This window comes from Lytechinus pictus, chromosome 18 (assembly GCF_037042905.1).
Source record: "Lytechinus pictus isolate F3 Inbred chromosome 18, Lp3.0, whole genome shotgun sequence".
Classification (NCBI taxonomy): Eukaryota; Metazoa; Echinodermata; class Echinoidea; order Temnopleuroida; family Toxopneustidae; genus Lytechinus; species Lytechinus pictus.
Genome location: NC_087262.1, coordinates 3,306,776 through 3,378,864, shown reverse-complemented (window position 1 = coordinate 3,378,864; position 72,089 = coordinate 3,306,776). Strand labels below are relative to the sequence as shown.

The 72,089-nt window shown below is 35.5% G+C and overlaps 5 protein-coding genes across 5 annotated transcripts; 1 reads left to right on the top strand and 4 right to left on the bottom strand.

The window, feature by feature from the left end:
• Positions 1 to 12,456: 12,456 nt before the first annotated feature.
• Positions 12,457 to 19,233, bottom strand: LOC129281905 (leucine-rich repeat protein SHOC-2-like). Its single transcript, XM_054917833.2, has 4 exons — positions 18,779 to 19,233; positions 16,380 to 16,523; positions 14,941 to 15,108; positions 12,457 to 13,538 (listed from the first exon to the last, which is right to left on the bottom strand). Exons 1-4 carry the CDS (start codon positions 18,843 to 18,845, stop codon positions 13,375 to 13,377), a joined length of 543 nt encoding a protein of 180 aa, XP_054773808.2. The 5' UTR covers positions 18,846 to 19,233; the 3' UTR covers positions 12,457 to 13,374.
• A 176-nt stretch (positions 19,234 to 19,409) lies between these two features.
• On the top strand, positions 19,410 to 28,684 carry LOC129281906 (eukaryotic translation initiation factor 4E-binding protein 1-like). Its single transcript, XM_054917834.2, has 3 exons — positions 19,410 to 19,690; positions 20,830 to 20,991; positions 22,054 to 28,684. The coding sequence occupies exons 1-3, from the start codon at positions 19,549 to 19,551 to the stop codon at positions 22,086 to 22,088; spliced, it is 339 nt and encodes a 112-aa protein (XP_054773809.1). The 5' UTR covers positions 19,410 to 19,548; the 3' UTR covers positions 22,089 to 28,684.
• A 2,325-nt stretch (positions 28,685 to 31,009) lies between these two features.
• On the bottom strand, positions 31,010 to 39,322 carry LOC129281685 (uncharacterized). The gene is made up of 4 exons (XM_054917601.2): positions 38,172 to 39,322; positions 37,195 to 37,265; positions 34,768 to 34,936; positions 31,010 to 33,331 (listed from the first exon to the last, which is right to left on the bottom strand). Exons 1-4 carry the CDS (start codon positions 38,467 to 38,469, stop codon positions 32,997 to 32,999), a joined length of 873 nt encoding a protein of 290 aa, XP_054773576.2. The 5' UTR covers positions 38,470 to 39,322; the 3' UTR covers positions 31,010 to 32,996.
• A 7,534-nt stretch (positions 39,323 to 46,856) lies between these two features.
• On the bottom strand, positions 46,857 to 51,194 carry LOC129281675 (uncharacterized). Its single transcript, XM_064112871.1, has 8 exons — positions 51,052 to 51,194; positions 50,425 to 50,673; positions 49,942 to 50,006; positions 49,245 to 49,364; positions 48,883 to 49,111; positions 48,421 to 48,617; positions 47,814 to 48,027; positions 46,857 to 47,622 (listed from the first exon to the last, which is right to left on the bottom strand). The coding sequence occupies exons 5-8, from the start codon at positions 49,039 to 49,041 to the stop codon at positions 47,407 to 47,409; spliced, it is 786 nt and encodes a 261-aa protein (XP_063968941.1). The 5' UTR covers positions 49,042 to 49,111; positions 49,245 to 49,364; positions 49,942 to 50,006; positions 50,425 to 50,673; positions 51,052 to 51,194; the 3' UTR covers positions 46,857 to 47,406.
• A 5,963-nt stretch (positions 51,195 to 57,157) lies between these two features.
• On the bottom strand, positions 57,158 to 65,871 carry LOC129281162 (uncharacterized). The gene is made up of 3 exons (XM_064113153.1): positions 65,577 to 65,871; positions 62,997 to 63,272; positions 57,158 to 61,615 (listed from the first exon to the last, which is right to left on the bottom strand). The coding sequence occupies exons 1-3, from the start codon at positions 65,742 to 65,744 to the stop codon at positions 61,532 to 61,534; spliced, it is 528 nt and encodes a 175-aa protein (XP_063969223.1). The 5' UTR covers positions 65,745 to 65,871; the 3' UTR covers positions 57,158 to 61,531.
• Positions 65,872 to 72,089: the final 6,218 nt, after the last annotated feature.

The following is a 72,089-nucleotide window of genomic DNA, read 5'->3' as shown; positions in this document are numbered from 1 at the left end:
TCATGAAAGTTTTGCAACACCCCCTTCTCTTCCTCGTCTCATTTTCTTATTCTTTTCCTTCTCTCGACTTCCCCTTCTTCTTGTTCTACTTCTTATTCTTCTTTTTTTCACCCTCCTTTCTTCGCCAGCAATAGCCGGGCGGCCCTTCGCCCCCTGGATCGATCCACAATAACCCTACTATACTATGCCTCCGGTACACCTACGTCATCATGTTATCTCCTGAATTTGCCGCTACTTATTAGCTAACTCAAAGCCTTATAAACAACGTTCAAAGCTAAAAAACATAATCCTTGTAAAACCATGCCCAATTCATTATGGAAATCGCAAAAATGCCCTTACATACCGGGCGCCAACTCCGACCCACTACGTGGGATCTACGCCAGAAATCCGGGCGCCCCATCTCGGCTCCGACTCGTAGGCGCTTGGGATTTTCACCGCTGGAAATTCTAATCGAAGAATTTAGAAGTGGATCAACGTTACACCAAGCAGTAAACAGTGATTATAAATAAATGAAACATGTCTTGTTAACTAGAGGAAGAGGCAGTGAACTGAGATAAGAGCTGTATTTGAAGCTCATCAATATCATAAAAATAACAAACACTCGAGCAATTTCATTTTAAAAAGCGTTCTCAACTACATAAAAAGAAATAAGGTAAAATTTAAGACTTACTTTGTACATTCCAAATAATATACATAAAAATCAGGGGCCGGTCCAGGATTTTCCAAAGGGGGGGGGGCACATTTTCCCGATGATAATTTGACAAGCTCCCCCCCCCAAAAAAAAAAAAAAGGTTTTCGCTTTCAAAGGGAAAGGGGGCACACTTGGGTAAAAATGACATATTTACATTTTGATTATGACTCTCAGAAGGGGGGAGCACGAGCCAGATGTGCCCCCACCCCCTTGATCCGCCAGTGATAAAGATGATTAATTTGTTGGGAAAAACAAGTTGCATGCTTATAGGAAGGTGCGGCTTTTTATTTTCACGACAGGGGGGGGGTAGCAACTCCAGGATGGAGGCCTCTTAACTAATTCCAACATAATTATCTTTAGTTTCGTAATTGTCATTATATTCATACTTTGAGAGAGGCAGACCTACTCCAAATTGGTGATAATATTGATTAGATTAAACAAGCAGAACATAGAAATTTCACATACATAGTCCGATGACAAATTTAAAGAATCACTTATCATGCTCATTGCATTTTCAGTCAGTATTACCACTTAAAACTTTAATGTCCTAATGTTTATATGCAGATTTTTCATTGACACGCTTATACGCATAATGGTAAAAGAGAAAAAAAAAATAACAAGCAAAAGACATGAACACAGTTTATTGATTGATTTCATAGCATCAGATTGAAACATTTAAAGCTATCAAACTAATTCATCATTATTTTTGTTGATACCACGGGTGTCAATCCGGGGGGGGGTATGGGGGATATATCCCCCCCCCCTTTCGGAGAGGGGTGTGGCATGTACAATCATTCCGACAGGAACGATATTTCTTTTATCATTAAATGATTAATACTACTATTAATGCGTGAATTCATCTTTAAATGCGATCAAAGTGCTTAAATTTGCCCAATTTTGCATTCTAAAATATGCAAAATTTATCCCGCTCAATCTAATCTTACACGATTCTGGCCATGACAAATCCCGACGTTTTGCATATTCCAAATGTTATTTCCCCTGCATCCTGAGAGTATGGTTATAATACGTCCAGTTATGAATAATATGCTATCTATGACTTATGGTTATGACTTTCATCATACACCAATTAAAACATCCTTTGAATACACTGGCGTGATTGTGGGCATGGTGGGGGGGGGGGTCATACTATCCTGGCATGTTTGTGGAAACGGGGGATAATTTGTACAAAAAATACAGGTATGCTCTGTACTTCAAGTTACGAGTACGATGAGTATACTAAGGGCATTGACCAAATCAATGCCGTTGATGAAACACAGAGGCAAGTTAGGAAAGCAGTATTTCCAAAAATATTTAACGATTTCATCCGTTTCACATTAATTCCACAACAAACTTATAAATATTTCAAATATGATTTTTTTTCCTCCAAAGTTTGAATGTTGCATCACCTCCCAATATAATCTTAAAGATTATTCAAAATCTTTCCTTTCTGCAATATTTTTCTTTTAATTTGCATCATTGTGCTATTTACACCTATTTTAAAGTTTATATTGTGGCCTGTGAAAACCTATAATTATTTTATTCCCGATAATGATTCCCTTTTCATTCTCATCTCACCTTTAACCAGTAAGCAAATGGGTTTTCATTGAACGAAATATGGACTGTTCAATACTTATTTGCTATTTATATTTATTTTCATTTTTCTCCTGTATTGTTAAATGTATTGATAATTTACCTTTATCATCCTCTGCAATTACATGCACATTTTAAACGACTGGAGCAACTTTCAAGGCTCGCCCACTGCGCTCACTCGCTGGATTTTCCCATAATTACACACGCCTTGAAAGACGATTTTGGTCATCATTCTGTCTTTCAACTATTGAAAATTAGCTCGCTCGCATATTGATATTAACTGTAAATCATTACTTTATAGCCATCGAAAAAAAATCGTTATATAGGCCTTTAACTGAAAGATGGTATGTACATATGAATATACCACCGTATACATAGCCCTTGGTGTGGGGGTGTCCCCAAAATTTTGGATTTTCAGATCAATATATTACTCACCCCCCCCCCCCCCACTGCTCGGACCGGATTTACGCCAGTGGTTGAAAATGTCTCATCATCAAATAATATTGCAAAATCACAGGTCTTTCGTTTTTTATTTTATAAAATCACATTACTCTAGCTATCTACTCTGAAACTATAATACATGATTGACCGTTCATTCTTATTTTACAAAAAAACATTAATGATAAAATGAAATAATTTATATAGATTGTTTGTATCATCACACGAGCTCTCTCATTGCACATTTATGATAATATGCATGAAACTGTTTAACAAAAATAATTCAAAATTCGAGTATAATTTATCTTCCCTATTTTCAATCCGATTTCAATTACATTTGTGGAGATCTTCCCCTTTAGTTTTACTTTATGTACTCAATTTTTAGAATATTTTTTATATATAAATAAATCCATAGAAACAATACAAAATAACAAAATGACATTTGAAGCGTTTTCTTGATGTTCATAAATATTCGATTTGATTTGATTTATTGTTTTCTTCTGCATTCATAATGTTCGTATATAATACATTTTTCATTACGTAGCAAACATAATATAGGTGGGGGTGGCATGAATCACAAAGAAAAAATAAAAATAAAGTGTCATTCTAAACAAATATGATCTACTACCAAATAATTCTAACATTTACAGTTTGCAGAACGATTGTCATTATGAGAAGATTGCATAAAAAAATAAAACCCCGGAATGAAACTCATCAAATTAATCAATGCACTTATACAGCAGAATGGTCAAATTTGTTCATAATTTTAATGATGAAGACGAAGATGATGAGAGTGAGGATGATGGTGACAATGGTGAAAATGAAGGCCATGGAGATGATGTTGATGATGATGATGATGGTGATGATGACGATGATGATGGTGGTGATGACGATGATGATGATGGTGATGATGATGATGACGACGACGACGATGATGATGGTGATGATGATGATGATGACGACGACGATGAAAATGATGATGATGGTGATGATGGTGATGATGATGGTGATGATGGTGATGATGATGGTGATGATGGTGATGATGATGGTGATGATGATGATGGTGGTGATGACGATGATGACGACGATGACGATGATGATGGTGATGATGATGATGATCACGACGACGATGAAAATGATGATGATGGTGATGATGGTGATGATGATGATGGTGATGATGGTGATGGTGTGACGACGACGACAATGATGATGGTGATGATGATCACGACGACGATGATGATGATGGTGATGATGACGACGACGACGATGATGATGGTGATGATGATGATGATGACGACGGCGATGATGATGGTGATGATGACGACGACGACGATGATGGTGATGATGATGATGACGACGGCGATGATGATGATGATGGTGATGATGATGATGGTGATGATGGTGATGATGATGAAGATGATGATGATGATGATTGTGGTGGCGGTGGTCATGGGAGAGTGTTTGGTGATGATTTAATTTATCTATGCTTAATAATATCCTTTTTATGGATATACCTATATGTTTTATCGTTGAACTTATTAATCATGATTATTATCAATATTAGTAATCATAGTATTTATGCTACACTACACTCTAAATGACAAGGATTTAAAATAAGTGACATACCGAATATAAGATTTGGATTTAATACTTGTGGAATTGAAATATAAAGCTAAAGTTTTAATTTAGTCTTTTGATCTACAAAAGTTAATCCTTAAGATCAAAATAAATCTAATATTCGACTGGTTCCTAATTACAGCCGATCTGGATTTTTTTTAAATAATTTAACTTATAACTGTACTGTAGAGACTTCTGATAATAATAGTAAGTGTTAAGTGCTATGTAAGCAAGTATTATTACCATTAATATTTTAATTATTATCATTATTATTAGTAGTAGTATCATTATTATTACTATGATTATTATTACTATTATTATTATCATTATCATTATCAAAATCATCATTATTATTGTTATTATTATTATCATCATCATTATTATCATCATCATTATTATTGTTATCATTATTATTATCATCATTATTATTCATGTTATATTACTACTATTATATTAAAATATCCTTTTAAAAGTCTGTTTTGGCATGATTGGAGGGGTGGTATTTAACTTCGTCAAAAATATGGTAAACCACTTATGATAGAATTGATTGACATTAGACTCCACTAGAAATTGACACGTAACAAGAAATAAGCTTTTCAAGTCCAAAAATGCTTGACATTTTCCTTTTTTGTATTATATCCTTTTCCACGGAGGGGGGGGGGGGCATCCAGGGAACTCCAATATACGTGATAGTTTTGACAGCCCTATTTTTTTCTATTCATTATTGGAACCAGTTTTAAAGGTACATGATATTCCAAGGTGTACATGCGTGTTTGCGCATTTTTCAAACAAAAAGTGAGGTTTTTTTTTTTTTTTGGGGGGGGGGGGAAGAACTAAATGTTGATGATGAGACGGGAGTGAATGAGATCATGACACGATGTGTCATTAGCAGAGTGGATAAAGACATGTTTCAACACCTAAGATGATATCATAACACTCGTACACTCTAAATCCCTACTTCACTCATGCATTTCCCCTCATCCAAATCGGCCTTGAAAACATCCCGTATCTTTATCGAGAGTATTTTATGAAAACTTATATACAAGAAAATAAGGGTCGAATATCATTATTTCGATGTGACCTGACAGGAAAAGTCTAAGGTGGTGAGTAGTAGTCATATTTCGCGTGATCATCCCGAAGGAAGACTTTAGTTTTCGTCTGAATGTTCTTGATTGCTTGATACAATATGTCGTAATTAACGCCTCGTTCCCAGTGTCGCACGAGCCATTACGAACGCCACGATTTGCCTTTTCGAAATTGTTCACGAACGTTTTTAGACCATTAAAGTTGTTTATACGGTCAAAACGAGTGCTACGATTGATGAGATAATGATCTGATACGATCTTATACGATCACTACGGTTACTCCACGATTTAGAACACGATTTCACTGGTGGTGTGAACCGTGACATTGGGACTAGATATTAAGGCTATACCGGATACCTTACGATTGGTCTGTTACCCGATTTTGGAATAAAAAGTAGTTGAATTCGATGATAATATTGAGACATTGAATATATTACTGTGTAATGTTCTAAACCATCGTAAGAATACCTATGTTCAAATCTGTGACTATGCTTGTCATCCTTATTAGAATAAAAATGACTTTAATGTCTAGCCTAAAGACGTCATCGCAATCGTACGATTTGCTGCGATTTGAAACTAATTTGGCCTTTACTCCAAAATAAAGGCTTGTAATCATCCAAAATTGTTATATTAGTATGGTTTCAGCTAATTCGAACATCAAATAAAAATATACATTTCACTCACTAAAATGAGCAAAATGCGATTTGTTCCAAAATCGGATCGTGGACCAGTCGTAAGGTGTGCGGTGGTCTGAGGAAAGGGGCTTTCACAATGGCAGTTTATAATCACTCGCGTCGCGTGCGGGTTCGTAATCACTCGCGTTTTGAATTTTTGGCGATTTTTTTTTTTATTTCGGTGCGATTTTTTTTTTACGGTGTCTTCAATGGGACAGACATGCAGGGAAAATAAAATAAAATTGAAATTCGAGTTTCGTTTTAAGCCGGCAATTAAGTGCCTTAAAATAAAATGTACTCGACTACTGTTTTAACATAACAAACAAGCAAATCAGCCATGTGGCTCAACTAACTTAGAATAGATCCGGACTTCTACTGTGTCTTATACGAGGACTCCGAGTCGGAACTTGCCATATCTGCCACATCGACATTACATCGTATCATTCCCATATGCGGACATGCCTGCATGCAATGGCCCCAAGGCGGCCGGACCCGGCCGCGGTCGGACACGACGTGCATCGGTAGCATGGAGCAAGCTAACGTGAGTCGAGCTGAGTTAGATCCCACGTTATATATGAGGCGCCGATTGTACCAATATTATATAGAACAATTATTTGTTATATAATCATTATTCATTAAATAATAACTATCATTTATATATAATTTACATTCTTTTTGTAAATCATTACTATTATATAAAATAACATTTCTAATTATTTATATATAATTCCAAGTAATACTTCATTACTTGTAAATAATAATAGTTCGACATTCCATTATTCATAAATAATGATTATTTGTTTTTCATTATCTATAAATAATAATTTTTGTGTTTCATTATTTATAAATAATGACACTGCATACTTCATTATTTATGAATAATTGCAATTCGTTTTTTTATTATTCATAAATAAGTTTGTCTAGTTTTCTAGTATTTGTAAATAATTATCTATTAACAATGCCAGTGCACATTTCTTTATTTATAAATAATTTGTTGAGTTTCCCATTATTTATAAATAACGAAAATTCATCGTGTTACATTATTTATAAATAACATTTTTGTTTGAATATCCCATTATTTATAAATAATCATTATTCATAAACGATTTTTACAGTTTCCCATTATATACAAATAATCGTTATTTATATACAAATAACCATTATTTATAAATAATGAAAAACAAATAATCATTATTTATAAATAATGAAAAACAAATAATCATTATTTATAAATAATGAAAAACAAATAATCAGTATTTATAAATAATGAAAAACAAATAATCATTATTTATAAATAATAGAATGTCGAACTATTATTATTTACAAATAATGAAGTATTACTTGGAATTATATATAAATAATTAGAAATGTTATTTTACATAATAGTAATTATTTACAAATAGAATGTAAATTATATATAAATAATAGTTATTATTTAATGAATAATGATTATGTAACAAATAATTGTTCTATATAATATTGGTACAATCGGCGCCTCATATGTAACGTGGGATCTAACTCAGCTCGACTCACGTTAGCTTGCTCCATGCTACCGATGCACGTCGTGTCATATGTAACGTGGGATCTAACTCAGCTCGACTCACGTTAGCTTGCTCCATGCTACCGATGCACGTCGTGTCCGACCGCGCCCGGGTCCGGCCGCCTTGGGGCCATTGCATGCAGGCATGTCCGCATATGGGAATGATACGATTTAATATCGATGTGGCAGATATGGCAAGTTCCGACTCGGAGTCCTCGTATAAGACACAGTAGAAGTCCGGATATATTCTAAGTTAGTTGAGCCACATGGCTGATTTGCTTGTTTGTTATGTTAAAACAGTAGTCGAGTACATCTTATTTAAGGCACTTGCCGGCTTAAAACGAAACTCGAATTTAAATTTCATTTTATTTTCCCAGCGTGTTTGTCCCATTGAAGACACCGTTAGAAAAAAAATCGCCAAAAATAAAAAACGCGTGTGATTACGAACGCGACGCGAGTGATTACGAACGCGAGTGGATAAAATAAGCCTTTCACAATTGCTCGGGCGACCGTTCGCGATCACTAATTGGTCACAATATAATTATGTTGCACACAATCGCAACGGTTGTAAGCAGTCGCACCACCATTTGTGAACGGGGCTGAAGCGATGTCACTGTACGATCCGTTGCGATCCGATTTTCATAGATTAAAAAAAGAACATTCCAACCAAATTTCACAACTAGTTACAACTGTTACGATTTCGCCACGATTCAAACCGCGTACTTTAACGTGGAGTAATCGTAGTGATCTCACCAGATCGTAGCAGATCAGTCGTGGCAATCGTATTGATCGTAGAAAATTTTTGAATGGTTAAAATACATTCGAGATCAGTTACGAAATGCCAATCGTGGCTTTCGTAAAGGATCGCACGACAATGGGAAAGAGGTATTAACAATGAAACTTTAGAATAGTTGTATGAAATAAAATGAAATCTCCAGTCAATTCCGAACTTTTTTGTAGGAATAAATGCAAAGTTAGTTCCAAATCGTAAAGACAGTATATCATTGAAACCGACTTGGACTTACTTCGACCAGAATACTTGTAGCAAAACAGACTTCCTAATTTAGTATTCTAGCATTTTATCCAACTTCAAATAAAATAATTGTACTTCTTGGAGCTCTCATACCTGCACAATGCGATTTGACTGTTCAAAATAATATCTTTTCGGACCGTGAAGTGTGCGCCGTTCTTTAGTGGTCTCCGTCACAAAAATCCCAATTCAGTGATATTAGAGAGCTATGGTGACAAACAAAAATATGTGACAAGGATGTTGATTTTGTTTTATTTTTTGAATGTTGGTACCATATAATTTATGAAAACTGAAGCTTTTTATCAATAAAATTGCCTCCCTGTTTGGTGTTCACGGGGACTTTCTTTTTAATACATTTTGCTATCGTTAGAATTTATCTATAGGGAGTGTTTATGAGAATTTGTGAAGAGAATACGTATCTCACTTAGTGAATAATATAATAGCGCGAGCCTAATTTTTTTTTTATAACCAGCACTTTTTTGCAATCATGAACAGGATGCATGCGTACCTCTCTAAAACAAAGTAATGAGCAGAATAATTTGTTCATATTGACTTGAAAATGCAATAGTTTAAGCCCCATGTCATCATCTTGAGCACATTATTAGCTTCCTCAACAGAGAATGTTTATATTCATATATTCATTACCTGAAAATTTGACTGTTTTCCAATGATTCCCATCCCCTTATCCCCTCTTCTCTTTCTTATTTTCCCTAGCCTCCCTTCCCTTTTCCTGTTTTTTTTTTATTCGCCGCCATTAGGGGGAGGGGCGCAGCCGCTTTTTCCCCTTTCCCTCCTTTCTTTCCTTTTTTTAAAGAATGTATGATAAATAGACAATTCAAATGCATAGAAGGCTTGTTTCATTATTATCAGCAAAGTTTATTTCATTAGTAATATATATTGTAATTATATCGATTTTCTAAAGGATATCACCTCAGTAAATTGCCAATTCGTCAACTGCCTACGCGTCCACTCACCACATGGTCTACTATCATTTACCGGTAGTCCAATGCCATTCCATCCATCGACATTTCGTCTAACAACCATTTAGTCCAATAACCATTTGGTCAATTCTTCACTTCGTCTAATCACCCGTTCGTCTATGACCATTTCGTCTCATAACCAGTTGGTCTAATATCCATTTCATTTCCATTCATTTGCACAATTAACACTTAGTCCAATTAGACCAAATTAATGGTGTATGGACTAAGTGGCTATTGGACTAACTGGTTATTAGACGAAATGGTGAGTGGACTAAATGGCAATAAGACCATATGGATAGTGGACTAACTGATGGTAGACCAAATGATAGTAGACGAGTTGGTAATTGGACAATTTGGCCTTAGACGAATTGGAAATAAACCGTCACCTCTATAAATGGTGCAATAATAATCATCTTTGTTTTCCATTTTAATACAGATACGCAAGAAAACATTCATTTTCCAATGATACTAAACATGATTTACACACAATAATATTCATATTTTGTTACGGAGTGCATGATTTAAGAGTAATGATTTGAAATATTCCCTGATACAGAAAGCCAACGTGAATTTTCATTTTAAAAAATAATGAAAGACAACTTATTTTTTAAGTTATTATGAGGAACCATCACACATCATAATAAGGAACAATTAATTTTCTATTTAAAAGAGCTACTAACGGAAGCACAAAGATTTTGCTTGATATTCACTTTTTACTTTCGAGTTTTATTTACAAAGGGTAGCCCTTTCTGTTGGTTTAATTATTGAATTTAGTTTATTCAGTCATGAAATAAAATATTAACGTGTCTTGGGTTGCAAAACAAGGTTAAGGAAATTCCATAGTATACAAGTATCCAGATATAAAACGAAATATATATATATATATATAATATATAAAACATATCGTTGGCATTAAACAAGAAATACAAATAAAGTATAAAAAAAAATGATAGTTCAATATAAATACAACATCAGAAAGACAAAATTAATTCTTCAGAAAAATAAGATTGCTTGATGATAATACTTTAAATGTATAATTGGAGATGTTTCAGATTTTAAGGTAATTAAGCGATTGTCTCTTAACTAGTGTTTGCAGGAGTTGATTACATTCATTAATTGTTTGAGGATAGAGGGACTTCATGAAGTACTCTGTATTAGCAAATGGAACATTCGTCTTAAAATTATTATCATTTCCTCATCATAATCTATTCACTTGTGGTTACTATTTACTTCTCCATCCTACGTATATAATCGAATAGTTAATGAAATATTATTAGGTATGTTTTTCATAAAGCATGAAAACAATTCCGACAAAAAATTGTTCCTTGAGGAACACCTCATTAAATTTTGGAACATAAAGAGCATTCACTATTTGTAACCACTCTTTGATATCTAAATTGAGAGAAGTAGCACTACATTTCGAGATTTGTTCTTAAAGGACAAGTCCACCCCAACAAAACGTTGATTTGAAAAAAAAGGAAAAGAATCCAACAAGCAAAAGTGCAAAACACTAAAAATTTCATCAAAATCTGATGTAAAATAAGAAAGTTATGACATTTTGAAGTTTTGCTTAATTTCACAAAACAGTAATATGCACATCCTGGTCGGTATGCAAATTGGCAGACTGATGACGTCACCCACTCACTATTTATTTTGTATTTTATTATATGAAATATGAAATATTTTAATTTTCTCCTCCTTGTCAAGTGAAAAGAAGTTTTATTTCTCCCTAAACATTACCATCATTTTAACAGTTTATGGTTGAATTAAGTTGTTCCTTATTGTCAAATCTGTAAAAATTGAAATATTGTATTATTCAAACAATAAAAACAAAAGAAATAGTGAGTGATGGACATCATCCACTCTCTCATTTGCATATCGCTGAGTTGTGCATTTAACTGTTTTGTGAAAAATAAGCGAAACTTTAAAATGTCATAACGTTCTTATTTTACATCCGATTTTGATGAAATTTTCAGCATTATGTTTGTTTGATTTTTCTCTATCAATTCAAATCAGCGATTTTCTGGGGTGGACTTGACCTTTAAATGATAGTGAGGTACACTGTCAACCCTGTAAAAGGCCTTTGCAAATCAAGAAAGCAATTTAGACGATGCTGTAATACTGATTTACAAAGCCCCCTCCCCATAAGTGTATCATAATAACTATCTGTATAATAATCTATATAATGTGAACTGGTGACTGAATGGTTTCAAACTCAAGAGGGTAGCATTCCCCTTATTATCCCCAGAGCTAAAGAGGAAATCTAATCTTGTACAAATGTTGTCAGCACAAGGAGCCTCTGTTTGAAGCTCCTCGGTTAGCAAGAAGGTCCTTCAGCCCTTCCGCTCTAGATAAGATTTTTTTTTAATATGCCCCTTAAATTTTTAAATCTTTTAATTAAAAAAATTGATGAAAAATTTTCATCACAATAATAAACTCAATAGGTACAAATCAAATCACAATTGAGTGACCACCTTCTTGTGGGTTAACATTAAAGCTTTGAATTACTGTTATTTCATAAGTAAAGCTTCATGTGATATTTGAAACGTGTCAACACTTACACATTAATGCACGCTAACATGGGGGGGGGGGGGGGCACAGCCGGCCCGTGCCCCCCCCCCCTTTGAGAAGCAAAATTAAAATTTGTAATGTAAAAATGCCGTTAAAGTGTGCCCCCCCCCCCTTTGAAAGTGAAGATTTTTTTTTGTTTGCTTGTTAATTTTTTTCAGGTACGCATTATCCTTAATTTTTGGTTTTAAAAACTTTTTTTTGGGGGGGTCACATTTTTCCTCGGAAAAATGTGCCCCCCCCTTTTGGAAAATCCTGGATCCGCCCCTGTGCTTACATGCATCACATATCAATTCATTTCAATAAAGATTTGAGCCAATAAGTGTACCAAATAAAAGTACTCCTGGGGGGTGTTTCACAAAGATTTAAGTATGACTTAAAGTCGCACTTAAATATACCGAGTTGCGTACAGTATGAATGGCTTGACCGCATTGGTCAGATCGTGTCATGAGGACGCGCACTGCTGGCTGCGTATCTATCAATAAGATTGCACATTGCATATCATGTACGCGTCGGCATTTAAGTGCGACTTAAGTCATACTTAAATCTTTGTGAAACACCCCCCTGGTACCCACTTTTAAAGACAAAACTATCCCGGATAATTACTGTAACTTTGCTATTAAACCATCGTAATTGGCTGCTGAGCCCTGTTACCATGGCAGTTACCATAATTACAAAATTACACAAACTCTAAGTCCTTTATGGGGCCCTCATGAACTATTTCACGCAATCCAAATTTTAAGCCAAAAGGTTCCCTTTTTCTATATGGGCTTTGCTCTTGTTTAAAGCGTTCTTGTGTTTATAATGTGAATCCGCTCTTTTTATCCAATATCACAGTATCACTCTGGTAATAATAAAAAATGCAGTATGTTCAGCCTTTTCAAATAATAATGAAAATAATAATATTATTAATAACAATAATAACAATAATTATAAGAATAATAATAGTAATACTAATATTTTATGAAATAGAAATTTAACAAAAGTTATGAACAAAATGAAGCATTCTGTGTGACCCCAAAAATATAAACATGGATGGACTGCACAAACATATTGCCTTACACCCAATTCATCTTCCGGAAGCACCACTGATATCAATAATGTGTTCCAAGGGGGGGGGGGTGGAAGATCGAGTGCATTGACCCCACCTCCAGTTTGCTTTCAGTCCATGTGATCTGATGACGGTGGTTCTGATATTAATAATTTCAGATTACATTCTTGAGAATGTTGTGATAGTTCTGTGCAGATATCACCGGGTATAGGATTGTCTTCCAGGTTGATTTCACTGATACCAGACATTCTGCACAGTTTGCTTGCATCTAGATCTGCAATGATACCAAAATGAAATAAAAAGGGAGATTAATTTTATCCATCACTTCTCTTCTGACAGAGGCTTAAAGATAATATCATCATGTTGACTATTATCCCTTGAATGATATATACACTGATTTGTATTTTGCCACTCTCTACCCAGGTGAGGCGAGATACCCGGCAGGCCTTTTTGATGGCTAAAACATCTCATGCGAAAGCTATTGGGGCACATCTGGGCCCCGTCTTACAAAGACTTACGATTGATCCAATCACTCTAAACTGTATGGAAATCCATCCATACCATGATTTTTTTCTACAGGAAATTCTCCTTAGTAAACAAAAAGAATCACACTGAATCCTAAAGAGAACGATGAATGTATGAATATACATCATATCTAGAAAATATTTTGAACAAATTTGCATTTTAGATGTTGATGTTGCTGGGCGTCCATAATTGTGGTTGATCGGATCAATCGCAACTCTTTGTAAGACGGGGCCCAGGGGTGTCACGTCTGATAGAAATAAGCACTAAGCAATTTGTCATTTAAAAAAGAATATTGTTATCAATATGTCGAAGTACATTTAGGTGATAACATAATGAAAATGTAGATTCTCAATTTGTTATACCTCATGCTAGAATGAATCAAAAGTAGCTCATCATATGCCTATACTGTTGATTTTATTCATTTTAGATTGATATTTTTGTCAGATTGGAGCAATTTGCCTTGGGTTTTTCAGGCAAACTCATATGATTTTGTTTCCAACTCTGAAGTATTAAAGGGGAATCCAGCCTTGGTCATAAAATGTTGTGTTGGAAAGGAGAAAAGCAAACAGAATGGTAAAAGTTTGAAAGAAATCAGACAAGCATTAAGACAGTCATGGCTGCTTTAACTTTGAGATCCCTAAGACTATGTAGATTTTAAATTGGCAACTGGGTAAATTATGCCAAAGGGCAAGGACAACTTTCCCATAGGCCATGTACTTAATAATCAGGGATTTGTTGTTTTCCCGGTGAAGTAACCATTCCCCTGGGGCAGTTATCTAAATATAACTCAGGTAGTATATTGTTTAATGTCCTAATGAAAGAAAAATATAGTTTGAAGTAAAACTTTAAAAAAAAAAAATTTAAGCTATTTTAGGTATAAGAGTACATAGAAGAGTAGTTCTTGCCTTACATCACTATGACATCACATATGCGGCCAATTTGAAGTCTCCATGTGTACAGTGATTAATAATTTTCACTTTTAAAAATTCATAACTTTCTTATAGTTTGTACGATATTGTTCAAACTTTTAGCTACAACTTGTCTGAGTTTTCTTCTGCCTCTAAAAACAAGATTTTATTTGGGTAGGATTCCCCCCCCCCCCGGATTCCCCTTTATCTATTTTTTTTTAATACATGTATATACATACTAACCTGTAATATCATTGTGACTCAAATCTAATATTCTGAGAGAGGACAATTCATAGAAAGTCTCTGGCAAGGTGGAGAGCTGGTTATGAGATGCATTCAATGTTTCTAACATAGTCATCTCCTTGATCTCATCTGGAATCTTCTCAACTTTGTTATCTGAAATATTAAAAGCTTCATGAAGAGAAAATACAATGAAATAGGATAGTGCATGCACTAACACCTAAAAAATTCACAATTCAATGCATACCAATGCCTTACATACAGGCGCGGATCCAGGGGGGGGGGGGGCTGAAGGGGCGCTAGCACCCCATAGGATTTTTTTTTTAAGAAAAAAAAGAGAGATGAATTGACCTTATATAGGGGAAAACCTTTTTTTTTTGCTTGTTAATTTTTGGGCGGACAAATTATTGACCTTAAGTTAAATCTAGGGGAAAACCTTTTTTTTTTATTGTCAAATTTCAACTGGGTAAAATGTGCCACCCTTTTTTAAAAATTATGGATCCTGTAGCACCACTTAAAATTTCAACTCTGGATCCACGCCTGACATGTGTATGGAATTGTTCTCTCTGGACATGATGTGACATGTTATGTTTTTGTTTTTTTTACATATGGCTGATTCATTGTTCTTTTTTTCAGCATGACCCAGGATGGTTTAAACCATGGACCAATAAACTATTTACAAGACCTCATCACCATCACCTATGCACCGACCATTTGATGATCATAACATTGTCATTATCAAAGTGAATGGGCAGTTCCAAACTAATTTTCCTTTTTTTAATTAAGGATATATTTCAGGCTAGGCAAGCATTTGCATCACAGAATCGCTCTGTTACAATGTTTATGAGCACTTGGATTTCTGTACTTCTGAACTGCCTGGCATGCTTTCAATCTCTTCAATCAATACCTTTCACATCAATGCAAACTAAAATTGTATATTTATGAATTATTAGTGGAAGTCCTACGCTTCTTTGCAAATTTACCACAAAAAACCTATAAATATCTACTATACAATTAACAAAACACCAATACAGCACTAAATAAGGGAAAATTAAGTGAAATATCAAAATAAAAGCTGCTAGTGTTGTTACAAATTGCATTGTCATATATCACTTATCCTTAAATCTTTGGTGCATGGCCCCCTGTTCAATATAATGATTTTAAATAACAATGACATTAATGAATTATAATAATGATGATGAATGATAATAATAACAATTATAATAATAATGATAATACATAATAATGATGATGATAATATTTATAATGATAATAATAAAATAATATGAATTACAATTTTTATAACAATAATGATAATAATGATAAAATTATCAGTAATAATGAAGAAGAGTGATTATTCATGATAATGATGATAACGACAAGAAAAAAAAATAATAATAATGAAAATATATCAGGGAAATATGCTTTAAAAAAATTCTTACCTGTAACACTTGGAAATTTCATTGGGAGTTTCTTTGACATTATAGTGAGTGCATTATGTGAGAGGTCAATGGATGATAATTGTGTTTTCCTCATTAGATGGTAAACTGCTTGCGGAACCGACTCCAGTAGACAGCTTGATAAATCTGTTGAGTAAAAAGAAAAGAAAAGAAAGAAAGAAAAAAAACATTACGATACTTGAATGGTCAATGATGCAAATAAATAGGCCCTACCATCAGTGGCGTAACAGGCGGGGGGGCAAGCTGCCCCCCCTGGCGGAGCTCACCGGGAAAATACAAAAAAACGGGGAGAAAAAAAAAAAAAAGGGGAGGGAAGGGAAAGGGAAAGGAAAGAAAAAAGGGGAAAGGGAAAGGAAAAGGGAAAAGAAAACTAAGAAAAAACATAAAAAAGGGAAAACGGAAAGATAACGGGAAAAGGAAGGAAAAAAGAAAAAGTGAGAAAGAACAATTCGCCCCGATATAAAAATACATTAGCATGATTAGTAAGACAGGGAAATAAATTAAAGATGACAAAAAGGCAAACAAAAGCGGGAAATAAAGGCAGAATGGAATTAGCCAAAATCTTAATTGGAAAATAAAGAATAGGGACAAGATAACGTACACTACCGGGCTGCCGAGGATTGAGATAACGAGCGGGAAGAAAATTGATGGTATAGCATAATGTCGTATGAAAGTTTATCATAAACTTGCTAAATCTCCAAAGGCTCTGTCCAAGAGTCAAGACCCCGTGCAGTGGGGGCTCTTCATCTGTAACCTTTAATGGGTTCTATAACGGGCCCCTATATGGACCCTTCCTGCATTAAGCTTTATGTTGAAGCACTGGCGTACCGGGGGGGGGGGGGAGTTCCACAGCCAAGGGGAAATATAAAAAAATAAAGGAGGCAGCGAAATGGGATGAATGAAAAAAAATATATGACATGATATTTGCTATAATGATGTAAAAATCTATCACATAATTAGAATTTCATTTTAACAGGCCATTTTTTTTCTGGCTCGCTTCGCTCGCTGGCGACTTTTTACAAATTTTCCCACATTTGCTATGGTGTGCCCCTCACAATATTTGGATGATTACGATACACAACTGTATTGAATTTATGTGTTGTGTTAAAGCTATATAAATATACACGCAATTTGATTAAAATAAGTGGCCATCTGTAAGGTTTAAAATAGCTTTGATATCAAGAGGTTACGGGGCTCTGCCCTGGACCCCACCCATAAAGCACTGTTATATGGATGAGTTTGGACCATGGCCCCAAAAAGTTCTACAACCAAACAAAAAAAAATGAGGAAAGAAAGGAAAGTGTATTATATTTTTTTGAATATCACGTTAAAATCTATCTTCATGTTAGATTCTCATGAAAAGGTGATTTCTTTATCTCGCTCGCTTCGCTCGCTCGGGACCTATATTAAGCTACTTCTTGCCAGAAGCGCCATACTCGGCCCCCCTCGAGCATATACTCATATAGAGCTTCGCCCTGATGCTCACAATCATAACAAAAATCCTGTTCACCGTGGCGTACAAAAAAGAGATAAAAAAGAAGAGGAGGGTGAAATATAATATCATCTTTTTAACATTATGTCAAAATCTATCACAAAATTGGATTTTTGCAATAAAAATGTCAACATTTTTTGCTCGCTTGCTTCGCTTTTATATATATATTTGCCCGATACGCCATATCGCCCCCTCAAAATTTTTGCCTCATGAAGCCATTGCCTGTTCCATGTATGACCGGGAAATTTTTGGCTCTTGCCCCCCCTGGCCACCGACCCCTGTTACGCCGCTGCCTACCATTATATGCCAACACCTACAATGTTCCTTGTTTTGTTTTTTTAAGATTGAGAGAGTGCATATATTATAGCTCTTATTTATTTATTTCACTACATTTACATGTACAAAATACTGCAATTAAAAATTACAAACTACTGTGCAAGACATATTAATAAACTTATAGGCCCTCAATCCTCATGTCTTTACAATTATAAGTAAGATAAGAACTTAATCATGAATATAAATCAAGATCCTCTTTTATTTTGATTATTAATCCATCTGATGTTTTGGTTCTTGAATCTTCAGGTAGGCCTAACTGTACTGGTAAATGAGGAAAAATAGGGGCATCAATAAAACAATAAATGGACGTGTCTAGCTAGCTGCCACGCCCATCTCGGCACTTAAGAGAGGGAACGTCCGGACAGAGTCCAGGCTAGGCCAGCGCCCCCGCCGCCCTGGCCTGATGAACACGGCCTCGCCTTCGGGAGGCCGAGGCGAACCGATATATAGTCAACAGTTCGCTGAATTGAAGGAGACTAGCCGTTTCATTTTCATGTATTTTCCCCTACAACGTTAACCCGAATATTCAATTTCAATAGAACGAAAATATCACCTAAGTTTCTATCTTCTTGCGCCTTTTCACATCTTAATACGACTCTTGTCACTGCTTCTGCTGCCATTTTGGTGAAGATTGCAGTTTCAGTCCGTCCTGATAATTCATCTAAAATAGTCTGAACTTTCAACTATCGCCTTGAAAGGTCATAGCGTTGTGTGCGTGCTTGCTGATATCACGTGGTTTTGTTTACATCATCTTGACATGCTATCGACAAATGTCGTCGACCCATTGGCACAAATCCAAAGCGTAAATTCCCATTTATCTCCATAAAAATCCTTTGAAATTAGCAGATATTTATTCTAATTACATAAATACAGAATTTGTATTACATTTCCTCTCAAAACCCTGATTTTTTAAACACATAAACTAAATTGTTGAAAAAATACATTGTTAATTTCCACAAGACAATTTTTAGTTGATAACTTCAACCTACCCAAATGCACTTGCCAATCTAGTAAGAATATAACATATTCCAAATATTAATTTAAAAATATCAATTTTATTAAGTTTTTTTACTTTTAAAAATTATTTGCATTCAATTTTATTTTTATTTTTTTCAAAATATTTCAAATATGTACATATGAGAAAATCGCAATTCTGTATCACTCACAAAATTGACAAAACTGTTACCGTACCTCCTTGCTGTATCGTCCGATGCGGATTTCCCCTAAATCCGTCATCACAATATTTACCTTCAAAAGAACCCGAAGAACCGTCCATTCCTTTGCAACTTTAGCTGCCCCGCAATCTTCTAAAATTCAAGCAAAATGTCAGCCCCTGCAGCAAGTCGTCAACTCAGTGCTGGTCGGGATATTCCAGCGAAAAGAGTAGCCGTCGACGACCCATCGCAGCTTCCACAAGATTACAGCACAACGCCAGGAGGCACATTGTTTTCAACGACCCCGGGAGGTGCGTACCGTACCGTACACACACAGGAGTACAGCCTACAGGCCTGGCTTCGTCTTCGACCCTCCCGATCCCAGGCCAGTACTAAGTCTAAGCCTTTAGCCCGGGACTAAGCCATAGTTAGCTAACGTCCGCATTTACTTATTTAGGGCCGATTTGATCCAGGAATTTTACACAATGTCTGCAATTATTGAATTAATAATAGCTAAAAAAAAAAAAAAATCAAAAATCAAAAATGGACTATGGAGTCAGATTAGGCCCTATAGCCTATAGGCTATGGCTATGTAATTATTGTAATAAGTTATTGCACTCACATCGATTCTATTTCTATTTAAATCTAATTAAAAATAAAATATACCCACCGTTTCAAATTCAAGGCTCAGCTCTGTGATGAAAATACAATGTCAAAAATATTAGTAAGATATCAAGGAGTCCTCAAGGCTAGGTTTATCCTGAAAAAAAATGATAAATAATAGATCAGCATTAATCATGTTCGGGCTAATCGCTTTAGTTTGATGAGTAAATGTCCAAACAGGTACTATACCAATGCGCATGAGCAGGAATCGCAATTGCTTGTGGGAGTAACTTTAGAACATGTAGAATCCAGTGTCATAAGTGATTATGAGAACAACCTACCTAGAACCCTCTATACTAACTGAAGTTAGAACGAGGCATCACGCATGTATCACATCTGTGCAGTGATAGATTCATGACATTGGATTAAGCCTGCTTGTGTACTAATGCTTGCATACAGAGGGGAAAATGAGGATGCTGAGATGGGGAATTCCCTTTTTTTTTCACTCTGCTGAGCAACACAACACAAGCTTCCTTTATCCTCTTGTAATACAAATCTTGAAGCTGAGATATTTCATATTGACCGAGAAATCAATATGGTTTGCCATACAACATGTATTACAATTACAGTCCTGGTGAGTTTTTCATAAAGCTGTTTCGAAGTTACAAACAACTGGTGATCCTTTCTTGTGGTAAATGGTAGACATCAAATTTTCATTGGTGTTGAGTTCCTAAGAAAGGGTTACCAGTCGTTCGTAAATTTGCTTGTTATATGAAAATGCCCACCTGAAACTTGAGAGTCTGGTTACTTTAGTCTTGTGCATCTCCACCCTTCTTTTTTTCCCTAGGAACACGCATCATCTACGATCGTCACTTTTTGTTGAATATGAGGAATTCTCCACTGAGCCAGACTCCTCCTAAGAACTTGCCTTCAATTCCAGGAGTGACCTGTCCAGAAGTGACCAGTGACAAACCTAATGGTGAAAGCAAGGCTCCAAAGAGTAAAACAGGTACACACTATACATTTCAATATTTTCAGGCAAGGCCACTTTCATAACATCTGAAGGTATGTTTCTGCATTACAGCTCAAATGGAAAAAAAAAATTCTAAAAAGGCACAATAAATCTCTGAGGCTAATGAGAGGGCCGCTAAGGCCAATGAAAACGGCATCAACCGCTAGTGTTGGGTAATATGTCTAAATTCTATATCATCGAAATTATGTGATATTGAAAAATATTATTTGATAATGATTTTATGAATATGTTGATATATCACAGTAACACGATATGCCCAAACTATTATTATGAAAAGATAATCACTAGTGATTGACCGCATGCTGCTCTGTATTGCTTTAAACCAACTCAGTTTAGTTGACCAGTGCCCAAATGCCCTCTTTTCAAGGACAAGCACCAATGGAAGTCTTCTTTCATTTCCCCCTTCCCTGCTCTTGCGGAATCACTACTCTTAATGGACATATAATGAATTTTCAGACTCGGCGATATATTGTGTTATCAGCGAAATTTTTCTGGCAATAATCTATTCACATTTAGATCAAATATCGACCAGCACTATCAACTACCATGGCTTCTAATGGTCTTGGGTAGTCTTGGGTTTAATTAATAATTTATTAACAGCAGGGAAGTTGTATACATGGGAGGGGGGTATGTGCCCACTTCCCTTTTTTAACCAAAAAGTTGGTGTCTCCACTGTCTTAAGTCGCTACCTTATAATTTTTTTTATATTCTTTATGTTGTAAGAAAAAAAATCCTGGATTTGTGATTGTCAACCAGACACCTAGTCAAACAAAAACTTACAGAACTTCATGAATTCACAGGCCTTTGGATTAAGTCTATATTAGTAGTTTGAACACAGATGTTTCAAGAATAAATAGCACTTGATGAAAATTTATTATGCAATGTGACAACTTTTTTTTGAAGATTTCATTTTTTGAATTGTAACAAAATTGTCATGTTTAGCCGGAATGAAATATAGGCATGCACTTGTTATGATTCACACATGTTTCATTTCTCTCTCTCTCTCCCTCTCTCTCTCTGTCTTATTCTCTTAACTAGACACTGCTGATGATCAGTTTCAAATGGACATCTGAGACGGAGGACCAACATACAGATGACAACTGTCTAAGAAGGCTAGTTAAGACAAAATAAGAAAAGATGTATACTGCGGGTAAAGAAGATAAATGATCCTGAATTGTTTATTTCACCATCGCAGTTCTGTTTGTTTTGTTTACTTAAGTTCCTGATGGGGACAAATCTGAATTTATTCTCAATATTATGGTATCAATCATGTCCTTTCATGTAAAATCAAAACCTTATCATAAATATGGGTATTTTTTCCAAACATATTCTCCAAAGATAAGCTAGATTGAGAAAAAAAAACTAAGGTTCTATTAAAATCTCCTGAATAAAGATGTTGTTATTCAAACAAACAAGGGGCAAGATGCTTAGAAGTGTAGCATGAATATTAATTATGATATGAATATTAATTATGATACACAAATATAACACTAATCAGTTCTCCTTTGTGTTTGTTTTTTTCTTCTCTCTATCAATACAAAGTACATATATGTTTACAACACAGATATTTAGGTGCAATACATTTTTTACAACAAAGGTGTCATATTTTTTTTTCAGTTCAAAATATCTGTTTTCCATAAATATTAAAGCTTAACTTTGCAATCTTGACAGGCAAAGCCGTTCAGTCAAAATATTGTATTATTATATTTTCTTTTAGTAAATAACTCTCTTTGCAATTTTATTGCTCTAAATGAAAGATGATTTCAATCATTAGGATGACCATATAAGGCAAACATATTAGTAACTATACTGAAATCACTCTACCTTACAAGAAAATGATAAATAACCAATAAAATCACCTGTTTGCATTAAAAAATGCATTTTAAAATTGCAATTTATTTGTTTTATTGAATAAAGTGTCCATATGCTTGAACATCGACATGATGTTACATCAAAGATTTATTTTGTTTACTGTGCCATGTCTTCATTTGCTTGGAAAAGAGATTCTCAATTATAAATGCATACAGATCCCTATTGAGGTTTAGAGGTATATCAGAGCACTGAGTATTTTTATGTGCAGGAATTTTTCATGGGAAAGGAGTACTGCATTTGATCTCTCGAACCAATTTATCTATGTTCATCTTGTTCCAGTGTTGTATATTCAAACATCTTATATAGGATATTTCTTGCAGCAGCTCTATCTCATATTAAAATGTTTCACTGCTCAGTCACTCCCCAGGGAGTGGAGATTGTGCATACACTGTATGTAGACAAACCAGAATCCTCTAACAGGGCTACTCCGTTTTAAAATGCTTTGATGTTGTCCTGATGTAATAATGGATTTGATGATGTATTCTTCATTATGATCATTATTTTTCAATGTCACCTTGTTATTATGCAGTTTAGGCTATTATTAGTTAACCAGCCATCCATTTTTCCAATCATTCTCTCTTTAGCTGGTCTACAGATTAAAAAAAAAGGCCCTTCACTTAGGGGTTCTTTAACTTCTTTTTAAAGAGAGGAGAGAAAATATCATTTTAAATTATGATATCCTTGCTATTATAATGGAAGTTATAGCTAAATTACCTCAGTAGATTGTACATAGAACAGGGCCCCGTCTTACAAAGAGTTACGATTGATCGGATCAATCGCAACTATGGACGGCCTGCAACATCAACATGTATTATGCATATATTTGTTCAAAATATTTTCTAACTATGACGTATACTTATACATTCATTGTTTTTTGTTTTCGCTGTGCTTCTCTTCGTTTACAAAGGACAATATGCCAATTTCCTATAGAAAAAATTATGGCAGCGATGGATTTCCATAGAGTAACGATTGATTGGATCAATCGTAACTCTTGTAAGACGGGGCCCTGGATATCCTTTCCAACCATTATTGATTCTTCATTGAGCTAAATACACTGTAGTTGGGCATGAAAGTTTGCTTACGCATCGTAGGAAAGTTGGACTCTACTCATCCCCACCTTCCGTGTGAAATTGGAAGACCAACTATTCTTGACACTCTCCAAACATACTCCTTCGTTTTCACCAGTCCAGCCTCAAAGCCTTTGAAATGGTATACCTTGAAGAATGAAGTTTACCTACACAGATAATATTGGATTGTTCCCTAATGATATTTTACTAGTTGGTGCACTCAATGCGTATTTAAAATGGTATAGTATACCCACCTCGCTTAGTAATAGATTGTAAAGCCAGTGGAAATATATGAGGCATTTAAAGACGTCATTATCACATGATAATGCTCCGTAGTGTTATGAGTGGAGTCTCTTCTTTTCTCCCTGCAGACAGGGCTGGTGTATGTAAACTGCCCTATCACATTTACATGTATTTGCAATGATGTCATACTTCCATCATGTGAACTGTAAATATTTTCAAAACGGTGCTTTCATACCCATCCAATCACAAGAATACCTGTAGATTATTAGAACTTATTCAGACCTCAAATATAAAGTACCTGAACATATCTTTCTTGTATTCAAACCACCTGAATCAAATGAATTTCCAATAGTAATAAGCCAGCAATAAGACTCTTGCATTCTCTTTACAAGGATACCCGTTTTTCTCAGTTCGCTTCTTAAGTTCTCATCATTTCTTTGAACTAATATTCCTTCAACCTTGTTGAACTCCTTGCCAAAGTTCTCTTGATTATGAAAAGTGTCTACTCTCAGTTATTTTCTTCTGGGATAATACAAGTATTTTGCTTCCACATTGATAGTAAAATACCGGGTATTTTCTGAACAGGATAGAATTCCCGATCCGCATATACCAGGACATTTTCTGTGATTGAATTGGTATGAGAGCACTACAAGGCACATCATGCAACAAAATTACTTCTTAGTAATTGGTTTACCCAAAGCATTCCTTTTTCTAAGCAGAATTTTTGTATTTTGACCGAAGCTGTCATGTTTGTGTCCCTTGTCAAACGAGGCAATGGTGCTTTTTTTTTTCAATGTGATTGGCACGGCAATATTTATGCCTCCGCCCACATTATTGGTTGCCAGGCATTGTGTTTTCAGGGTCGTCCCATGTTCGCTCTTGCAAGTTACTAAAGATCAATTTGAATCACATCTTGATTGCTCCGGAAACTATCTGATTAGTTTCCGGAGCAATCAAGATCAGACTCACAGAGGTCATTATGTACACTGAAGTATGTCTTACTTGCAATAACTAAGTTCTAACTGTTTTAGTGTTCATCTTCACACTTCACTCATGTCACATATAGACCTTAAGACCGAAATATAAATCTATTTCGGTCAGGAGACTTCATCTGGCTTCACGGCTTCCCTTCCCTCCATGTGCTGGAGGAGAACTGAGAAAAATCAGAAAATGTTTTTAAAAATCTCCAAAACAGCTGATTTTTAAGTCTAAAAGTCCTAATGCACATGTGTCATCGCTTTCTCACAGAGGCTATGGGAAAACACGTATTAAAATCAGAGAAGCGCCAGCTGCAGATCACTAATGCATGCAAGGCAATGGCCTCAGCCTCTAACATGGCGCCGTGATGTCGTCAATAAGGTATATTGGAGTGATGATTTTCTGATTAGATTTGGGGGTCAACGGTGAAATGTCAATTTCAAACTTCATATCACATTGGAGTGACAATTGTCTAATTCGAATTTGGGTTCACAAGGTCAAAGGTCACATACCTGTTTGTGATTATTGGAGAGAGAAAAAATGAAGTCGGGCGTGGAAAATATTCTTGATCGGGCAGTGGCGGAGGCATAAATGTTGACTTTGTGCTGTCAAGGATCTATAGATCTAGTTTTCATCTAAAAAGGTTAGAATTCATCGAAATACAGCAATGCAGAGGTTGTGTCGGAATCTCCATTGTTAACATTTTTAGATATTTGTGCTATATTCCTTCGGACTTTTGTTGCCTAAGAGGAGGTGTCTACTTGATTATCTTTCCACTTTGGCAAGCAAACTGTTACAATGGAGAGATTGCTTCAGTATTTTACATGGAATTATTTTTAACAAATTTACTATTGGGACCAGGTAAAATTCCCTGTGTAGAGCTTATGGGAATTACAGAATTCATCTTTTTTTTTCAATTTCTCTTTTTTTTATATCCAGCAACCATTATCTTATATAATACCTGACTTTAAAAAAAGGAGACTTGCTTCACAGGCATTACAAAAAAAATCTTGTCCTTAGATTTTATGTTTTCACTGGTGTACATGCATGGTCTAATTTAGCATGCTAGATATTTGACCAATTATAGGTCTGCAAATTCTTGCTAACATTAATATTTTGACTGTTAATGTGCGAAAATAAGCAAAGATCATGAACTCCACATTATAGTCGGGTTATACAGAATTTATTTTATTAAGACGAAATGATTGAAAATCTATTTTCTTTCCTGCCTACCCCCATTTACCCTGGACACTTGGTGATCCCTGTATTGGGCCAGCGGGCGACAGTTGGTGATATCCTCCATGTGTCAAACACAGTATTAGTTGTATACGGTTGCCCTACATTTAATATTACATTATAGATCATGTCTTGAGGTAAATGAATTGGTACAAAGTGCATCTTGTCAAACCATTTTGCACCTCAAACAACCATTGTAGCATGTTTATTTCAGGGTGCAATGTTTTAACCCCAAACAAAGAAGCAGCAGAGTTACAGCTAGTCTGTGATTGCAATTACATTATCTGTATCAAGTTACCAGTAATTATGCACCTGAAATGGTGCACATTTGATCTGCTTTCTGTACCGTGGTGTAAATGCAGTATTCTGCACCATGTATGGTGCAGAATGCTCCATAAAGGTGCACAGTTATGATCGTGAGGGAGCTCTCGGTGCCGTTTTTCACGGGAGCAAAAATTTATGTTCGCTCAATTGATTTGTTCTTTCAGAGATCGTAGAACGTTCTTTCAGTAAAATAATGTGTTTCTTTGGGATAAATTGTTCTGTAAAATTTTGAATAGTTGCTGATCAAAATTGTCTTTTTATCTCATGATTATGTGTTTTATGTGAAAATTATTTTGGGTCCAATGCTATCATGTTGATATTCTGTCACATGATTTGTCACATGATTACAGGAATTTGAGAGAGTATCAAACAAATAATGCTCATCTGTCACAAAGATATTAAAGCTCCTTACATTATGAAGAATGATTCAGATGCATTGAGCATGTTCTTGATTTATAATTTTGTGTTTTTCCTGTTTGTAACATGAGATGAACTTTGATTAATCTCATGTTGAATGTATTATGTAAAGGCATTGTGCTCACCACAGGCTCGGAAATACAAAGCGTAGCAATTAATCATAGACTTTACAATGGATTGCAATTACATTGTCCACATTGTATCAATCAATCAATATAATGCAAATCAATTACATGATTGTTGACTAAACTTTGTGTAACTGTACCCATATGTCTACTACTAGGTGTAAAGGCATCTACCAGTGTACTTCCTCTCAATAACCTATTGACCCAGGGGGTGGTTTCATAAAACTGTTCATTAAGTTACGAGTGACTTAGCAAATGACCGGAGTATGAAGTTCCATTAAATGAGCCTGAACTGGGTGTTAGCTCACTGATCAATGACTGCTTTTAATTAAGTTTGGCAGATCTCAATACTCTAATGTCATTGAGACAAAATAGCCTGAGCACTAAAAATGTCAGTTCATAGTATAAAAGTTACTTACCTAGCATATTTCAGATTTAGCAAAAGTTATGAGATGATAATATGCTACAATCCACGTGGCTTTTCATATTCTAGTTCATAAAGTAACAGCTACATGTGAAACCCTGATAGTCATATCAATCATTTACTTGTAAGCAATAGGAGTTGACTGTTGTTATTGATTGCAAACTGAACCTACATGTAGCAAAAAAACGGCTTTTTAACTTTCTAGTACTGTTATTACTTGCTCTGCACTATATTGTTTTTCTAGATATGCTGCTAGCTATAATACTACGTGAAAGATGCTGGAGAATGTTTTAATTTGAATATCAAACAAAAATGAAGGTGAAAATACTGAGACGGGTTATTGTGTGACAGGACTGATAAGACATGTTCTGTTGCTGTGATCAACGTATATGGGTCAGAGCATAGAATATTGTAATTGCAATGCCCATTAAGAAATCGATACACTGTTTTTTATGAGGAATGATGTATGTCTATTTTTGTTTGCATAATTGCATGTATCTTTTTCTGGAACCAGACAATGTAGTCGCGCGCATACTTGATGATATTCTTGACCACTTTTGAACCCTAGAGTGGACATGATATACACATCCCAGGCAGCTATGGTAATTGTATTTTGATATCCATGTATCCAGTTCTCTACCCTACAAAGGCACTGAAACATTAAAAACAGTTCCTTTGAAAGTAAAGCCGGAGGTATATCCATTTCAAATGGATAAGGGGCCTGAAAACTGAGAATGGTGAAACCATGTTTATTTCAGTTACAAATTTTCAACCCCATTCATTGTCCATTTCTTGTTAAACATTCATAATTTATTTTGAATATAGAACTATTATGAATTCATTAAAGAAAGACTGTATGGAAAGAGTTATTATAATGACAATGTGATATTATATGTTTCTGAACCTCATTAAGGCCACCTATGGCGTTCCTTCTTATAGAAAGGGAAATAAAATGACTACCTGTGAATATTTCTTATTTTAAAGATTATGTGCTTTCTTGCGTTTTTGATTTGGTTTGTGATAGCGTTTATGTGTATAGAATTGTGATCAGCTTTTTGAATGAAGATGGAATGCCCCAACCCCTTCCCTCCCCCGGGGATGCCACTTACATTGACGAGTGGATACCATGCGCGACCAAAAAACACGTAAAAAGGGTGTCTTTTTCAAGATAGGGCACGTTACGTACGTAACGTGATAAGGGTGTCAAAAACACTAAAATAATGAAAAAAGGGTATCTATTTTCACTAGGAAAGCTACGTGTTTAGGGTCAAATTTGCGAGGGTGTAAAAAATTAAGACTAAAATGTTTTATAAAGGATGTACTTTTGCCCCAAGAGTCAACACTACGTGTTTAGAGTACGATTTGGGCAAGATGTGGGAGGTGGGGCTGTACTAAACCCAATGATGTGGGTGAAGTTAGACCGACGTCCGTGACATAACAATAAAAATATCGCTGTACTTGTTTAGGGGGTCAATTCAGGGAACTTGCCAAGAGTATCGTTTTGTTTCCAATACTTGTTAAGGGTATGGTTTCACACGCCAATACTTGTTAAGGGGTGCATTTTCAGAAAATGGAAAATACGTGTTTAGGGTGCTTTTCGAGACCGCATATCCACTCCTCAATGGAAGTGCCCCCCCCCCCCCGGGGTTCCCTCCCCTCTCTCTCCCCCTCTCTCTCTCTCTCTTTCACTTTCTCTGCCATAATTGTCTGTCTCCCTCTGTTCTCCTCTCTCACTTTCATTCTTTGTCTGTCTCTTCCTCCTATTCTAAGAAAAAATATAGAAAATTTATCCTGTAGTATATCAACAGACAAATTAATTCACACCCGCTCCTGGAAGAAGAATTTTTCTAGTCATGAATCATTAGAAAATGAAATTTATGCATTTTATATTACATAATATTATAGCCCTCAGAATCGGGGGAGCTTAACTTAATTCAAACTTTAGTTTTATATCCACAAGGTTTCAATCTTAATCTTATAATCTTATGTTCGGCTGGCATAGTCCTGGGAAACGGGGGTGAGGCACCCAAAAAAATTCCTTGGGGGTGCTGCGTGTATTATTCTTTACAGGCAGCACCCCCAGGTATTCTGGAAGATGCGTAAAAATTGAAAAATGTAACCAAAAGTACAAAAATTACCTTCATTTTGTAGTGAAACCTTTTTTTTTTGCTTTTCAAATTTAAGTCAGCACCCCAGTAAAAAAAATTGTTCCCAGGGCCCTGCATAATATGGGGCAGCTGCTCGTATATGACGTCACAAATCAAAACTTAAAATTTGACTAACTTATTTAATGTTTAATGGACTTTCCTCAAACCTTAACCCATGCTTTTGATTATTTCTTCTTCTATATTTACAATAAGCTTTTCGTCAGGGTAAACTTCCTCTTTGTTAAGCTTCCGTTTGTGAAATCCTGATTATTGATTAGAAATTTAACCCATTCTTTGCGAAAATCTACCCTTAAATGGATACATCCCTATGAAACATAATGTTTATTTCCCTAGTCTACAAACAGTGACCTGTAAATGCCCTCACTATTTGATGATATAAATTGTACTTTGTACTCATTATTGTGTTTTATTCTGCTCGTATGAATGATAAGGACTGTTTTTTATCTGACAACCGATCGATTAAGAATGACATTTGTTTGCCACTGCCAGGATAACCTAGAAACCTACAGATGAACAATTGTTTTTTTTTTTTTTTTTTTTGGGGGGGGGGGAGGTTCATTGTTACGTCATCATCATCATCAAATACTACTCCATGCTAGTCCAAAATGATAACAAATTTGTATGGATGTACAATGAATTGATTTGGAATATTGTTTCAAATTGTATTAGTTAAAATTCTGGGTTGTAAAGAAAGGCAATAGATGAGCCCAAGTTCATCTAAGGGGTGGGTATTCTAAGAAGTCATTATTTTATTATCATTGGGCCTATTTGTGTTTTCACTTCTGTTCATTTGAAATTAGCCTATAGTTTTAAAGCCAGAGTTTAGAGCCTCTTTTAAGTTTTGGCCCGGAGTTTTGGTACCCTTAAAGGTAACCTGCCCCCCCCCCCCACCAAAGTGCTTTTTTTTAATAACTTAATCATAAAAGTCTATGTGTCATGGTGTGTGTGAATACTGTGTAAAAAGAAAGTAATTGATGAATTTTGCTATGTCACATGAAAATCTATATTGGTATGGAATGAGCATAAAAATTCAGGACATTACACACACAAAAATAATTAGTAATCAATAATGTGAATTATACGTATCATCAAACATTGACCCTACAATAGCCAGTTTTTAAACGAAAAAAAAACAACATTAAGGAGAAAGAGTACAAGGTATTTATTCAACATTTCCCAAAGAATCAATGACAAAAATAAACAGTAACTATAATTTATGCTTTTTAAAGTTTGGGATGTAAAGTGACAATATACAGTAAAATTCCTTCTTAATTAAAGGGGAAGTTCACCCTGAAGAAAACTTTGTTGTAAAAATAGCAGAAAAATAGTAAAAAATATTGGTGAAGATTTGATGAAAATCCGTTAAAGAGTAAGAAAGTTATTAGAGTTCAAAGTTTTGGATTTGTGACGTCATAGACGAGCAGCTGCCCCATGTGTTATGTAATATAAAATGCATGAATTTCAAATTTTGCATGGTTCCTGATGACTTATTTTTGTTTTTTATTCAAGATCGGGTGTGAAATGATTTGTCTATTGATATACAAAAAGTAAAGTGCAAACCATTTTCAATTTTCTGAGAAAATGACATTTCATTGATTTTTTACCATTCGCTATGTAGGAATGTATATTTTACACTTTTATTGGGGGTACTAATCCCTTTTTGCAGGTACATGTAATCAATGATTTTTTACACATTGTATTCTATTTAACTTTGTTTTTGTTTTCATAATGTTCATAATCGTTATTTTCAATCATACACTGTAAAAACTGTGGTGTTAAAACAGACACCAGTTGGTGTTAATAGAGGACCACACCATGAGGTGTTAGAATTACACCCTAGATATTGAACATAACACCAAAGAGTGTAAATGTAACAACCAAAGGTGTTGTAATAACACCTATAGGTGTTAAACTAATACTGTAGATTTAACACCGGTGTAAAATAACTGGTGTGGTCCTCTATGTACACTGGATAACACCACAGTTTTTGCTGTGTATGCTCATTTATTATTATTTGTCTTATCATTTTCTCCCCTTTCTTCATGTTATTCGTTTGAATTATTGAAAGGTTATGTTTTAGATGTATTCTCATCTGGGTTTTTGATGTCTTCATAGCATAAGCGAGATATAATGCGCTGTTTCTCAACAAAAATATCTTTACCAAGGTTATATGTTTTTGAATTGGCATCATAGGTACATATTTCGTGAAACAGATAAAATATTAATAACTTGCCAACCATCATTTGGTGTAAATTAAAGATCCAAATAATGGAGGTCAAATGTCATATGGGGTCAATGAACTTTTACCATGTTGTTGTATCACCGTCAAAAACTAAAAACAAAATTTTAGATTCGGATCTTCAAGCTCTTAAAGTGATTTTGAATTATTATTATTGATTTTAATAATTACTATTTTGATATAAGAAATAACCACACGTTGGTACCAACAATCACTTTCATTCATTTTAATGCAAAGGGACCATTGACATCCAAACATTTTCACAACCAAGAGAAAAAAGTAGAAAGAAAATGAAAGGAAAAAATGAAATATGGTATAATTTTCTGAATACTATATCAAAATCTATCCCAAAATCAGATATTTTTTCGGTGATACATGTAATAAAAGCTGAATTTTTGCTCGATTGCTTCGCTCTCTCGCAGCTTTTTAGAAATTTGTCCCATATAACTCCATCAAATTGTTTGGCTCCTTACACCACTGCACTCGACCATGACACCACTACACGACATAACACAGCAATAGCCATTATTGTAAAACAATAAAAATAAAATAAATAAATAAAATTATGAAACAGAATCCTCTTCTGCATAACTACCGATTATCATAACCGTATGTACAACTGAATTCGGTCAACTAATATGATATTCATACTTCTTGAGATATTGCGATGTACTTATCGCATGAGGGCGATATTAGATCACGAATACTAGTGCATTTGGAAAATTATTTTTGGCTGCATGGTACACAGCCCTGCCGCCCGTACAAAAATAAGTGATGAAAAATGTGGAATCAAGATATATTTTTTTAAACATAAAATCCATCTAATTCCAATGCAATTCTTATTCAGTGATTTTTAAGTAAGATTTTGAACTGAGATAAAGTTTCTTATCATAGCTCATCCCGGTCAACACGAACGCCTATACCATTGTCGAAGTCGTCGTCGTCGTCGTCGTTAGCTATGGTCATCTCAACATCACCTATGTTTTCATTGTCTTTATCATTAATCACGATGTCATCTTCCTTCGGTGTCAAGTCCTTTAGCCTCCTTTCGTTGTCGACAAATTTTCCTGAGGTGTTTGAATCAGACTGGCTGCTATCAGCGTCGACATCATCACCTGGATCCTTGTCGACACACCGACAGGCGGCGCCCTGTGCTTTAGGATACATGTTACATCCGGGCTCCATGACCATGATACCAAGCATTCTCATAGCAGAAACACAAGCTGGTGACGAAAAAAAAATAAATGAATGAAGAGATCAAAAGAAGCTAGACGTCTCTTGTGTCTAGTACCCTTATCAACTCGCCTTCAAAATAACTTGCTGTTATTGAAAAAAAAAATGTTTTGGAAAGAAATTATGAGCGCCAAAAAAGGGAAAGATTGAGCAATTTAGTTTGAAATAATTCCTGTTCCCGCGCGATGCGCGAAAGCTAAAACGTTTTATATAAATTGAGAACAGAAGTGGTCTACCTTGGTCAGATCAGACTTGATAGCAAAAATGTTAGCCACATTAAATTTCTTTAACTCGCAAAACAGAGTTAATTGAAAGACGAGTATGCAGTGAGGAAATATTCCTTCCCGCGAATTTTGACATTTCTTATATCTTATAACTCGATTACGAATATGAAAAAGAGCTAAAAATGGATAAGGGATGATGCAAGGTAGAAGATGGATTTTTTTTTCTTCTCATGCACGCAAAGCACGGAAACTTCTGTGATTTATTTTGGAAAAAAATGTGTGATTTCGCTCATTTAGCACTTTCTTTTTGAGATGATAAAGAAACTTCAGTGATATCCAAAATTTCAAATTAATGGCGCAAAAAAAGACAGGAGATGGATGTGCAGCGATATAGAATAAAGTTTTATCGTATATAATTTTGCATATAGCACGGCACGAATTTAATGCCTGCCCCTTTGAACAGATACTTGCCAAAATTGCTTGCTGAAAAGCATATGGGGAATCGGGGAATGGCGGCAGTGTTTACCCGCTCCGACCAGAAGAGCTGAAATTTTGTGTCAATGCAATTTTTAAAAATGCATTTCATACTTTCACCAACGCATTCTTTATAATTTCTGGCAAGAAATACACGAGTCCCATGGCCGGGGAGGGGAAAACGGAGTCGAAAAAAATGTGTGGGGAATAAAAGGGAAAAGGCATTTTCGATATTTTTTTGCCGCGTGGTATAGGCGGAAGCAAAATTTTGTATGAAGAGAGAGAAGAACGTCCCGTTACGGTTTTTATTCGTTTGCCAAAAAATAAGAAGGAAAAACAATAAAGCTATACCCTTCTTCCTGTTTATCCCTTCCTTTTCTTCCTTTCCCCCTTTTATTTTTTATTTTTGGGTGATTTTTGGGGGGCAACTGCCCCCCCCCCAGGCTACGCGCCTGGTTGACGTGTGTTAAAAGACTGAATTAATGAAGGAACAAACAAAGTGACAGAAATAACTTAATCACGGTGATACAAGAAGACTATTAGATAAAAGATGGATTAGTAAATGTAGGTAATGATACTCGAATAGTATGAATAGGTTTACCAACTCAAACCTATATGAATAAATTGTATTCATAATAAGAATGGATAGATAGAGTTTTAAAAAATGATATAGTAGTCAATAACTTTATAACATATGTAAGTTTCCTTTTCTGAATGGGGCGTCTTACCTTCAATAACTTTCTCTGTTTTAATGATTCCTTTCTCTTGTAATTCTTCGCAAACGTTCTCCATACACCTAGTAAACTCCATGTCACACCGTGTTCTTTCGAGTCCACAGGTGTGGTAACAAATCTGATGTCGCTTACAACAGCCCGAGGCACCTGGTATCCGGTCCCACTGAAATTAAAACAAATGCAAAGCCTACTCGTTAGGTGGGTTTATTTTCAATTGGTCCAATGCCAATTCGTCCAATTACTAACTCGTCGACTCTACCGTCAGTTAGTCCACTATATCCACATAATTGCCATTTCGTCCAATCACCATTTCGTCTAATAACCAGTTGGTACAATGGCCATTTAGTCCATATACCATTTCGTCTAATCGGACTTGGTGTTAATTGGGCGAAATGGGTGAAAAAGAAATGGATATTAGACCAACTGGTTACGAGACGAAACGGTCATAGACGAACTGGTGATCAGACGAAGTGATGATTGGACTGAATGGTTATTGGACTAAATGGTTATTAGACGAAACGATGATGGACGTAATGGCGCTAGACTTAATGAAGTTAGGCCATGTGATGAGTGGACGAGTTGGCAGTAGACGAATTGGAAATACCGTTAGATGTCCGTCAGTATATCAAAATTGTTCCTTACTTATGTCTCGACTCTAAGAATATACTAGGTAAAATTAAAATGAAATTGTCTTTGATGAAAACGACTTTAACATAATGAGCAAAAACATAGTAGGACAAGTGGCTAAAGGGTGACTAAAAGACGGACTTCATTTTTTTTCTCTCACATAAAATGCTACTGTTCTTTCAGTATAAATTGGAACTATTATTCATCAAGTTCTGTTTCAATAATACTTTAATTGTTGATTTTTATGATTCGGATTTTGTACTCCGTTTGTTGTAAATTAGAAGGAAATAAAGATTTTTTTAAGTATTCCGTTTATTTCACTCCCTCTCCACCACCTCTGTCTCTCTCTATCTATATGCCCCCCTCCTTCATCTCTATCTCTGTCTGGTTATTGCCCCCCCCCCCTTATATTTCTTCAATCATAAGGGTCGCCCCGGCTAAACATTCATGATACAGTCAGTCCGCAAGCCCTGAAAAAGTAGCTTCTTTTATCCAAGTGATATTCATGACAAGAGGGTTTTTGCATAGTTAATGAGCTTGGTGCGAACCAAAACACCTCTTTTTATTCGGCCATTGCTGCTCTAAATATTGACCAAATTTCATGTTTTTGGTATCTTTGTAAAGAAGAAGAATCATTCTTTTAGGTCATGTGTTTGGATTTTTAAAAGAATGTTGTAATATAGGAAAAACTTTTGATCTAAAACATGAAACAAAATATTTTTTTTCATGCAACAAAAGTTGTTGTTTTCACACTTAATTTCTGTTTAGGCACAAATGATTTTTAAATCATGATAAAGCTGAAGATCTAAGCTTTAATATGATATAATTTTTATAAGAAGATGTATATTAGATGGGTCAGCAGCCAGCTTTTCATAGGCCAAGTACATTTTGCAGCTCAAAAACAAGAATACTGCGCTCTGATCGGTCATAGACCACACACCCACGCAAATTCCAATGTTCCCAACACTGGGCCTCTGCAAGGTCACACTCACCATGTGGTAATCTCTTCAAATTACCCGCGCCTGTTTGTTTTGAAAACAGTATTCAGCCAATCAGAACTCTGGATTTTATGTTACTCAGAAATTTCAGAAATCTCGTCTTGCATCTTGATGGAAATAACTGGCTGCTGACCCATCTAAAAGATGCCACATATCAAGAGTGACATTGTAAGAAAGTATAGAGTTTGAGCTTTCTGATGATATAAATAATGTTGGTGCCTAAAACACAAAATGTTGCACAATTTGCAAGTGAAAACAGAGGAAGAAAATTCTGTTTGATGCATCTTTTCAGGTAAAAAAATCACTTATTTATCAAAATATTTCATTCAAAAGAAATGACCAATATAAAAGGGTAACATTTACTCTTGCCCATGGTACAAACATAATCAATATTACTCAAGGAGAAAGTGGTTAAATTCTTTGAGAAAGAAAGTCTCACAATTCACGAGATTTTGCAGGGACATGAATTCAGCCACGAGAGGACTTGGATAAATCTTGCTCATTTGCTCATTAACACAGGGGCTTGCGGACTGACTGTGATAGATCCAACAAACAACTACCATATAATACCTAGGTCACATTTGCTCTTCGGCGGCCGTACGGCGAGTCGAAAACAGCCGTTATATTAATTTTGATTCAAACCACCTATATGTAGTTGGACAAAAAATGTAAAACGGCTGTTTTCGACTCGCCGTACGGCCGCCGTAGAACAAATGTGACCAAGGTATTAACAATATTACTAATCATTCAGTTAAATGGTAATACGACACTTTATAGGAGTAGTCGTTATACTAACCATGCTGTCATAATCCTTGCAGTTTTTATTAACTGGCATTTTGAATTCCTCGTTTTCCACTTCCATCTGCCCTGTAAATAAGCGTAAAACAATTAGCTTATTGGCTCGAACTCTTGACTGGCTATTCCCTTCTCAATCATATATTACTAAAATTCAGGAGTAATTAGCTTGTTAATCAATCATTATTGTACACTCTTAAATATGCTGGGCAACAAACTGTCCACACAACAATAGGTTAAAACTTTATTCATTTCTGGGCAGTTTTAAACCAATAATGTGTGCTTTGGGGGAAAACTACACACGCTAGTTGTTTTGTGCAGTGGCGTACGCATCCTGATTATGTTTTTTTTTAATTGTTTAGAAATTTCCTATCTTCAGGCCTCAGTATAAAAATATTTAGATTCGCGCTTCGCGCTCGCAATATTTATTTGTTAGGATATACGTATACTCTAAAACAATTTAGGTTTGAATTTCACACTATTGAAGCTCATGCTTCGCACTCACATTAATATTGGCCTTATGTTGATTTTATTGTCTTAAAATTATCCTTTTGGCATGCCAAAATATCACAATTTCAGATCGCACTTCGCGCTCGCATCATAAGTACCCATCCAGTGTAGACAACAATGGTGCTTAGAATTTCCCGTTTTCAGGTCTTAGTGTTGAAAAAAAAATCCTGCTTCTGGCCTGCATATTGATAAAGCCTTGCCGATTGTAAAACATATAACAGAGATACTTCAGTATCAAAATGTGTATTACCTGTGATGTATATTTTGACAAATGAATGATAAAAATGATGTTTGGTGGCTTTATCATGTTTATAATACTTTAAATAATTCTAAGTATATAATCATGTAAATCATATTTTATTCACAAACTGTAGTTAGTCTTTGGACTTCTACGTTGTATAGATCTTATACTGACAAACCGATATTGACTGGAATAACTCTGAATATGTGGTTAGTTGTCATAATTACCTTTTGGGCAATGAAATTCACATTCTGAAATCCTTTTCATCTGTTCCTGTGTCATATCGTCCTCTCCCATATCCTTAGGGGGCTGCCCCCAGTTAGGGTCGGTTGCTTTCAATTTCTCGATATTCTCCATGATCTTATGAGTGAGCTTGTCGGTTAAATGATGGAAGTCCTCCAGCACCAACGACTCCACGGACGAGGTGGAAGTCGACATCGTCACATAATGGACGATGACGATGAAGATGGTTGGGAGAACGAGGTTGTTTTCGAGGATTCGGACTGGACTAACGTTGAACTTCATGTTGCGATCACACGGAGAAGGACATTGACAAGGGACAAACTAGAGTTATATTAGTTCCGACGTCTTCTCGTCAGCAAACGTGCAGATGTTTTTATTGGATTGATCCGTCTTGCATTCCTTCAAATATATTATATTCACTTTTAAAAGTTCAGAAAACGAAATAAAGTATCACATTAATGTCGCACGAAGTACTACAAGTCTTGTCATCTAAGATACAAAATTCATGATTTAATTCCAGTTACACTACGAGCAAAAGAACCGCGACCTTCGAAACTTTAATAACCTCTCATCAAACTTCAAAGAAGTTAGTCCTGAACAACTTAAATGATTAACAGAAAAGATGGAAAGAGAAATCATCAGACTGAGTTAAAACCGACTGCCATTTTCTAAATTGTGTAGTGTCCATGGTAATAGCAATGCACACGTACCCAACGAATATGATCAGTGTAAAATAGGTCCACCCCTGTATTCATTCATAGTGCACACGATGATAAATGCGGAGTTACTGAAAGGCGCCTTTTGTAAATATTAGAACATGTCATTTCAATGAAAATTTAGTGATCCATAAAAATTAGAACTTTGGACCCGGAGTGTAAATTTCCCCTTCTTTATAATAACAGTTTATGATTGAATAGAATTTGTATTGAATTAAAATTGTTCATTCATTTATATACGTACAATAATTATAACGAGCCAGGCCTCGAAAGAGGCTACCTATGCTTTATGAATGAGGCCTCTGTAATATATATAAATATATTTTTCTAAATTTGTTATTTGTCTATAAATGAAACATTTGAAAGAGAGTATGAAATGTGTCATTATTTCAATATATAGCCTATCATGAGCACCATTGAGTGCAAGGGAGACTTAACAAGTAAGCTGGAGGCTTCGATATCTGTAATCATGGTAATAGCAGTCCGCCCCCCCCCCCCATGGCAACACAATACATAGTTTAATTGTAATGCTGGGTAGCATAGGGAATGGGCGAAAAGATAATAATAATTATATCAAAATTGATTAAGAATGTATATTATAACAGTTTTCATGTGTTTTTTTCTCCAAATACATGGCTTATAAAATAGGCCTATACTGATTTCGTCAGTGGAGATACATGCAAGACTCATAGCAATAAAAGAGGGGTCTGCGTGTACTGTATACCCGTCCAGATGTTTCTTTTTTTATACGTGAGGAAGCCAAAAGTACGAGTGAGAACATTAATGTTCTATTTTCAAGAGAGAAACTTAACATATCAGAGAACTTTGAACATATAAACAGGCACCTAGCCAGGGGGCGGTCTCCTCAAATGCTCACCCTCCAAAAAAAAGGGAGGAAGGGGGAGAGAAAAGGGGAAAGGCATCTTTGTGGTTCATTTTTTTTTTCGTTTTTGAAAAAAATATTGAACGAGAGATCTTCAGTTTCATATTTCATAAAATAATTTTTCAAAACCAATAATGTGGTCATCTGCAATGCGCCATAATCCTCTCTTGAATCTTGAATCTTGAAGAAGTACTCTCCCAAAAGCGTACACGCTGTCCTGGAGAGGGTTGTGCTGTGTCAGGTGCTGCCAGTGCTTCAGGTGATGTGGTGATCCTGTGGTGGTATTCTTGGTGCACTATATACAGTGTGCTAGGTGCAGTGTGAGGGTGGTGCGTGTGTGTCCCTCTTACAGCATCTTAAGGGGAGGGGGAGGCAACATTTGCTGAATGATAGGCAATGTTGCTCCCCGGAAGCCAGCTATAGAGGTCGAAGTTACAGCAGCATTTGGGAGAGTATTCCAAATACGGATGGTTCTTGGGAACATACTGTACATGTAGCAGTTCACTCTACAAAAAGGCTGGGTGTACTTGAGCTGATGTCCAGTGTGTTGTGAACGTTGTGGACGAGAACTGCTGCTTAACTTAATCTGATGTGGCATGTTGATGTAAACATAATTGTGATGAATTTTGTAGAACATCTCACATTGGCTAAGAAGGCGTCTGTGTTGGAGAGTATCCCAGTGAAGAGTTGACAACATCGATGTTACACTGGATTCTCTGCTATAGTCATGAAGGACAAACCGAGCACCCTGACGCTGAATGTTCTCAATAATGTTTACATCTTTCTGTATGTGAGGATTCCATGCACATGAAGCATACTCAAGTTGAGGTCTGACAAGTTGCTTGTACGCAATGTCTCTCACTTTCAGGTCACATTTACCCAATGCTCGACGTATGATTCCAAGAGTACGAGCAGCTTTGGAGGATATCTTCTGTGCATGGGAGTTCCAACTCAGGTTGTCTGTGATGGTCACACCGAGGTATTTACAGGAGGTTGCCGTTGGAACAGGTTGGTCACTGATGGTAAAGTTGCAAGCCAAGGGTTGTCGTTTCAATGAGATACACATGTGGGCACACTTCTTGACATTGAAGGACATATCCCACAGTTTTGCCCAATCTGATAATGTTGAAAGATCTCGCTGGAGAATTGCGTGGTCAGCTCTTGTCTTGACCTTGCGATACAGCACACAGTCATCAGCAAAGAGTCTGATTGGTGATGAGATGCATTCACAGATGTCATTGATGTACAGCAGGAATAACACAGGCCCGAGTACTGAGCCTTGCGGCACGCCTGAGAGTACACTGGCTCGTGGTGAGGATGTTCCATCAACATGAACTGACTGAGATCTGCCTGATAGAAAAGCTTGGATCCATCCATGCATTTGACCAGTAATGCCATAATACTCCAATTTGTAGAGCAGCTTCCTGTGTGATACCTTATCAAAGGCCTTACTAAAGTCGAGAAAGAAGGCGTCTGTCTGACATTGCTGGTCGATGTTGTATGCCCAGTCATTGATGGCCTCAACAAGTTGCGTTTCGCATGACAGTCCCTTCCTAAATCCATGTTGGTTTGGGTTGATGATGTTATTCTTTTCCAAGTATTTTGACATGTGGCTCAATACAATGTGCTCTAGGATCTTGCAGCAGATGCATGTGAGTGACACCGGTCTATAATTGGCTGGGTTACTCTTGTCGCCAGACTTGTAGATGCTGGCCACTTGAGCTCTTAGCCAATCACTTGGAAGAATTCCCTCATCATAGGATTGTTGGAAGAGATGAGTAAGGACTGGGCTAATCTCATCTGCATAGTCTCTTAACATTCTAGCAGGTATTTCATCTGGACCACTGGCTTTGTTGGTGTTAAGTTCTTTCAGTTGTTTATTCACTCCTCGTAAGCTGATGAAGAGATCTTCAATTGGTGTGTACGGTGAGGGACCCTTGTCTGGTAGTACCGATGAAGTATTATCATGTGTAAAAACTGAAGAGAACTGAGCATTTAGAGCATTAGCTTTCTCCTCATTGGATACATAGGAAACATTTCCCACTTTTAAAGTTGGGATTCCTACCGACTCTCTCCGCTGAGCTTTGACGTACCTCCAGAATTTCTTTGCGTCAGTCATAAGACTTCCTCCAACAACATTTTGAAGGTATTCACTGTGAGCTGATTCTTTTGCTCTTTGAACAGAATTTCTCTTTGTTTTGTATGTTTCCCAATCTGAATGTGACCTTGAACGTCTTGCCTTCTTGTATAGCCTGTCCCTCTTATTCATTTCCCGTATGATCTTCGAGGTGATGTACGGGTGGCTTGTCTTGGGCCTCGAGTTCCTGTGGGGAATGTGAGACATGATTGACAAAAGAGAAGTCTTGAAGAATATCCAATTATCTTCTACAGAGATGTCTTCAGGAGATCTTTCAAAGTAGTCATATGACATCTGAGAGCAGCGCTCCTTAATGTCTTGTTTGTCAGCTTTGTCATACTGGTAAATTCTCCGCACTGGTTTTCTTTGGAGTTTGGGTCGCATATTGATGTCAAACAGGGTGATGTCATGGTCACTGATCCCAGGTTTTGTTTGGGTATTATTCACAGCATCAGGTGTAGTTGTGAGTATAAGATCTAAGATATTTCCAGAGGCCGGTCTTGTAGGCTCCCTACCCATCTGGGTTAAACTACATCCATTCACAAAGTTGAGGAAGTGAGAATGAATTGCATGAGTTCTAGGATTCGATGTTACAACTTTACACCAGTCAATATCCGGTAGATTAAAATCTCCCGCTAGGACTAAAGCAGGCAGTTTCCTGTGCTTTCGAAAGATAGTACTGATGCTACCTTGTAATTCGTCAATCACCTCATCCTTAGAACCGGGTGGTCTGTAGAAGCTACCGAGATAGAGCAGCCCTCCTTTGACAAAGTCTATGGAAGCCCAGCATACTTCTGCAGAGCAATCAAACTCAGGACGCCTGATTGAAGCCAAGTCCCTCTTCACTGCAACAAACACACCACCTCCAAATGCATTCCGATCCTTTCTGTATACTTCATAGTTTTCTGGAAAGATAGAATATGTCGGCACGTCAGCATTCAGTTTTGATTCGCATCCAAGTATTATGTCTGGATCATGTTGGGCAAGAGCAGCCTGGAAATCCAATTTGCTCTTCTCAGACTTCAGTCCATTGCAGTTAACTTGCATCCCACGAAGCTTTGTTCGACGAGATTTGGACTTCTTCTTCGCTCTTGGGGCGTTTCTCAATGGCGTTGAGGTCTTACTTTATAGGCCTGTTAGGAAATTTTCAATTTCTATCAAAAAAGATATGCCATCAAATTTGATTATTTATGATCATTTATGTTGTTGCATATTTAATGTTATAGCATAGGCCATTATGCTGGTTCCCCCCATATTCTTGTTTTTCTCTTGTTACGTATTTCGCTGTTTCTATATTTGTTTTGTATATATTGTATTCTTCTTCCAATTTGAATTGTAAGTTATATTTTTTAATGAGAATTTGAAATAAATGAAATGAAATTGAAAATGAACAGGCCCGAGTGCTCACACTTCATATCCGTATAGGTAATGCACACATCACAAATACTAACAAAAAACATATATAGTATTGGTGTAGGTCGCATGTGATTACAGGACCGTTAAAAATACCACAGAGTAGTTTTGGTCATGGATCGTAGTATAGGATTTATCTTTTGGCCAATATTGTTTTCAATTCAAGAATTATATTGTCACCGCATATTTTCTCCTTCTCCTCTTCTTCTCATCATCATACCCTCCCGCCTCCTCTCCACCCCATTATCATCCTCCTCCTCCCTTCCCTTCTCTCCGTTATCACCCCCCCCCCCTCCTGCTTCCTTTCTCCCCATCCGTGATTCACGAATTACCAGTATCAGCGTCACGGCTATTTTCTCCTCTTCCTCCTCCTCCGTTAACGCCTCGCATCCTCCCCATCTCATTGTTAATGTATTATTATTGTTGTACTCGTTATCCCCTCTTCCTACAACCCAACACCATTATCATTTTCTTCAACTTATCATTAGTCCCTTCTGGAGTAAATAAATAGTATTGTAAATATTACCATGGCCATTCCCCCATCCTCTTAATAATCATCGTCAACAATCATCACCCCCCCCCCCATCGTCATCCTCAATATTAGCTTTGACATGTTTGATGCCAAGTCCATCCCCATCAAAGAGTGGAATAAAATAAATTAGAGAGGAAAGCCAAACAAGCATTATGCTGGTAATTTTATCAAAATCGGATGTAAAATAAGAAAGTTGTGACATTTTAAATATTCATTTATTTTCCACAAGACAGTTATTGTATATGCTCAACACTCTGATATGCAAATTAGTGAGTACATGATGTCACTTACTATATTGTATACTCTTTTGTGCTTTTTTTATATAACATTTCAATTTGTAGAGATTTGGCAATTATGAAGCATCGAATCGCACCGCGTCACAACAATGGTAATCCCACTAATGAGAAAATTAATCTTGTTTTACATTATGAGGGAAATGTTATATTTCACATTTCATATAATAAAAATATAGAGAAATAGTGAGTGGGGGATCACATCAGTTCCCTAATTTGCATATCATTCGGGATGTGCATCAAACAAAATTTAAAAACGACATAACTTTCTTACTTTACATCCAGCACCACGGGATGTTATTCCAAGTAATCATAACAACAACAAAAATGGACAAAGTAAGAAAAAAAGGAAAAGGAAGAGAGATTATTTGAAAGAGGACATTAGATCGTAGATTTATATATCTATATTATGATAAGTTCACTTATTAGGGATAATAAAATAGAATGGTTTATTATTTATAAGGGTCGCTTTTTATATAGGAAGAGGATCGCTAGTCAAATCACGAAAAGGGTGTCATAAATCTTAAGTCTCTTTAATATAAATAAAGATGTATTATAAAGTTGAATATTCATTTAAGAGATACGGCAATCAAACATTTGGGTTGCTTTTCAAAATTGGCAATGTCACTTTACATGATTAAACAAGATTGTTGCCGGTCATAATCGGATTTAATGATTAGTGACCCTGAGGCCCGTATTCTGAAGTCGGGTTTAATTTTAACTCTGGTTTTAAGTTGTGGTTTAACTATGGGAAAGCCAGTTGTTACATAAATCTATAACAGTATATAGGTTCAATGTATCAGCTCATTTGACTCCCAAAACATTATTAACTGCCTGGGAAGGAAAAGTACGACAGTTGTCTTCACCATTAAACAATTAGTAAATAGCACAGTAAACATGAGAAACATTCACTGTAAACAAAATTTTGACACATTTGGCTTCCCATAATTAATTTTAGCATAGAGTTAGACCATGGTCTAACATGTCTAAGTTAAACCTGACTTCAGGATACGGGCCTTTATGTATAACCTGCTTAGCAAATTTTTATTCAGCTTTATGAATAATGGCTCTGATTACACTCCTCTATGATAAATGACTCTCGCGGCAAATTTTGAAGAGTGAGCATCCCACATGAATCGCGGACCTAATGAACAATAACCCTTATATGGGTTTATGAAATACCGATCACTTTATGTTTGCCTCTTTCGTTTGTATCCCCCTTCAAGTGAGTCTTGTGCCATTCCTGATTGTAAATTAATTCGCATTTTTTCCCCCTTCACATCTCATCTCATACATGACAGCCCTACACCAAATTATAAAGAAGATACGACAGAAATAATGGTAAGGTTCAGGAGCCATGTATGGGAGGCATTTATTTTGAATGAAAAAAAAATATATATATATAAAAAACAATCTGAAAAGAGAATAATAATAATATTAATAAATCAATGTGCAGAGCCCCACCCCGCTCTGCACAGTGATGGACTACCATCGATTGAACGATTATTCCATCTCCTAAAATAATATTTGTCATAAAAATGACATCTGCTTTTAAAACATTTTCGTAAGGCGTTCATTTATTCAATAGTGCAGAAGGATTCATCTATTCAGTGGAGTACCTTCCCGGACCCCGGTAGGAGGTGCAAAAATGTCTTTCAAGTTTGCAGAAATAAAAAAAAGGTTAACAAAATTGTCGGAGACAGTGGGACACTTTGCCCCCGCCCCCTCGGGTACGGTAATGCATCTATTGAAAATGAAAGTTCCCGTTCTCACGTTGCGAAACCCATATTTTTACGCTGGGTAGGATCGGATAATGTGCTTTTGTTTGCCTCCTCTGCCCAGTGCCCAGGTATGTTCATCCAAAATAATTTGCATCTTTATGATTTCATCAAAATCTAAAGCAAGCACTATTAAAAGAGATAATTCGGAAAATAAGTGAATATTGTTTGTGCAGAGCCCCACCCCGCTCTGCACAGTGATGGACTACCATCGACTGAACGATTGTTCCATCTCCAAATATTGAAATTAGTATGCCTTCATTCTTAGTAAAACTCTGTTTTGGTTGATTTATAATTAAAAATGTAGCAATTCCTGTGCTTCTTGAAAATTTCGTTATTTTCATTATCAAAGCATTGACTAAATCGATCTTGAGACTGGAATGTTTCTTTTTTCATAATGAATTCAGCCTCTATTATTATTTTGGAGAAAAAAAACGAAGATAAAAATGCTTGTTCACGTTGTTGCCGAGTCATTCGAATAATTTTGTTTCTAAGATTTCAGTTTGTTATTATTTCAATTTTAAAATTCAAAGACAAGCAAGAGTAAATGAATAAGAAATATTTACAAATACTTACCTGGACACTGTTTTAGAATCAGATGTTATTATTTAAGAACTATTTTTTTAATAATTTGAGGTCAGCAGTGATTTTGAAAAAAAAATGTAATTTTGTTTGAAATTGTTTGGTAAATTATTAAAGATCTGCATTAACTTTAAACTTCATATTCGAGTTATTTTTTAATCATTCTAGAATTTGCATTAAAAAAAATATAATCATCTCAAGTCCGCAGGATTTATTTTCTTTCGCCCGAAACTTTTTTTTCTTCATTATTTTGTAAATATAATTATTTTCAAGTTTCCAATGATCATTATTAAGTTTAACACACACTGTTTTTTTCTTAATATTTTCTATCTTATGGTCTCAAGTTTGCAGTGATTCTTTTGTAAAAATATTCCCCCAAATTGTTTTTCCCTTTTTTTAAATATATATAATATTTCAAATTTGTTGTGATTTTTTTTTTATATTTCGCTCAAACTTTTTTTTTTGGCATAATTATCTCAAGATTGTTATGACCTTTCAAAATATTTCCCCAAACTGTGTTTCCTCTTATTTTTAGAATTTAGTTCTTGTTGAGATTCTTTTTTAAATAACTTTTTTGGAAACCTTCTTTTCATCCTTAAATTTACATATATATAATTCAAGTTTACAGTTTGCAGAGAAAAAATTATTCATGTTTCCAGTGCGCTTTACCACCCCCCCCAAAAAAAAAAACACTTTTAATAATTAAAAAATTGTATTATGTCAAGTTTGCAATGAGTTTAATTAACATTTCCCCTATGAACTTGTAAATTCTTTTTTTTAAGTCGAAATAATAACCCGGTAGACAATGCTATGAAACATATAATCTCCCTTTTGAGCAATGGCATAACCTATGAAATAACATTTTTTTTCTAAAACAGTGCCTTTTTACATCATACACTCCAGCAAGTCGACGACATCTTCGATGGTCGGTCGACTAGTGGGAGGGGTCTGCATACACATGACACCAATGGGGTTAAGCTCAGCGATGTCAGTTTCATCTCCCATCAACTTCAGAAGTCGTCCAAGTTGGTAGACATCGCTCATGGTGGTTGTGGCCTCATCATCAAGGGCGCACTCAGGAGCGAGGTGAACGAAGTTTTCCTGTAGGTTAATAAAAGACACGACAAAAAAATCACAAACAGTGTCTCAACCATGAGATGAGATGAAAACAAATTTCAAAATCACTTGATCATGTTGATTTATATCTGACAAATAGGTCTATATAAACATATATTTTGATAATTTTCTGCAACTCAAGCTAAAATTTATAAACTGAGTAGAACCAAACTTACATTTCTCCTGTACTTTTCTTTCTTGTCATCAGAAAGTAGACAGAAGAAAGGCTTCGTCCTTGGAGAGACGAGTCCAAAGTCGATGATCACTGCCTCCCACTGACCAGTCTGGGTCTTCCTTAAGAGGCAGTTGTCGTCCTTGAGGTCGTTCATGAGGAACCCCATCTCATGCATTTGACCCAAGGAGGTGGAGATGTTGATGGCGAGCTTAAGCCTGAAATGAAATGAAGGAATATCAATTTCCCACCGGAATATGAATAAAAGTTTTAAAAGTGAACACTTAAAGGCATATTTTAAAATAATGAATATCTAGTGGTGTTTTCAACTTAAGGGACATAATTCTTAAAGAACTTAAGATCTGACGTAATGGCAGCTGCATTGATAATAATGCTGAGGGACCAATTTAATTTGCTTTATATAATTACCACATCATATATTCGTAAGATCAATACGCACAGTTATACATGTATAACTTCAGTGATACTTTGCAATTCTTGCCGTATTTCTAGGTGCGTGATTGACTGTTCCACACTGAAAAGAGGATTACAATTTTGTTCATGTTCTATTTTTTACTCATGGAAATTTCAATACAAAAAAGGTTACTCACCATTGCTTTTTGGTCAGATCTAACTCGTCCATACCTCTATCCAATGTCCAAGACTCTCCATTGGTCACGTCACCGATGAACTCCATTGCTAGGCCTACGTAGCCTGGACTTGTCTGGAGACATCCCAGGTAGCTTGGGAAGCAGTCATTTCGACCCAAGGTCTCTAAGAGGTCAGCTTCCTCAAGGATGTAGGCCATCTGTCAAGTTACACAAAATAAGAAATATAGAAGACGTTATAAATTTGTTCTTTGCTGTATGAGTCAAACAAACTTTTTTCTTCTTCCTTCTTTACAAAGGCCTGCTACATGTTCAGTTCAATTCACCCTAAAATGATCACATCCAGTCAAATTCCTTGAACTACCCTAACAAAATTCACTATTTAAAAAAAATACTTTGATGGGAGTATCAGGTCAGGGCCTGGCCATAATTAGAGATTGATTAGCTTAAGAAAAATGAGCTTACCTGTCTGTTCATCCCATCATTGTCGGCTGGGAGTTTGAAGATCTTAACAGCAATGGGCTCATTGGTGACCTTGTGCCTGTAGAGATGGACAGTACCGCTCATACCACTGCCCAGGATGACATCATCACCTCCTGGATGGAAGGACTTAAGGTCGTCCATGCTCCATACTCGGATGGCTTGGGCAGTGCTCTGGCTCACGTTGGCTACAACCCCACCCACTGATGGTGATCTGCAAAATATAAAGATTGACAGTGTTAAAATGTGCATTTTTAAAATATCAATTAAAAAATATATATTCCTTGACAATTTTACCTACTAATACTTCGAAGTACATCCGTCATGATAAACTATGAAAGTCTTACCGTGGACTAGGAAGAGGTGATGAAACGATAGCCACTGAGCTCTGAACGGCAGGATTGGAAGAAGTATGGTCGCTAACTTCAAGCACCGAACCACTAGACTCTGGACTTGGTGTTGGTAATCTAAGATATAGGAATATGAAAAGAGAAAATCAACACATCGGAGGGGAATTATATTCAGCAAGCTATATTTTTGCAGATTTTACTTGCATTTATTTTTTTCGGTTATTATTTTGTTTTCGTATTTCTGATATTCAAGTACATCTTCGAGGGAACAAACACAATGACTTCTGTCTTATAATAATCGCTTTTTCCCTTACCCAGTCGGCACAGCTAAGGTATCAATAGGTGCTATGTCGGGTGTAGTGGTGGGACATGGTGCTAAATCAGGTGTACTATAGGGAATGGAGGGTGTAAGTGGAGATTCTGGTGTAGAAATGGAAGAGGTGTTGTCAGATTCTCCGGTGTCAGAAAGTTCTGAGGAAGATGCTATGGAGCTATCCTCGGAAGAGCTGAGGGATTTGGAATATATATATATTTACTGATCATTATTCACGTTGGAAGTTTCTTAATTGTCATTTCATGTTTGTTAGATAATCCATTTATCTCAAAAGATAACTTTACTTATAACTAATCATTAAACTAAGTTCGAAAGAAAAAATATATCTGCATCTTCATTTTTAAAAAGATAATTTCTTACCAAGAGACACTAGGAATCTGACTGCTGACAGGAGAAGAAGCAAGGGCAGGCTGTTGAGTCAAGTCCTGAAAAAATATAGAATATTAAAAAACAATTCTCATCTATTCATTACAAATACAAATCGGTAAAGAGCTATTCATTATTTATAGATTTTTGTGGGGATTATTATGAATTTAGATAAAAATCCGAGCATATTATTTTCTCATTTTTTAATGCAGTTTATTTTATACATATCGACTTCTAATTTCATATACATGTAGGCCTATTATAATAGTTGTAAAAAGGAAAAAATATTTTGCTGGTAATATGTCTTCTAATTTATCAACACTTTATCATTTTTACAAGACATGAAGACTTATGATTATGATGACTTTAATATACTATTCAAACCGTGGCTTCGGTCGGCTGCCAAGTCATGCAGGGTATTTTCGTAAAACGATCTCTTGACTCGCATCTTGCAATTAGATCATTTTATATGTTTACCTGGAGTTGATGAACAGCGATGTTTCGCTGTTTCCTAGCCTCAGCTAGCTCCAGCTCCAAGACTTGGATCCTCATGGCTGAGTCGAGGTGTTTCTGCTCGATGGTCTGAGCCCTCTTCTCAGCAGCCAGCCTCTTCTCCTCCACCTCGTGGAAACCACGTCTGACGACGTCCACGAGTTCGTTGACGCCACCCACGAGTTCGTTGACGCCACCTCCACCAGTCTCAATGCCAAACTCTGATGCCAAGTCCTATGAAAATGACAAATATACACTGTATAGATTATTATGTTTAGATATATAGCATTGTATTTTGTCCCTTCTACTTTTACCCCTTTAACTATAATGTTTCATTCATGTTAGTTTATTGCGATAATTCATTACCTTAAATTGTTGATATGATCAAATAAGAATTAGTTAGCTTTCAGGAATCTTGAAAATAAAAAGAAGCATTATTATCTGGCGTTTTTTATGGAATCTACTTGGAAAGGTATAGAGAGGGGGGGGGGTGGACTCGACCTGAACGAAACTCCTAATTGTAAAATTAGAACCATAACCGATAAAACTGAAATACAATGTCAGAAATGTTGTTATGTGAAGATTATGCCAAGCTACAAACAATAAACTTACAAGAAGCTGATCCTTAAGTTGATGAATATCGGAAGAGTTCTTTAGGCATTCTGTGAGGAGCTTGCCTGTTAGATGGTTGGCTGGTGGGGACGTCTGAGATGGAAGGGGGATGGTTGGGTCACCGTAAGACCAACACAGCTTCTGTTGTTATTCATTTAATTAAAGAAATTATTGATCATTGAGAATAGTATAATTTTGATAATGATGAAGACGACACCAATAGGGTCAATAAATCACTGTCTAGATATCATAGTTATGCAGGAGGCTGGGAACTATTTTCTAAGAGGGGGTGCTAGTTTGTTTAGAAAAAAATAAGTAGGCCTAATTCATTCATTCATTCATTATTTATTTATTTATCAATTTATTTATTCATTCATTTATTTATTTGTCTGTTTAGAAAAAAATTAAGTAGGCCTAAATCATTCATTCATTCTTAATTAATTAATTTATTTATTTATCAATATATTTATTTGTTTATTTATTAATTCATTCATTTATTTATTTATTTGTTTATTTATCTATTCATTTATTTATCCATTTATTTGTTTATTCATTAATGCATTCATTATTTGGTTGTATATTTATCAATTAGTTTATTTATTTATTTGTTCATTAACTTATCTATTCATTTAGCTATTTATTTATCTATTTTACTATTCATTTATTTATGAATCCATTCATTCATTTATCCTTTCACTATTCTTACAAGGAATAACGAATAAACCCCGCAACCGGTAAGGCAAGGCTCTATTTGAATAAATCAATTTACATGTAGGCCTACAGTACTTCGAATAAGAATATATATATATTTTTTTTTAAACGGAGAACGGAAATCAGAATTGGAGAAGCAACGAATATTTGATGGACACACCTTTTTAGGTGAACTTTAGTTTTGTCTGTTTCTATACTGTACTTTGTCTTTCATGATGTTCATGTGTATTCTGTTTTGGGTTGTTGCTGTTTTTTGGGGTTTTGTTTTTGGTTTACTTTCTTTCTTCATTGATTGCAGATCAAGGATTTAACGTGGGTGGGTAGAATGAAATAAATGATAATGCAAATGATAATCCGAAAATTGGGGAACTCAATATCCCGTTGATTACAATGGAACTTTTTAGGCAAAACCATTTGTGCATTTTTTTTCGAAAGGGGGTGGGGTGTGACGTGCATAATTATGAAACCCCGGATTCACTGATTTTCGATTAGAAATTAAAACGTTTGCTTACATCCAGGGAGTTCTGAGGAGGACAAGCTGACCCGATGCAGGGGAGTGGTCTTCCAAGGACCCAGGGGTGTGGGGAACGAATCCGCCCGACGCAATACATCGCCAAAAGGTTGTTTCAAGTGATAGAATATAGAAACTATGATCTAAACGAAACGGACGACAGATTACGAATAAGAAATTATTTGTAACATGAATAGGCCTATCAAATTCATTACGGAAAATTAAACCACTTAGACCACTTAATTAGGCGATATTATACTAGGCCTATATAGACAACAAAACTGAAAAAAATACAACTATTGAATTTACATTTTTGTGCAATCCAAAGACAAAAGGAGGTTTCAAATTTTTAAAGTGTCCTGACAACAATAGATCTAGTCTAGATTTATTCATTTTTTTTGAAAAAAGGTTTCACTTTTTTTTTCAATAACTTAAAAAATACTGCTTCAATATTCTTCATATTCGCTCAGTTTATTCACTGTTATATAATGATAATATACTAACCTGGCGAGATTGATTAAAAGGCTTTGAGAGTTGGAAATAGTCGATAATTGCCAAAAGAAATTGACAAGAGTTCTCGAAACGCAAAATTGCAAGAGAATGATGGTTTGTTGACATTAGTTACTAGGGCCAACAAAGTAGGGAATGCGTTAATTATGCAAGCGCTGTTTAACAGCAATGCGCTACAATATCATCATGGCTGTACATGTATAGGCATAATAACTTGCGCTAATTATCAAATACGCATGGCTGCGCCCTTTATTACGTAACGATCTACAGCTTATGACGTCAATGAAATATGCTAAAAGTTTTAAGGCTAATAGATTTTGTTACTAATAATGATAACAATGATAAAAATAACAAAAATATAAAACTAATGAATAAATGAGCTGGGCCTAGACACAGTGCATGTAATTAATAACAGGGTAGGCCTATAATAATAATAATAATTAGACTTATTTCGCGCCAAATCCACTCTGTAGAGTGCTCAAGGCGCTTAATAATCATGATTGTTTTATAAGGATTTATGGGGGAGGGGGTTAATCAGTTATTTTGTAAAAGGGAATACCGTGTTCCAACAAGTCGTCTTCTATCTCGTCATTTTGTTGGCACTTTTAAGCTTATGTGGATAACCAACATGACCAAGGAGAAAGTTTTCAAACAAATTTAGCATTGCAGCACTAATTATGAAGCTCCAGCATGTGTTGTATAATTTACTGAACGGGATACCGAGATCGTCGCCCTTAAAACATTCTCCTCAAGAATCATGGCTGTACGCATGCAGAGACGGGGGGGGGGGGGCAGGGGGCATGCAGTTGCCCTCCCCCCTGAAATTTTGAAAACTTCAATTTATTTACTGAAAGTTTTCACAAAATTAATCAAAAGTAGGCCTGTGCATGAAATCCTTCAATTTCACTTTACTTTATCATGTTTATGCACAAGCGCCCAAATGACAAGCTTGGTCGCTTCGCTCCCTCGCTTTTGAGTTTTTTTATTTCTAAAAAATAAGTTTACGCGTCCTTCCCCCCCCCCCCCCTCCCAGCAAAAAAAAATCTGCGTACGACCATGTCAAAAATCAATATTTAATCACCTTCAAATACATTTTTTAATGATTTTACCCTAGGTCAGTTAGGGAGCTAGCGATTTAGCCGAGGGAATTTATATTTATAAGTAGAGAAACTCTACAGAAGAACTAACTCAGTGCGCTTTTGACGGATATAAACAAATTTTGAGTTTGTATTATAGCATACTGCGGTATTTGCATTTTCGGGAATTGCTTTGAAAAAAAGTCAATTGTTCCTCGTGAATTGCTGACTCGCAATAGACCAGTTCGTAGTTACTTCTGGGACAATTTTGGTCAAATGACCTTTCTTTCATTATTAGATAGGTAGATTTCAAAGCAAGATATTACGTATGCATGCCTTACGTAGCGGGATGAAGAAATTGAATAGACTAGAATAGCACACATAAACACTCTATGAAGTTATTTGTTGCATTTCTACTTTGAATGCATACTAGAGGATGTTGTACAATGTACTTGGCAAACTGTGAAATATACCAGTCATTCGTGGACGCATTTTTTTTTGTGGATGTGAATGAAAAACACAATTCAAAAGAATATATGAATAATCAAGACATTGAATTTGGTGCTTATCTCATTAAATTTTAAACCACCATGTCACTTTAGTACAAATTACCTTCCTCTGATCATGCGCAGAATCTTCTGATCATGCGCAGAGTGGAACTACGAACTGGCTTATTATATCCGACAGGGTGAGTGCACGGCAGTCTACTGTATACACTTGAAGGGAGTTGCCAAAAGAAAAAAAAAGAATGGGAGAAGGGAAAGGGGAATATGAATTAAAAAGATAAGGACAAATTATAGAACAATGAAGAGGGGAAGAAATGGGCCGTGTACCGCCTTTTCCATAGAATAATACTGACTTTTGGGGGACTAGAACATCAAGAAATAAGAAATAAAAACAAAAATCTGGGGTTAAAAATAGCCTCGTACCAACTCTTCCAAATCACCCTCCCAGTATCTTAAGAGATGGATAGAGAGCATTAAATGAAAGAAGAAAAAGGGAAAGGAAAAAGGGAAAGGGAATCAATAGAAAAAGAAAGAAATGAGAGGTATATAGCAGAAAAGAAAATAATTGGCCAAGTCAAAGTCCTCGTATAGTGACGGGTTTTTTTTTTTGTGTGTTAATACTCGACTGCTTATAGCCGCTTGTAAACTCCTGTATTTTTAATGTATTTTTTCTAGTATTTCTTCGACAGGGTATTTACCAAGTTTCAGACTCTTTGAACATGTTGAATGGTATATTCTGTAACTTTTTCACTCAGTATGCTTTTGCTCAACTACAATTAATGTTATTTTTTTTAAATATTCATCAGATACTATGTATACTGTATGTGATTGAACTGAATTTTCAGTAGACTATCAAAAATATATATATTCTGCGTCTTTTGCCTGTTCTTTTTATCTGTATAAAACAATTCTCATGCATGGAATGGGCTTATATTATAGTCGCTATTATACCCTTGTTACGTCAAATTGATTGTTTCCATTGATAGAAACATTGGCGGCGGAAGCCAAAAAAATTAGGGGAGTTCATCTGAAATTTTGGGATGAACACAGGTAAAAAATTTGACAAGCAAAAAAAAGGAAAAAAAAAGTTATCAACAAAAATTTTAGGGGGGACGCAGGAAACAAAATTGACAAGCAAGCAAAAAAAAGAAGGTTATCAACCAAAATATTAGGGGGGACCAACTAAATTTTTTGACAAGCAAAAAAAAAAATTAGGGGGGACAGGACCCCCCCCCCCCCCCCGCCTATGGATAGAAAAGGATGGAACAGTATTAAGCGCTATATAAATGTTGCATATTAACATTATTAAATCATTGTAAAAATTCAAATGTATACATGAGCTTGTTTTCTCTTCTCCCCCCCCCCCCGATATTTTCAATTTCATTTCCCATTCAAACCCCCCCCCCTCTCTCATCTTTTAATATGTCTGTTGGTGTTTACAATCATATCTTAGGATTGGCCTTGATAGATTTATATGTAGGGGAAGGCGGGGTAAGTTGTGACACTTTTTGCATTTTGCATGTTAGAATTGATATGACTAATAATATTGTAGAAATAAGTACCTTGCCTTTAAATTTGATTCTTGCGAAATATTTTTCAGCTATATATAACTTTCTACCCCCACACTGAAATTTATTGTGACCTTTGAAAAAACTGATGTCAAATGGCTCAACTTGCCCCATCTGTGGGGTATTAGTTGTACCACCTTGTGGGGTAAGTTGAGCCACAAAAACTATGTACAAAATGTATGCGGGAAGAACCAGCATGTCAATTTTTTATTTCAAGTCTTTTCACTTGCTTATTCTCTATAAATACTAACATCCTCTAAAAGTAAAAGAACAGTCATGTGAATTTGCACCTTTCTGCTTGCATATCATTGGCTTTTCAAGGTTTTTTAATTTTTTATCATACATTACCATACGAATTACCATGGCTCAACTTGCCCCATGTTGGCTGGCTCAAAGTACCCCAGTCCGAACTTAATGCGATATTTTCACATCCACACATTCCTTATGCATCCATCATGTAAAAGACAATGACAAGAATGAAGATCAATACCTGGTCTAACAATATTGTTCTTATTTCTTTATTATATTTAAAGAGTGTGTGGGTAAAAAGCACTGATCTATTTTGCACCCTTTTTTACTTTTTTGGCTGAAATTTGTATTTTTCCCTCTAAAAAGTACTTTTTGTTTCCAAGTCGAAAACAATGTGGTGGGGTAAAGGGTTATGTAATGGGTCATCAATACATGACACCACCACAGTGTTTGACTCATTCATTATTGGCCTGTGGGTGGTGACTCAACTTGCCCCTATGCTCAACTTACCCCGCCTTCCCCTACCTATGTTTTGTTTCTTTGTACTTTGTAATTAAAAAAAAAAATTACCAAGTTTGAATCAACTCTGGTTTGTATCTACGTTTTTGTATCATTCAATTGAAAAAGGAAATAAATGATTATAAATGAAATAGGTGCTCAAAGGCAAATTTCAAAGAAAAATAAAAACATTACCAAGAGGGCATTAAATATCCCGAAATCTAACATTCTAAATATTACTATGAGCCATTATTGGCTACTACATTTTGTAAAGGTTGGAATGTTGAAATTATTTTCGAGAACAATCAACATGACTGACCCTTTATATAATTTGTTAAATATATTTATTTTTTTCTGTTTATTTTTCTCACATCCTTTGGTCCAACAACTTACTCCACTCGCTCGTTGTTATTCAACATTTTTCCCATTCAATAACCTTTAAAATATGACAAAAACAAAACAAAACAAATAGAGACATTTGATATTTGTTCTATTATATTCAAATCGAGGATCAAAAATTTACACAATAAACCGAAGAGGGCAGTATAATATAACAACACGTTGAACTCAGAGATTTCGAATTCACATCTATAGGCTTTGTACAGGAAACGCCTCATTTCAGTACGCAATGGGTGAACAGATATTTCACAACAGTAAAAGAGGTCTAGTACATTGTACAAACATTTACGAAACAATTTTCAGTTCCCATTAAAAAAAAATGTTTGGGTATACTGAATCGCTGATACAAAGAAATAGATAAGAACTGTATAAAACTTGAATACATTGCACTGTTTACAAAATATTACACAAATAGACATAGCACACAAATAAGATTTTAACTTTGAATATTAAGCAAAATGAATAATGAGGTAAAGGTAATAAGTACTTCAACAACATTAAGAACCATTGTAATCGCAGCATTCTGTTTTTATACAATTGCAAAGATGGAATAAATATAAAAATCTCACCCTTTTGAAGTATAATCTCATATTTTCCCCTTCAACTATGTACATCAAAGAAGCTATTATTACTATAAACAAAAGTACATGTAATAAGCTACATGAAACTATAATTGTATGAAGAAAAAAATTGTCCAATTTCAAAAACATGGTAATAAATGCACTAAAAATAGTGATATCTTTAAACATAATATGAACCCAACACAAATTACAGTAAACAATCACTTAGTTTATCGTGGTTCAAAACTATGGAACTCACTTGAGTCTGCAAAGAGTATAAACGCTTACTCAGGAATATCCCCAGTCTCTACCTTTTGGTTAATTTTGGTTTTGGATCAGTTTAATCATTATAATTGAATATATACCCCCCTCCCCCTACCCCATCCCACACTGCTTTATGTTTAAATGCAACTTTGTTTATGATATTCATATGTACTTTAATTGTTGTTTGTAATATTTACTTGTATTGTGGACCAGCTTGTGGACCAGAAGAACAGCTGTAAGCTGAAAAGGGTGTTCCACCCATGAGTGGATATAAATAAAAAATAATAATCAGTAAATGAAAAATATTAGTGCACACATCTCTTTTTTATTCAAATGGATAGAATATTTTCTCGAAACATAAATGAATATCAATACTCTTCATGACATTGGATACTTTCAGGGCAATTGCACAGAATTAAATTGAATTGAAGTTATTACCAAATCTCACTGTCAGAAATAGTACATCACATATGAACAAAAACATTTGGTAATTGGAGCTAACATTATAGCAGGATGTTAATCGAGGTTAGCCCCAAATAATGTCATTATCATGACATAGAAAGTTTTTTTTGTAAAGTCACAAACCTCTAGATTCACAGCACTTACACATGCAGTGATAACAACAATGTATTTTTAGTTTGATGGGGGTAACAAAAGTCATCTCTTTTTTTTTAAAATAGTTTCCTTTCCTTTTGTTCCTCATTTGAAATATCAAAAGGCAGATTTCCCTGTCCCTCCCTAGAGTGCCACTAACTCCTGTATATAACTTTTAGACATGCAATGATATAGTGACTGATGTCACACGCTTACATACTGATTGCTATCTAAAATCAGTCTCAATCCACCTTGGTACTGTGTCCAGGAAAAAAAATCAATTTGGGTTAATACATCACTTGCTTCCTTAATTTTGTCAAAGAAGGGCATTTTATGTTGCAGAAAATAAAGCATCTGCCTTAGGTTAACAATACAATATTACCTCATTTTCACCTTTAATGTTGGTGAAGCTTTTTTTTTTTAATCCTAAGTCTGAGGTCTTTATGTCAATAAATGCTATGTTGTAGAAATAAAGCCATGAAAATACACTCTAAAATAAACATATCACTTTGTTTTTCACAGAAAGTGAAAATACCTGTGCAGCCTAGAATGTAACAAATTAAAACAGAGGGTATTACTACAGAAATGTAAAGAATGTATACATATTCTATTTCAATAGTTTACTAGGGCACACACACACTGCAAAACAAAGTCAAATCCACTATAATTGCTACATAAATTCCATGTCAAAGATCAACAAGAATTTAACACATTCACTGAATACATAACTACTGCACTTTAAGCATTAAGAGAAATAAAAGTATTAACTTTTATCGAATTTCAATATTTTTATTACTAGGCTACTGACAAATCATACGTCTAGAATAAAATGTATTTCATTGAAAGAAAGTAGTTGATCTTGTTGAAAGCTCTGAATATATGCAGTATTAAAATAAACACTGAAAGATTTAAAAAACATATACCTGTTGACAATATATATACCAAATCAAAATGCAAAGATGCAATATTCTAGAGCCTTTTGGCTAGACAAAGCAATACAATATTTTCTCTCACCAAAATTTAAATGTGAATAAATTTTGCTGAGTAACAGGGATGACCTTTATACTCGGATAGAAAGGATAAAATCCGGTAGTGAGTACTTGCTACAGTTGTTTTTGCTAGATCAAGTTTTGTGACTTTTAGGATCATGAGAAGTGAGAACCCTTTTTAATCCACATCATGGTGATATGAAAGATTCGATTCAGGTAGATTTTTGTGAATTTGGCTGGTCAAAAATTTTGAGCTATGAGAGAAGTATTATCAAATGTTTTTTTTTTTTTTAGAAATGAAAGTAAATTCAATGTGAAAGCCAATTATCTCCAATTTATCTCAAAACAATCTATGTTTTGTTGTGGTTTGATTTTGGGGGGATTGATAATAAAAAAAAACATGATCACATATTCACATTTATCAAATATTAAGTATTTCTCAGACTCACCAAATGGTCCATGTCATAAGATTTTTTTTTTAATCTAAAAAATCACATATTAAGGATGTCCAGCTTTGCAATATAACCCATTACAATAAAATAATATCAGACAATCTAACAGTTCCAGTAAACTAGTTTTTTTTTCCTTTTTGGAGAGAAATTATAGTTGGTCAAATTGGCAATATCAACAGGGTTCATTTCAGCTGATTCAGTACTGTCATACAGATTATACACACAACTTCAGAATAAACAAATCTTGAAAAATCTTTACACCCCTTCCTCCTTTTTTATCACTTGAATTTATCAGGTCATTGTTGAAATACAGTTTTCTAAAACATGAACTTTCAGAAGTTTAAATCTTAAAAAAAATATTGCAAACCATGATAACAATGTTGATCTATTAGAAAATACTGGTATTTTCTTTTCTTTTAAAGAGGTTAATTGTGTGATTTGTATAAAGATGAGAGATTCAACATGCTCCAACACTGGATGCATGGAATGTGCTGGTAGCAAAATTTCATTGTAAATCATAACTGAATGGTACTGAGTGAAGTTATAAATGGTGGTGATTTTTTACCTGATTGCTAAGAAAGCATGAATGCTTGTAAGCATGCAACCAGAGGACCGACGGCTTAAGGTCCTCTCTGAGAGACCTGGTAATGAGGATGAATGGGTTACCAAAGGGCATTAGCGCACCAAGTGGGAATCGAACCCGGGTCACCTGAATCCAATACCCCCACTCTACCGACTGAGTTTTCCCACCTCCTACCGAGCTTTAGCCAAATTAAATGAACAATGAATGTAAACTATATGAATAAATACACACTGACAATCGCTAATATTTGAAAGATCATGTAGGATATTCACAAAACAAAAGTCGATGGGATATTGCCTGTATATCAAGGCACAAGAAAGGTACGAATACATGTAGATCATTAAAATTTATTAGGATCCAATACCTTTTTCCATTTTATAATTGTATTTACTTTATCAAGGATACAGATGCAGCTAGGGGGAACTAAACTTCTGTTACTTTCAATAAGCTCTATATACCGTTTGACAATTGTGACCTGCGCACAAGATATAAAGGTAATTTGTCATTAACCATCAAGGAAGTTTTAAGATTCACTGACATTTATAAGCATTCATGACATATATCTAATTCCTTTAAAAAACATTATTTTCATAATGTTCAGCCTCTTCAATTTTTCGAACTGAGAGCGTTCTAATGGTAACAAGACCACTTTAAGCAAAGTGGTTCTGAAAACCGGTCTCCTAGACTGGTTTCCAAAACTGATTTAAGGGGAACCAGTTCAAGAAAGTAGATGAAGAATGGGGTGTAACAGTGTGATCTGTTTATCTGGGGCCTCTTAAATAAGAGTTAATACAACACAATACAAAATATATCTTGTACTTTACCTTATTATTGCCATAAAGCAGCCATATGAACAAAGCCCCATTTCATAAATCTACAATCATCCTTACTTGTCATTGATGGCAACTACCATGGTGATATTGCTCAAAAGCCAATCAAAACCAAGATCCATTGAAAAGTTACAATGATTGTTTTACGCAACGAGGCAAAGGAGAATGTTTGGTGACGGGTTATTGCATGAGAACCTTAAGATTGAAGAGAGATGCAGTTACTTGTTGTGAAAGGATGAACTTCAGAGGCTGAACAACAGTAATCTATAAGAAAAATGATTTAAATATAAAACATACTTGAATCAGTAAAAATTCAGTGCTTGTAATTGTCATTTTTCCCATACATATTGCTTGTGTAATCTACCATACAAAACAAGAGTGTCATTGGGGCGAGTACATAATACGCCTACCTGTTAACGCGGAAAAAGGAGTTATTGGCCAAGCAAGAAAAGTGGAAGGTGGCGACTTGACCTTTGACCTGTTGACCTCAAATTCAGTAGGTTCTGGGATCGATGATAGTATCATACACACCAAATTATATGAGTCTAGGTTAAGTTTCACTGAAGTCATCGTGTTTATACAACGACTTCAGAAGGGTAAGATGAAAACATGTCACTGTGACCTTGACCTTTGACCTTTTGACCTCAAAATCAAATGGCTTCCTGGGATCAGTGCTAGTATCATACACACAACATTTTATGAGCCTAGGTTCAGTTAAACTGAAGTTATCTTGTTTACAAGGAGAAGTTAACGGACAGAGAGACGGAGAGACAGACAGACGGACGGATGGACACCGAGCGTGATACTATAATACATCCCAAAAGACGGGCGTATAAAAATGACATCCATCATCATAGACAACTAAAGATAAACATTGAAATGTAACCGTCATAATAATTTGATAATAACTTATATCCCTCTTTATACAACTTCCAATAATTCTTCTAAATACAGTTAGGTTGGCAATATATATCTTTACGATTTAAAATCTTCAATCCAGTCATTTCATTCTTGCTTGCCCAAATACAAAACACAATTCAATATATGACATTTTTGTAACAAGGCCTGCTTGAATCAATTTTGTGAGGCTTTAATTTTCAAGTCAACAATCATATGCCGTTAGAATTCCCTTGATTGAATTAATAAGATTGCCAGGGCAAAATATTTCAGGAAATTGAAAATTAATCTTGGTTATGGTTGTTTATATTCTATATTACATATCATTCTCATATCTGGATGAATTCAGTTTGAGCCAGTGCTGGTGGGGATGTGTAATAAAGCTATATGTAAGTTACACACAAGACAATTTTGTATTCACCAGAGCACTCAAAAACTTGAATTTTGGGCACATTTTTGTGTACGCCCTCTATTGGTGGAAAGTAATATGGCAAGAAAATTTTCATTTTTCAATCTCTATTTTTAATTCAGAAAAAAATAATTAAAAGAATCAAATTTACTAAAGAGCCAGGTTATATGACTAGCTGTAATGGAATCTGACAGTGTCAAACAATCAAGCATATGTTCCAAAGAAAAAGAGAAAATAAGCCAAACATTGCCGAACTTATTTTACAATACATGGAGTACTAACAGAGGACAAGGTTATATCATAACCTTGTTCATTGAATAAGTGCATACATGTACATACCCAGTATAGATAACTTTTCCTCTTAGCATGGATCTTCCAAGTTAGTTTAGAGAAACCTGCCATCTTGCCATCAACAATCTCCATGTTGGATCGCACACCAAAGAGGGCGCCCTTTGTCTCAAACTCATACTGTGAAGGAGAATGATGCTTTGAGATCATTGCTGACAGCTCAATCTTTCCGACTGGAGAGCTTGCATACAATCGGAAGGGTTTGCCTATCTTCATCTGAGGGGAAGTGTCCAAGTCTTCAGCAACGTATACAATAAATGACATCCACTGGAAATAAAGATAGGAAATATCAATGAAAGTTGTTGTACCCACTGAGAAATCTAGTAAGCATATCCAGGAGACTCCTAGAAAGTAAAAATAATTACTATGAGTAAGCTCACGTTAGTTAATGATTTTTACGCTACAAGAGCCTCCTGATTAGGTAAGAGAAGGCATGTTTATTTATTGGCCGTACGTTCAACTGCCTGGACACTCTGACCTAGGATAGAGCCAGTGCAGCTAAGGAGAATCTGCTATAATGATATGGCGACAATTAACTTTCGTTGAACTGACTTTCTCATGAAATCAGTGTTTATTGCAACTGGATCTATTCATTTATCTTCAATAGTGGGCAAGCAATACACTACATCATGCAGTAGCAGCTAGCTGTAGCAGTACACAAATTTAACAAAAGAATAAAGAAAAAAATCATGATAGAGACAAGAAAAAAAAGGAAAGAGAAGTAAAGAAAGAAAAAGTAAAGAAAAAAAAAGGAAAGGAAAAGAAAGGAATAGTAAAAAAAAGAAGACAAGAAAAAAGAAAAAAGAAAAAGAAAAAAAAGGGAAAAGGAACAAAAAGAAAAAAACTAATTAAAAAAATGAAAAGTAAAGAAACAAAATAATAGTCATTAACTAAAAAATAAGTAAACTACCACAGGCAGTCACAATTCTTTGACTCTTATCAGCCAGAGAACAATAGATTCAGTGGACTGAATCTATTGTTCTCTTGTTGAAATAGGTACTCATGGTAATAAAAAAATAGTGAGTCAAAGATTTGTGCCTGGTACTGTAAATCACATTATAGAATATAGATAGACCTATCTAAAGTTAGAGGCCCAAGTTACATCTTAAAGGTCAAGTCCACCCCAGCTAAATGTTGATTTGAATAAATAGAGAAAAATCAAACTAGCACAACACTGAAAATTTCATCAAAATCGGATGTAAAATAAGAAAGTTATGGCATTTAAAGTTACGCTTATTTTTCACAAAACAGTGATATGCAAACTCAGGCACATGCAAATGAGTCGGTCGATGATGTCCATCACTCACTATTTCTTTTGTTTTTTATTGTTTGAATTATACAATATTTCATTTTTTACAGATTTGACCATAGAGACCGACTTGACTGAACCATATAGTATTAGAAGCTTAATTTGCCTACTCTTGTTTATAGACGAGCTAGGGGTGACATAATAATAAGAAACGAAGTGCGCACTCCCAATTCCTCCTCGGGTGGTTCCTAATAGGGACGTTGAGGAGTATAATCAAGAAGATAGAGACCTTTTAGATTCTTCACAAATATGACCCTGATGTTACCCCAAGTCTGCAACTTAATTCTCTCGCTAGTACAAGGGGTCATGCACACAAGCTTTTCAAGGTTAGAGCCAATAAGAATACACGTAATAACTTTTTTACATTGAGAATCTGCAACTTATGGAATAGTCTTCCTGATCTTATAGTAGAGTCTAAGGATGTATTACAATTTGAAAAAAGGATTGATTTTTGGTGGCGTAATGCAGAATTAAAATTTGATTATAAGGTTCCTCCCCCGGACCGCACCAATTCTTCAGATGTCACTGTTTATCACCAGGTCCAGAACTGAACCTTATGTAACCTTGTGTATGTATTAAACAATGGCAATTCCACATGTACAGGGAGGAATTAATCAGTTTCACTTGACAATGATGAGAAAATTAGAATATTTCAGATATCATATAATAAAATACAAAAGAAATAGTGAGTGGATGACGTCATCATGCAGTTTCCTCATTTGCATACCGACCAGGATGTGCATACATGTAATTGTATAACTCACTGTTTTGTGAAATTAAGCGAAACTTTAAAGTGTCATAACATTGTTATTTTACATCAGATTTTGATGAAATTTTCAGTGTTATGCTCGTTAGGTTTTTCTCTTTTTCTTCAAATAATTTTTTTTGGGGGCAGACTTGTCCTTTAATCTAATTTTTTTTTTTTTTTTTAGTAGATGGACTCTCACTCTCTCTTGAATTGAGTCGAGAATAAAACCTACACTAAGCCTACACAGTACACGTCTACAGCCCAGGGAAAAAAGGAGAAAAAAAGAAGAAAAATATCTAAAAGAGTCAAAGTCAAATATGAATGAATCTAATAATTCTATCAAAGAAAAAAAGCATTGGCAAAATTTTGTGACTGGTTGTCACTTGCCAGAAAAACCAAGTCAAAGAAGACGTGTCATGTCATCGCTCACTTAAAAAATCCAACGACAAGTCAACGGTACACATCCCAACACACCCCCGTCTCTAGTCCGGTAGATTACCGTACCGTACCTTACCTTGTGATACCTGTGGAGATCAGTCACCATCCGAAAAGTTTCGTATTTATCCGATGAGATAGTTGCAGATCTTTGAGCAATAAGTGGTTCTGAAACAAGCTCCAACTGTGCTAATATAGCTAGCAGTACTGCCACTACCATGAAGAAAATTACCGCAGTGGACTGCATCGTGAATGTAAAGCAAAATTATTGTAATAAACTAATAACAACAACGTTAATTTGCTAAAGCTGAGACGCACAGCATACGGTATATATATATATAGTTGGCAGGTACGGTGTCTCCAAAAAAAAAAAAAAAAAAGAAGATCTAAGCGTCCGATTTCTAAAGAGGTATAAATACACAGGTGCAGCCTGTGATGGCGAACTGCGGTGCCGCCAGTTTCATGGAAAAACCGAAAAGTGATTTGTGTTGAAAATAGATATGCCTGTTTCGGGTTATCCTATTTGATTTGATAAAGAAGATAAACAAAACATGGATACTAAGCACATGACGAAATATATTTCAAAGCGTCGATCCAGGGGGATGGGGGGGGGGGGGGTAGGCTTTATACTGCCCATACCCCCCAACATTTCAGTTGGAGGGATGGCCTGTGTTATCATCCCCCAATAATTGAAGGTCGAACATATTTTAATAAAATGTATCATATGACAAGTATGATTATAAAACGAATATTAATACTAATATTATTACTTATTATTATTATCAACATCATTATATTAGAACTTTTTTATCAGTATCATTTAAATCATCGTAATCAATTATCATCATCATCATAGTAATAATGATAATGACAAAAACGATAATAATGATTATCATCGAGATGATACTGACTCATTACGGTCGAACACGGGGATGGGGGGTTCATATTCCCATTTCAGGTGAGGGAATGGCTGTGTTGTCAATGATATAACATTGATTGTCGAAAATACATGTAGGCATATTGAGGACATCTCTCTCTTTCTCTCTGAATTGACCTATATGTATATTGTTAGTGAATGAAACCAAGCATTCCTTTCAGATATCTTTAGAAACAGATAGATCGAGACAAAGAAATCCTGGATAAAATATATGTTAATGTTTTTATACATGATATGTTTTTTTTTTTTCAAATTCAATTACCCCTCTCCACAATTACCCCTCTCCCTTCAGAATGTCTTTTCGTTTTTGTCAGTTATCTTCATCGTGTGTTCGAATCCCACCGCGGTCTGGCGTCCTTTGGTAAGGCGTTAATCCACACTTTGCCACTCTCGACCCAGGTGCTAAATGGGTACCCGGTAGGATGTGAAAGCCATTGTATAGCTTGTCCAGTACTGTGTGCGCCTCACAGGCGACTGACTGGAATACTCCCCAGGGAGTGGAGGATGTGCACACATTGTGTGTGGGAATGACTGATTGAATCCGATGACCGGGGTAATAATATATATGTAAAGCGCTTAGACACGTCGTTCCGATGTATTAAGCGCTATATAAAAAGCGGATTATTATTATTATTATTCATCCCGATTTGTGATGTAAAATAAATAGAAAAAGAAATTATAATTTAAATTTAAAAGAGTGTATATAAAAGGGTATACTAGCTCTGAAAACCGACCAAAAGTTCATCAAAATTGCTAATTTTCACGGTCAGTTAAAAAAAAAACTCACTATACACTTTCCCTCTAAAAACAACTTTTTATTTATGTTGCATTCCCCTTATAAGCTGAATATTTTATCCTTTTGGCTGTATATTCAGCAAAAATCAGTGTCGTTTCAAAATGATAAAAGTATTAGATCCTACAAAACTATATAGTTCCGCATTGATCTGTATCATGATTTGAAGCTGAATATCTTATCTGTTCGTTGTTGTATATACTGTAATCTGCTATGCATGTGAAACGTCGTACGAGCAATTTTAATTCAATTTGAATCATAAAAGCCATAATTTTTCAGAGTGCAAGGTTAGAATATCGTGTGTAGTGTTAATGCAAAAAGTAAAATATTAAAAGTACTAGACGTTTGGTAGTTAAAACAGAAATATCCCACAAACTATTGAGTTCCGCATCATTGACCTATATACTAGCTAAATATATATATATTTTTTTAAGATGGCTGAATATCTTTTATATTGTAATAATTGGCTAAGCATACAAAACGTCATGTGAAATTATATTTTACGTTTTCAGCCGCGGGAAACTAAACTAAACTACTAAATCCCCTTAAACAATTAGAGTTATTATTGGAACACAAGATCCTGCATGCCATACGTGAAAACAGATGATATCGAGCACATTTTCCCTAGGAATTAATTTGACAAGCCAAAAAAAAGAAAAAAGGTCTTCAATTTCAGGGGGGGGGGGGCACACTTCTGTTTTAACGGCATTTTCACATTGCAAATTTTAACTCCTCTCAGGGGGGAGGGGGCACGGGCCAACTGGATCCACCAGTGCTTCACTTTATGTTTTGCAACACTCCATCAGTCACCCGTCAGTAGTGATAACATACACGGCGGCCCATAGACTAATACACATGAAATGTTTGGAGATAGAATATTTCTACTTAGGAGATATTTTTGTCATAATAGGGACTTTGTTATTTTTCAGTAATGAATTTTACTTAGGAGATATTTTTATCATTAGGGGCTTTTTCGCCTTTCACGACTTTTACACCTTTCATCTTCTACATTACGACTTTCACATCTTTCATCATCACCATCATCATCATCATCTTTCATCTTCTACATTACGACTTTCACATCTTTCATCATCTACATTCCGACTTTCACATCTTTCATTTTCTACATTACGACTATCACATCTTTCATCATCTACATTCCGACTTTCACATCTTTCATCTTCTACATTACGACTTTCACGACTTTCACATCTTTCATCATCATTCATCACCATCCTCTGTCATCGACTTTCACATCTTTTTCTCGACTTTCACGACATATTTGTACTCTCTTCCAAACAATGTAACATTGATACAGACTTTTACTGTAAGAAACAACACGCAAAATATTGTTATTTTGTTTTCATGACTTGTTATAAATAAGAATGATCAGTCACATATTTTTCACAGCATTAAAACAGCATTCATATATTTTTCACAGCATTAAAACAGTATTCATATATTTTTCACAGTATTAAAACAGTATTCATATATTTCTCACAGCATTAAAATAGCATACAGAGTTATATCGTCTTTATTGTAATAAAACATTCTTAAATTACTTCAAACCTATTCTATTTAATGACTTTATTGGATCAAGAGAGCTAATTATGAATTAAAATCCATATGGAATGGTATCAAAATCATCCAATAGAATATACATGTACGTTTGTCGTAAACAAAACGATGTGTCTTTACTTCATTACATGTTACAATGATTTCTCCCTAGCAATTTTATGATGGTTATTTACTACATTGCAAGATTCTTGATTACCAATCATATACTGGAAAAATTGATTTTCTCAGTATTTTTGTAGATAAGTGTTATACCTCTGACTTTACAGGTACCTGGAACCTCTTTGTTCTCTTTGGTGGACCATACTGTGTAACTGTATTGTTTAGGTCCACCACTGACAAACCTTGTGATGTAACTATACCCGAACCAAAGTCTTTTTCGAGTTCGTCGGTCATATCACCGACAGGCGCGCCGGAACACTTTCAGTTTTAGGGGGGCAAAATCCCGAAGGGGGCACAATATTTTTGACAGCGTGAGATACCGAAGCGATCGAGCGGGAGAGGGTGTGGGATCCCCACGGTAAGGACTTTGTGTAAAAATGGAGTATAAAAGTTGCGTTTCTAAGGGCTTTTCACCGAGGTAATTTCCAGTCGGTACCATCGTCGAGGTAAATGATGGAATCAGTTTCGTAATATAAAACATTACGTTGTAATTTTTCTAAATATACGAATAAAGTTTAAAACGAGCATTACATGTCGTAAACGCTGCAATCACAACATTAGTATTAGAAGGTAGAATATCTATAAATGGTTCATCAGAATCGTATTGAATTCGAATTCCAGCTGATCTGACACAAAGTGGACGTCTTTGATAATTATAGTCTGATCGGGGATCTTTGAAAGAAGACGAAAGAGTCTACAATGTATTCAGTTTGGGGTAAATTACTTCTTCGCCCAAATTTTCCGTAAAAGGAATTGAGGCAATATTTCGAGACAGTCCTTAATCCTTTATTGACCCTGATGTTACTTGGATTGAGGAGTACACCTTCATGTTTATGATACGATTCAGTGTATGTCCTACGTGCTTCTTTTATTCCAGGAGATTCCAGAGATTGCTCCTTGTTTGGTATACAATTTGAAGGCCATGCACTCGCCTCTTGTTTTAATTTTAGGAACGTGTTCACATATTCTGTGAATAACCCACCCTTAATTGTTTCGTTTTACATCGTATTGAGCATGTTGAGAGGATTTATCGTAACGCCATACTTCAAATATTGTGATAATACGTTACCCATGTAGCCGTCAGGTAACGTTCTTCTTCTGTAGTGTTCAGTAAAATAGATAAATTTAACATCATTATATATACATAGGTGTTTGATATGTTATACCGAGGTTGTTTTACCTGACTGCTAAGAAAGCACGAATGCCTGTGAGCAAGCAACCAGTGGACCAACGGCTTAAGGTCCTCTCCGAGGGACCTGGTAATGAGGATAAATGCCTTACCAAAGGGCACTAGCGCACCACTTGGGAATCGAACCCGGGTCACCGGAATCCGAAACCCCCGCTCTACCGACTGAGCTATCGCGCCTCCCCTATATAATATATAGTTGTTTAATAGTTAATGATTGTAAATTATTATTCATATTGTTTTAGGATCATTCAAAGAGTAGCGAGATGGAACCTGGAACAAGGTGGAGCATTATTCCCTTCGTCTTCAACGATTGAACACACAGAATTAAGCAACTAACTCGGAAACGACCTGGCGCAGATAATCTACCAGATTGAAGAGCGCCAACTTAACTCCAACACTGGGCGTTGTGGCGTGCGCCTGTAATCCAAGCTGTGGGGGAAGTTACAAATTGATGCAGAGGTTCGAGCCCGGTCACGTCTTTCGGATGGTGACGTTAAAGGTCGGTCCCAGACGTAAATAATCATATCTGATTGATACACGTCTGACAAAACTCAAATACACACACACACACACACAACACCAACCAACCAACAGTTTTTTTTTTTTTTTTTTTTTTTTTTTTTCAAGTTCAAGTTCAAGTTTTATTTCATTTCTCAACTCAGTACAAGATAAGGAATAATTACACAGATATAAAATGATAACCGTACAAATCAATACAAATGAATATACATTGCAAGCAATATGACTATACAAGAAAAGTAAATAAATGTTTATGGTAAACACTAAATAACGTGATAATCATATTAACCAATAACAATATATACAATGGAAATAGAACAAAATGTATGCCATTCTCGGTAAAAAAAAAAATATTTAAAAAATGCAAGGCTACCTTTATAACTCTTTTTTTTCAATAAGTAAGGTTGAGTAAATGGAGGGATCCACTAAAAAGCAGGGCTTGTTGGGTGTGGACCCCTCAGAGAATTAAAGATTTGTAAAGTACAGGTATAAAACGAAAAGGAGAATGAGAGAGAGAAAAAAAGAATAAGGTTGATGTGATGGTCGATGAAGAAATATCGAGATAATGGATAAATAATTATATGAAAGGGATAGGGTGGTGCACATGTGTGGTTGAAAGAAGAAGAGGAGAAAAAAAGCAAAAGAGTGAAGGACATAAGACCGATGAAGGAGAATGAGCGGAAGAGAGCGAGGTAGAGAGACGGTCAGGGAGGGGGGGGGGGTGGAAAGATGAGGGTAAAAGGGAATGGTTATCGACTGTTCAATTGGAATTTGCTTTATATGATTCAAGAATTTGTTTCTTCAGTTTAATCTTAAAACTGTTCAAACTGGCAGCATTTACGATGTCATTGATGAGTGAGTTCCAGTATTTAGGGCCATAGAAGGTAATTGTTTTTTGTGCGAAGAGAGTACGGGTACGGGGAAGGTGGTAGCGACGGGATTGTCGGGTTGGATAATTGTGAATAGTGTTGTTTTTTGTAAACATGATCATCAAAATGTTTGGTAATTTATTTGTGTTCAGTTTGTACATGAATTGTCCTGTATGAAAAATAAATAAATCCGGAAATTTGAGGAGATTCGACTTGAAGAACAAATCATCAGTATGACATCGAAAAGGAGCATTGTGTATAATCCTTATAACTTTCTTTTGTAGAATAAGCATTTTGTCGGTGAGACTCTTGTAGGCGTTACCCCAAGCCAGTATTCCATAATTAAAATACGGAAGTATGAGTGAGTTAATCAATATCAAGATGAAAAGCCGATCTCTTTGGATGTAGGTTTCACCATGCAGGGACCTGGGAACGATTTTTTCAGTGGGGGTGCTGAAATCTCTCCTCAGAGGTGGGGGGACAGACACAATTGAGTTTAACATAATTACACACACACACATACCACACACACACACACACACATATAT

Coding starts and splice junctions, on each gene's coding strand:
- LOC129281675 (XM_064112871.1), bottom strand. CDS start 49,041: ATGGACGACCTTAAGTCCTTCCATCCAGGAGGTGATGATGTCATCCTG. Junction 48,618..48,882: donor ATGATGGGATGAACAGACAG/GTAAGCTCATTT, acceptor GTAACTTGACAG/ATGGCCTACATCCTTGAGGA. Junction 48,028..48,420: donor GATCTGACCAAAAAGCAATG/GTGAGTAACCTT, acceptor ATTTCATTTCAG/GCTTAAGCTCGCCATCAACA.
- LOC129281906 (XM_054917834.2), top strand. CDS start 19,549: ATGTCAGCCCCTGCAGCAAGTCGTCAACTCAGTGCTGGTCGGGATATT. Junction 19,691..20,829: donor GTTTTCAACGACCCCGGGAG/GTGCGTACCGTA, acceptor TTTTTTCCCTAG/GAACACGCATCATCTACGAT. Junction 20,992..22,053: donor GGCTCCAAAGAGTAAAACAG/GTACACACTATA, acceptor TCTCTTAACTAG/ACACTGCTGATGATCAGTTT.
- LOC129281162 (XM_064113153.1), bottom strand. CDS start 65,744: ATGCAGTCCACTGCGGTAATTTTCTTCATGGTAGTGGCAGTACTGCTA. Junction 63,273..65,576: donor ATCTCCACAGGTATCACAAG/GTAAGGTACGGT, acceptor CTTTATTTCCAG/TGGATGTCATTTATTGTATA. Junction 61,616..62,996: donor GGAAAAGTTATCTATACTGG/GTATGTACATGT, acceptor TTTTTCTTATAG/ATTACTGTTGTTCAGCCTCT.
- LOC129281685 (XM_054917601.2), bottom strand. CDS start 38,469: ATGAAGTTCAACGTTAGTCCAGTCCGAATCCTCGAAAACAACCTCGTT. Junction 34,937..37,194: donor GCAAGGATTATGACAGCATG/GTTAGTATAACG, acceptor TTTTAATTTCAG/TGGGACCGGATACCAGGTGC. Junction 33,332..34,767: donor AACAGAGAAAGTTATTGAAG/GTAAGACGCCCC, acceptor TTTCGTCACCAG/CTTGTGTTTCTGCTATGAGA.
- LOC129281905 (XM_054917833.2), bottom strand. CDS start 18,845: ATGGCAGCAGAAGCAGTGACAAGAGTCGTATTAAGATGTGAAAAGGCG. Junction 15,109..16,379: donor GAAATTTCCAAGTGTTACAG/GTAAGAATTTTT, acceptor CTCTTCATGAAG/CTTTTAATATTTCAGATAAC. Junction 13,539..14,940: donor GAGTCACAATGATATTACAG/GTTAGTATGTAT, acceptor GTATCATTGCAG/ATCTAGATGCAAGCAAACTG.